The following is a 71,265-nucleotide window of genomic DNA, read 5'->3' on the forward strand; positions in this document are numbered from 1 at the left end:
TGTGCTACAAGCATTTAAGTGCATATTTCTCACATGCCACTACAAAGGTACGTAGCTTTGAAAGAAAGTGAATAAGGGCAAACTGACATGAGAGATGATCATATGGTGGCGGTAGCTAAGTTGAATCGCTCAAGCAGAAAAGAGTTGATTTGTACTCATTATATTTACTTATCGATTTGTAATAAAGAAAAATGTAAAAGACATATTTGGTTTGTTTGGACGTTGTATCTTATAACTCGTGTTAGTGTTGACCAAAATTTTAAACTATTCATTTAAGATAGCAAATCGATCATGGTATGAATAGTATAATTACACACATGAAAAAACTTTTTTTAAAAGGCCCGGGTTAAACCCAGATTAATTAGCTAGTATAAATAATAGATTTTGGATCTGCAATTTGTAAACAACATATTTTGGATTTGCAATCATGAAACAATTTCATTTGATATATTAGTGTATCTTCTTAGAACACGACAATAAAAAATTAAGTCATTTTCTAAAAGAAAAGAAAAACTCATGATTTTATGAGTATGTTTGGCAAAACTAGTTGGTAGCTGAAAGCCAGTAACTGATAGCTGGTGGTTATATCTGTTAGCTGATAACTGTAGCTGAAAACTGTTAGCTGAAGCTTTTTATATACGTTTAGGTGTTTGGGAGGGTAGTTAAATCTTTTGATAAAATGTGTAAAATGACAATAAGGGACAAAAGTAAAAACACATAATAGTAGATAAATAAGTTCATACGCATGTTGGCCATCAGCCGCCACTTTTCAAAAGAGGTTTTGGGTTCAAATATTGTCAAAGGCAAACTTGAGATAATCAAGGGATTATTAAAAAGTTGAGATTCATCTAGACACTAGCCTGGCTAGAGATTATTGGATACCAAATGATACATGGGATCAGGGGATTCCCATCCAATTACCCTTTTTCTAAGTGCATACGCATGTTTCATGATTATTAATATTGAATACATATGAATATTGAATCATAAGCTCATAAATTCACGTAACCAGAAAATAACAAATTGATAGAAGCTATTGATTAAAGGTATGGCCAACCAATTCAATTAGTGATACGATGAGAGGATTGATATGTCGTATTTTATACTCATTTTCCACGTTAAAAGTAGTTGATTTAGCATGTTTTAATGAGTCATTTTTGTATACAATTGGTACGTTTATGGTATTTGTTAGTGTTTCATGTTACTGACAGGTATTTAAGCATATTTATTAAGAAAACGACATTTTAATAAGTGCTTATGGATGATTGCCGAAGCATTTGGATGAAGATCGCAAAAAGTCAACAAAAGTCAAAGCTGGAATCAAGAAGAGCTAAAACAAAAAGGTATAGTTGTGCAGCAGCACTCCCAGTTCTTTGCCAGCGAAAGTCAACAGCGGTCAAGGCAAGCTGCCCCACAGCTTATGACGAATCTGCACAAGAATTTTTGGAAACATATAAATAGCATGCTTAATTATTCCAAAACCTTATTCCACTTTTCCCAGCCATTTTTGGAGATCAAAAAGGAGATTTTTCATCAGTTCTTTCACCTTTGAAGATCAATATTACGATTGGATTTATTTCGTTCATTGCTTCCAATTTCTTTCATTCGGTACAATGAATTCTTCATATTTGATTTGTTATTCTTATTTCAATATGAGTGGCTAATCGCCTTTTCATCCATCTTGATGGAGTGAGACGATATGTAAGATTGCACACTTTTCAATAATTCAATGTTGATTACATTTAACGTTACATCGTGATCTTAATATATTTGTTCCTTGTTATTTATCTTGAATCGGTTGGTGATCTATATGTATCTTTAATGGTAATTATTGTTCGCATATATTTTATTTCAGTTGTTTGGGTACAAACGCGTTGGATCTATGACGGGTACGGTAGATAATCATTCAATGATAATAGGAATAAATGTGTTAACGGTTGGGTACAATCGGTAGATGTAATTGTTATTTAAATAACCAAAACCATTGTTGAATTAGTTAAGTTATAAAAGATGTCTCGGGGTACCGGTCTTTGTAATGGAACTAGTTTATACAAGAGAGTCAAAAGATGTTATTAACTTGACGGGTACGGGGTTGGTGCATAATTTGAGTCTCAGTTATTTAATCAATTAAAATGAATTTGAACTTCATTTAACGTGCAATCCGAACATGTTGTTGAGCGAAATCAAAATGGGTGACTTTTAAATTATTGTTTAATGCAACAAATCCTTTTCTTTGCGATTAATCCTGAGGGATTACTAACTCTTTCACTAACTTTTGCAATGTGGCAACTCAGCCACAAAACCCCCCTATTTCTTGAATTACTTTATTTTTACAATTGCTTACAAAAGTCCCTGTGAACGATCTCGGATTACCAGTTTTTACTATACTGCATGCGATCAGGTACACTGCCTATGAGTGTGTAGTAGTCAGTCTTTTGGTAATTCGTGTTTATAAATTTATTACTCGATTTCACACATCAAGGATTTATGAGGTATGTCAATACGAAAGAGATAAACATATTCGAGCTTTGATTGTGTATATGGCCATATGAAAGAAAAGGTTGAAAGAGAGATATAAACATATATCGTAAGACGTGAATTTAAATAAGAGGTATATCGATCAGTAATTATTATGCTAAAAGCTTGCAGCTTGTATCTAAACGTAGCAAATCAAGTGTATCTAAAAGCTTGAAGCTCTTTCTAACAAACAAAGCTTTTAATTGAGTATGAGTTTTTTCTTAAAAGCTTGAAGCTTCTAAAAACTACTTGCCAAACATATTTATGAAGACCAACTCATACCATCATAGGCTTAATATATTACTCGTATTTTTTATATCATGATGACATGTTTTGTAATTGACAAATTCATGTATCTATATTATATTATAAAAAATAGCATTTTATTTTTAGAAGTGTTGAAATATATGTAATATTTTCGGTTAGTACCCCTTAAAATAATTCAACATACACTACTCACTTAACATTAATGATTAAATTACGCTATCAATCATTTATCTATTAAAATATCTTCATTAACTATTTATATCAATTATCAACACCACTCGACGTCTCACCACCACAACGCTGTCGCCTTGACCACCGTCGCGCGGGTAATATGCTAGTGTATTTTGATCAAAATATTGACAATATTTGTAACCATTGAGATACATATATTGTATCATTATTTTTCTCCATATATTATCATTCCGGTACCATAGACCATAGTATTAACGGTTGGTACCATATACTCTATTTTTGTCCATATATTATCATTCCGGTATCATAGACCATTGTATTAACGGTTGGTAGATATTTAAAAGTGAATGACAAAGGTGAAGCCAATAAAAGGTTACCATGGATGCGTAAATGGCAAAAAGTAAATATGGGTATCTGATTTCATTTACCGACTCTTTTTAAAAAAGGAAAAGATCATATCCTCTTCTTAAAGATCACTTTTTGTCCCTGAAGTTGGCAGCTTTTGTATTTTTCATCCCTAACGGTTAAAAATTACAATTTTAACCTTAAAGTTGGCAACATTTGTCCTTCCCCTAGACGACGTTCGTTTTTTGCCGCTAAAGAATTAGAAGAAAAAGATAAGAGTTTTTGCAATTTTCGTCGCTAAACATGTCACGTTTTTCACCTTTAGTCCCTCAGGTGTGACAAGAAAATGACATTAATACCCTCACATGTTTCGCAATGTTACGCCTGTTTTTTTTATAAATAATATATATTCGATAACTACATATATATTTGACCACACCGATATACCAATTTATTTCAAAACGACCATATGGAAAAATTATAAATTTCGGCATGCCCCCATCGTAATGTCGACAATCAATACCTGTTAGTTTTCAATCAAAACAATCTATTTATAAACAACCAAATTACTTGACATGACTTAGCTTAACGACCCCATTACCAACTTAAAGAAAATAACATATTTAGGTACAAAATATGGGCTAGTAATGTAACAAGCATAATGTACTCGGCTATAATTTAAAGATAACACTTGCATAAACCTTCGGCAAGTGTTCATCTACTCCTGATTGTTACCCGTGTCGTCCTATCCAATTGCTCATCATTAAACGCTAAATCTATAAGCACCTACAACATTATAATTGAAGGAATAAGCACATCGCTTAGTGAATATATAGAAAGTAAACATATTAACTTTCTGCATTATATAAACTGCGTGTATTTCGTACGGCGTAAGATAAACTGCATGATAGTCCGCAACTATAATCTGCCAGCTATTCAGTTATATGGACCAGACTACACGTATATAGTCAACCTCCATATAATCAACTTTGACTATGTCTGCTAAAATAGATTCATTGTAACAAACTATAAGAAAGCAAATAATACAACTTTTTGCATCAAGGATTAACTGCTTTTACATCGTCAAACCGCATATATCCACAAAATATGCACATTAGGCTGATGTATTCAAATTAACAATACACAATCACATAACACATAAAGCATGTGTGATTTTACATAACATACACACTTACACAACAAAACATCTACATACACATAACATGACTAACACAATTTTAAGATCACATAACAATTAAAGCACGTGTGGTTGAATAACATACACACTTCACAACAAAACATCGAGGTAACACATTGTTAACCCAACAAGCAACATGGCTATCAACAATCTAACCTCCTTAGCATTTTAGCTCACAAATAAGTCGATTTAGCGCTACAATCATACCTCAATATACAACATCAACTGCCTAGATTTTGCCTTTGTCATGATCATTATCTAACGCCAATAACAAGGTTTAACTGCAAATACTGGCTATTAATGTTCAGACTGCTTAATTATCAAATGAGAAATCTCATTGCTATGACTTATTCATCTTCATAATTTTAACAAAAACCATATCACATAACTAAACAAGACTGCACAACTACAACTATATTAGTGCCAACTGCATTATTACATGAAACCGATCACACATATATAACCGAATTCCATATAATTCAATGTTACGGCTCAATTCTGCATAATTTAATTAATAACAACAATTCCACATATATTTCCAACAATTAGAACAACTAAATAAATATGGCATTATATAACTATATGATCATATGAGATCTCTTACGCACAAGTAATCTGCTATAATATAATCAACATGCTAGTTTAAATCCTATATACTCACATGTGGTCCTGCTACAACATACACTTGTATTCCTCAAAATCCTTGGTTACCTATAAACCAAATCCATATAAATTATCAATATTAAGACATATCGACTTTTTTAATTTTTCTTTGCCCAATACTTCCCAAGCCAATTATTTTAACTTCCTTGTCATTATTTCATCATTACCTTACAAAATCATAGCTTTTCTTAAACTTCTTATGTCACGTTACATGACACAAAAACTATCTCCAAATCTTACCAAATTTCAATATATGTTTTCATAGCTGAGCCCGGATACTAAGAAATTAATATGGACCCAAACAACCACCTTTTTTTGACCTAACGTATTTTTATACAACTAATAATAAAACTAGAAAACTAAAAAATAATACCTTAAAAAGATAATAATCAAAACCTATAATCGTTTAGGAATGATTTGGTATATCTCGTTTGGCTTGAAACCCACTGTTCCTCCTCTTTTTCTTCTCTTCTTTTTCTTCTCTTTCTTCCTTCATGCCGACTCCCCTTTCTCGTTCTCTCTATTCTGGCCGACTTTACTCTTTCTTTTCTATTTAAAAATGATCATTAGATCATTACTTAATATAGTATATATGGATTTTATTTCCAATTTTCACTTTAGCCCCTCTTTGAAATTTTCTAACATTTTTAGTCCCTTTAGTAACATTACTTAAAACTTTAGGTCCGATATTTGATTTATACGGCTTTTTAGATAATTTGACATCTATTCATTTGATATATATTAATTTTAGTAGTATAAATAGTACTGCTAAATTTGGGGTGTTACACGCAAGTTCGTACGTTAATGGCAAAAAACGAACGCCGTCTAGGGGAGGACGATTGCAAAATGTTTCCAAATTTAAGGTTGAAATTGTAATTTTTAAACGGTAGGGACGAAAAGTGCAAAAGCTGCCAATTAACTTTAGAGACGAGAAGTGTAATTACCCTAATATCATATATACCCAATTTAAACCTTAAAACTACCAAATTTATCTATTTTATTAATAAAAACTCATTAAAATCACATTCAGTATTAAATTTTATCATGATAAGCTAGATCAGTATTTGAATGAACCTTCTCTTGATTGAAAACTAAAAATTGACATCTTAAAGTTTTGAATGGATAATGAATAGAGGTTTTCTACAATGAGCTTTCGTGGTTTGAGATACATTGAGCAGCTCAATCACTATATTCGTTTTCCGGTCATCTTTCAACATTTGAGGTAAAATTTTTAACAAATATTGAAACTCAGTGCTGTCAACAAATGTGGAGGCTTCGTTATGTACTCGTTTAATTTTAAAAATAACAATAGAATAAATTGTCTTTTAAAAGAAAATAAAAGAAAGCTAGTGGAGTAATTTATATCTTGGGCAATAGCATAAAAGTCAGGTCCATAAATTAACTTGTACATGTTTTTATTAGTAACTTTGTTAGTTCCAAAATGAGATTTGGGATTTAAAGCGTTTACTTAATGATATTTGTTAATGATAACCACTGGTGGTTCTTGCATATATAAGTTAAACAATATCACCGTTGATAAAGTCAATCAACTAAAGTTGAAGAAAAAAACCACTAAAAAATGACAACTATTGGGTGGAACTAACATTAACTATTGATGAATATATATAAAATTTTAATACTTAGAAATATTTGGTTGTGTCAAGATTAATTTCAATCTCACCGTTTGGAGTTGGTTATTTTAATTACAAAAATATTTTATGATGAACAACAAAGAAGTAGCAAAAGATCACAACAAAGATGAGCGTACCTTTTTGAAGTAAAATTACAATTGTTAAGTTCGTCATTGCTCATTCTATCTAAAAATGTCTAAAAGTCATAATTGGATAATAACATACATTTTAAACAATGTTACTTGTCCAATAAATTGGTGACACATGAATTTAACTTATGGTGCTTATAAAAGGCAGCACCAAATGAATTTAAAATGTTAGGTTATGAGTATTTGAGATGATAATTCTGTGAGGTTTTTCCATTCACAATAATTGCCTCATTTCAAGATTTTTTAGGGGTTTATTGTATAATAAGTTGACGTTACATGTCACACGTTTAACGATACTTCGCTTTCTCCAACTATGATATGTGAGGAGATTAAACATTTGACGTTTTGTGGATTTCGAACAGAGCTAATGGTGCAATGCGTGATTGGGATGTTTGGAGCAGTAGACCTTGTGTCTTTTAATTTGTATTTTCTCCTTTTCGTTTTCTCATCATTGTACTATTTTAGCTTGTTGCTAGTACTTTGATGATAACATATTTTGCCTTTGTTGTTCAAAAAGATAAATAAATAAATTATATGTCACAGTAGTCTCATACCTTAACCTTATGGTCTAACTCTAAGCCCCCTTTTTAGTGTTTACCCCGAAAGGAAAAAACGACCCAAATCTAGGATTGATTGTTATTGTGAAAAAGAAAGAAAATAAAACCAATTAAAGCCCATCAACAGAATCGGGCCTTTAATGGGCCATGTATCCCACAAAAATTAGGGTTTAAACCTGCATACACACGCCTATATATATAACCTTAACGTTCAGATATCTTTATCTTCAATTTCACCTCACTTTTTTTATTGTTCTCTTTACTTTACCGATTTATTGTATCATCTAAATTTTTTTCCTTTTTTCTGTTCGTTACAAATTTTATAGTGCTTTTTATTATATGTTTTTCTTTGAAATAAATTTTAAAAGATGCCAATGAGGAAGATATCCCCTAAAAAGATAGGAAGTGCCGTATGACACACAAAAAAAAACATTGAATATCACGGCAGACACGTTTTTCCCATCCACCAATCAACTTAACTATCCGATCATTAACACGATTTTATAGTTTGTGTTTTTTGGTCGGGAATTTGTGTCTGTTTTGTGTTTTCACTGTTTGTGTGTGATTTGGAACGGGTCTCCTGAGGTTTCTTCAATTATTTTTAAAAAAAATAATTTTAATTAAAATAATACATGAATGTATGGTTCGATGCCACGTCGACGGTAGCTAAAAAAATGCCTTGACCGAAGATGCTATGATTGAACCGATAATAAGCTTTTTGTGCTTTTCGCATTCTTATAGGAACCTGTGAACTGCTTATTTTTCCGTTCATTCACAGAGCCGTTTTTTGCGATCACATTTTTTTATATTTATCTAATTTAATAATTGTAATTTTTTGACAGCGCATCAAACTGTAAAATATGATATTGTGCCAATGAGGAATTAAATAAATCAAAAGTTGGAATTACCGACTGATTGTATAGTGATGATTTGATCGACTATCTGAGGCACTTGTTTATATTTATCTTTTACAATTTTACTGTTTAGGATGGTTTAGATGTGGATATAAGTATTTGATTTATTTCCTTGATTTAAACGGTGAAAACATGATCGATTTTGTTATATCGCTTTTCGTAATTGCTTAGTGATATTTTTATTGAACGTGTTTCGCCGTTTAGGTTGATGGATTGAATCAGTTCATTTTGCTGTTGAACCATATATATGTTTACAATTTTACTGACTGTTTAGGATTGTTTAGATGTGGATACAAGTATATGATTTATTTCCTTGATTTAAACGGTGAAAGCATGGTTGATTTTGTTATATCGCTTTTCTTGATTGTTTAGTGGTATTTTTGTTGACCGTGTTTCGCCGTTTAAATTGATGGATTGAATCAATTCATTCGGTTGATGATGATCAATGATGGAATTTCGGATTGATTTGTTTACTATAGTGAAAGTATTTACTTTTGCGTTTTTGATAGCACAACATAACCCATGGCACTTTTGAACCCTATAGTTGCTGTAAAATATAATCTGTAGCGATGATTCTTTGATACCTTCACAAAGCTTAAAATTATGGTTTTTGTACAATCTCAAAACAATAGATTCATCAATAAGATATTATCACATTGTTGTTCACTCTTTAATTTTTCAACCGTATACTTGGTTTTATACGGTTATGATGCTGAATTCTTTTACCTAGTTTTGTCATTTTTTAATTAAAAAAAGACTTAATGTTACATTAAACTAATTCTGGTTTATGATAAGAATAGAATTTTGATTAGAATGCTAACAAAATTTAATTCAAAGAGATTAACACATTTTTAATGTAAAAGATAAAAAGTGATATTCATATAACAGAATTTAGCCTTTTACAACAAATACATAACTTTTAATACATGAGTACAATTAAATGATACAGATTTTATTGTAGATAATATCATTTTCCTAAAGATAATAGTCACCAGCGATTTTGATAGAAATTGTTAGCTCTTATCATTTTACAGACAGGAACTGTAAATTCTCCCATTAATAAAAACAAGGAAAATGCTAGAAGTTAACGTGCATAAAAAGTTGTATAATTTTATATTAAATGCCTGTCATTCGATTTTTTTATAAATGTACAACTAAATATTACATTGTATAATTTTATATTAAATGCTGGTCATTCGATTTTTTGATAAATGTACAACTAAATATTGCATCTTAACGAAAATTTTTTGTTTAACAAAATTCTAAAAACAATATATGCAATGGAACGCATACAAGAAAAAGCGAAGTCTTTTCTTTGACCATTCCAGATATTACATTTCGTTGTCTGACCATTGGGTATTTTTTTGTGTGGGCAATGTGTACTTTGAAAGGTTAGCGTATTGGTTTGGGTTTTCAATTTATACCCCTGGAAATAACTGGAAGTGTGGATTGTTCAACAAACAGAAACATTAGAGAAAATTACTTTTTTAATCCCTTAAGTTGACACGATTTTTAGTTATTCACTTATTCTCTTTAACTGAATTAATTACAATAAAAATCTAGAAATTGGTTAATTTTTTCACTTTTCATTCTGTAACTAACAACCGTCTACTCGGTTCGTTAAGTGAGGGCCAGATTTGTCATTTTACTATGATCAATTCTTTTTCTACTTCCAAACTTATACAAACCCAGATTTTGAAAATCACGGCGACTGGAAAACGAAATGTCAACTGAAAAACTTACACCAAGCACACACATACACTCAGAAAAACACACATTTCAGATCAGAAACAAGGTTTTTGGATTCAGAATTGCTTGGATCGGGATTGGATTTGTATAGATTTTGTTGGATTCAAAATGTAATTGCTTTAATTTTGGACATTCAAATTGGGATGAAAGGAGTATAATTTTGATTTTTGGGAATTTGTACCGCCAATGTCATCAGCTAACGACTGTTAAGTTTTGTTCGAATGTTTAACGGGAGTTACGGAAACTGTTGTAAATCATGTCTTTTTTGTAACTGTGATTTAGGTCTTTTTCTCTAATGTGTCTTATCCGTTAAATGCTATTTGAGTTTGTCAATTGAGAAATTGATTTATGTTACATTTTTATAACTATCATCAAACATTATTTATAGCTTAATAATGTATACTCACAATATGTCCGATCCACAGCGAAGTGTTGCGTGAATTAAATTTCTTCCCATCGTTATTTTCATTTATTAACTTTAATTTATTTTTATTTGTGCTTTTGTTTTCTTTTCCTTTTCTTTTTATTTTTTTTGGTTATGTATTCATTTTCTTTTTTTAATTATTTCATTTTTAATAACAACCATATTCTACCAATGAACTTACATATCTATATGTTAATATAAACTATTGATACAAGTATGCGTTTTACGTGCCTGTAATCCATGTTATTTATCATTTTCATATACATGTTTTAAAACAATATATAAATTCGAATATATTGTTTTGGGGTTTTAAATATTTACATACAATGTTGTAAATTGTTGTGTTTTCAAATCGATTTCTTTCACTATTATTTTGTATGACAACTACAATTCAATGACAAATTACTAGCATTTATAAAATGATTTTGAAAACATGTTATCAATTTCGCATATTATCGCACACAATAACCGTCTAAAAAATCCTTTTAATATATGCTACCATATACATAAACGTAATGTCTTTCGGGACAACACCCGGGTGACATATCTAGTTTCATTTCTAAAATTGAATTTGAGGTTATTATTGTTAACGGAAATGATTAATCCTCCGTTTAAAATTTTCCCAATCATAAAGATTATACCACATGAAAAAATCAAAGAGGAAGATAAAAAAAGATAATAAATAGATTATATTTGTTAAATTTTATAGTATTATGAGGATTTTTAAGTTATTTTAAAGGATTGATCATTTCACAATTGCTAATTACTAATGTCACATGTCATTGCTTTTTAGTTTGGTTAGATTGTAATGGACCCACATACCACAATCCATAATCTTTGGTTCGTAAATTGACTGTTTAAAAGAAGTGATATGAGAAGCTGCTTATGGTGCCGGTTTGAAGGTGAAAAAAGACGTGCATTGACAAAACAACCGGTTTTGCCCCTCTTAATTATACTTTGTGCAAAAATTCACGTGTGTATTGTATCTAGCGAGGCATATATCAACCATCCTCGCTATTAAAATCTCAAAGCCTACCGACACGGCGACACCGCCGTAAATAATTTGTACCAACATAAAACAATAATTGACATATACAAATATTAACAACTTAAACTTGACATAAAATATTAGCAATTCAAATTTCCAACTTGAAACAAATATTTAAATACCCTTGTCTAATACTCCATCCGTCCTATTTTAATTGTCCAATATTGACTGGTTAAGTCTTTTTCTTCTGATTTTGACCGTAAATAACTTTATTTATGTTATATATTAGTTGATGAAATTTATATTAATGTGTTATCTTACTTAGCTAATTCGTTAGCTAACACTTGCTCTTTTAAATGTGTTGTGTCCCCAGGTCCAACAATAGTGAGCAGGTAGATGTGAGAAGATGTGAGGCATGGGTAGATGATCTTGAAGCTAGCTATAGTTTACCCATAGTGGTTGCTCGCTTTAGACATTTGCTTTATGTTTAAATATTAATGACTTGTATTGATAATGTACTCGGTTGTTTAATGTTGGGCAACCAATGGATTTCCATTTAGACTTATTTTGATGATATGGCTAGTATCACCATTTAATGAATAAACCAAACAGATTTTACTGGTTTGGACTTTTAAAGTTAATTCCGCTTCTTTTAACGCCGTTAGGCAAAAGTTTTTGGAAATCCTTATTTTTAAACGACGGGTGTTACATGGTGTTTGGAAAATAAATGCAGTCTTTTTCCACTACAGTTAATATAGAAAATGCTAAACGCTTTCATCTCTTTTCTGGGCAAATTAGTGGGAACCGGGTTCTGAAGAAACTTAAACGCCTCCATAACTTCCTGTGACGGGCAGATTTCTTTTGCTTCCGATCTTCTTCAAACTTCATTCGATCTTCATCTGTTTTGTTTATCGATTTCTTTTGCAACTTGAGCATTTCGTCGAGTTTAAGTAGCGCCTCCGACCCGATGGACTCGAACTTGCATAAGAACTTTGGGACAACTTTTGGCTAACATTACGCCCCGATGGTATCTTAATGGGGTCATCTCCAAACAACGAGTCAACAGCCAGGTTTTTCTGGGTACCAAGTCGTTCTAATGTCTCTAATGGCTCACCGTCGTCACCCAAATCCACCGAGTCCACCCAGGCTGGTTGTTTTTGTGTCCCGTGGTCGTTCCAAAACGTTGGGAAACCTCTTAGTATTTCCCAACATTTCTCAAACGCAAATCAACTCGGCCCAATCTCCATCTTGTATTGTTCATGGACGACATCAAAAATATGCTTCTCGTCGGCGCCGCTTTGACGTCCTTCCTCACTAAACCTTCTAAATACAACCCAGAAATTCTTATACCTGATTTTGATATTGTTCCATTTGCTATGAAGTTGACTTACGTTACGCTGACCTTCTTTTGATGCCTTGTTAAACAACGTCTCAGTTTTTGTCCAAAATACGTTTTCTGTTCGACCATTCCCTTTGATCACGTCCTCGGTAGCATACACCCAACTCTTAGTCAATATCACATATTCATTTTCGCTCTACTTCTTCTTTCCTGCGACCTCGCTTCCTTTTTTCGTCAACTGCTTTGGCGATTTCACTTCCTCGTCTTCAATAGGAGTGGCAGAAGCGACACTAGTTCCCACTCGTTGATTGTCCGCTTCATTTTTCACATGAGTCGGCTGTGGCGGTGGAGGTACCGCTGCTGCTGCTTGTTGATACATCTGAGCCGCTTGCCATTATTGCAATAACAAAAGATTGTTTGCGTTGTTTAGATCGTCAATTGAGTTGTAACCAACTTGATTGTAAAACAAAGTCGAAAACGGGTTGACACTATATAGCATCGGTGACGGTTCCACGTAGTTGAGTGAGAATTGGGAGTTGCTAGATTGACCTTGTGGGTTCGAGCTCGACATTGTCGGTGATGGTGGTGGAGGAAAGTCGAGAAGGTTTTGAAGCATGTCGTCGGCAACATTTTGGTTGTTTTTCTTGTGTTGGTTTTGGGTGTTTTTTTAGACATGGTTTGATTGTATGTAGAGAATGAATGATTGTGAAATTGATGGTTGGTTTGGTTGGTTTAAAGAAGAAGAAAACAGAGTGTGAGTTAAATTTATGTTTTAGTCTTGCAAAACTAGTTGTTGTATTTGAAATAAGAAGAAAACAAAGTTTTTTTTATTTAAGTCGCATTTGAGCGTTGTTGGACTGATGATCGTTCATTTTGCGATAAAAACCTCTATTGAAAGGCCTCATTTCAATGTTTTAAATGTGTAACACCCGTCATTTAAAAACCTGGATTTTCAAAAACTTTCGCCTAACGGCATTTAATAATAGCGGAAAAGGATCTCATACAAAGCTGTCCATCCGTAATCGGATGAAACATTTGAAAATATTTGGTGTTACTATATGCATCATCGAAATAATAAAAGAAAATCCAAGTCTTGGTACCAACATTAATGCCAAACATTATTACATACTCTTTAATCATAATATCGTAAATGAAGTAGCCAAACAAAAGACTAAGGGTAGCTTAAGCATCAAGAACATAAATGCTATCGTCTTTAATGTCTCTACCCATGCTCACCAAGCTATCCTTTCTTTAGCTCCAAACTCATCTAATCTGATGGCACAACATTTTCAAAGAGCAAGTGTTAGCTAATAAATTAGCTAAGTAAGAATAACATATTTGAAAACATTTGCCGATTAGATATATTAACAAAATCATATCATCATTATATGTTAATATCACATGAGCATCATAAACATCATAAACATAAGAAACATCATAAACATCGTAAGCGTCATATAGCATAACACATTAGGAACATCATAATCCTAAGTGTGCCTATCATCATAAAGCTTTACTTTTTATCTTTCTTTACTTTCTTTATTTCTTTACTTTTCTTTTGCCTAGACATAGGCTATGTGACATAAGCCACACATACTTAGGGATGTGGGGTTGTGTGTAGGTGGTCATAGACCATACAGGGAGTCCTCACACCCGACATGATGGGTAACCAATAAGGGGTCCGTTGGCGTTTTTAAGGAAAGACAAAGTCATTTCCAACTGAATATACCGTTTATGCCTTTACGCATTGGTGGTTAGTTACTTCACCCGGAATAAACAAACATAACTATGCCACAAGGAGCAACTCAAGTGACCACGTACGCACTAGCTTTACAACTAGCACGGGTTAAGCTTAACACAACTTTACATATGCTCGAGACTTCTTTATTACATTAGTTTAGGCTACACTTTCACCTAAACTAATCACTTTTATCTTTACTTTATATTAACGTAGGCTACACTTTCACCTAAGTTAATCACATATCATCTTTACTTTAGGGCCCTTAACGTGCACGTGAACATGACAATCCTAATCAAAGGACTAGTGACTAGGTGATAAAGCCACACATGTAATCATATCATAAACATGTCACCATTATGTGTTCACATATAAAAAGCATAACATTATATCATGACCATATAACATAACATGGCATCATATCATATTCACATTTCATATGCATATCTTCATTCCATAATATGGGAACTTACCTTATACCTTTGCAACCTGCATATACATGTCATTCATCATAGAAAGGTAAGCATCATATCCCATATCAACCTCCAATAATCCCCTTTACTTTACTTTTAATCATACATAAACGTTTGGAAGGTTTTACTTATGAAAACGTATTTTGTTGTACCACCAGGTGACAAAAGATGTTATCTTACCTTGGTACAGCTTATGAACCTGTTATGAACTGATTATAGTGCTTGCTAAGTGCTCCCGACTACCTATAATGAAGCACGAATGATCTAAGCATCGAATGACAAAACTCAACAAAAATACACTAGGTGTGTCGCACCTAGATGATGGGTGCGCCGCACCCCCAATGACTACCACTAGGTGTGCCACACCAGAACACAGCACCTCCTCTCAGGAATAGTGAGTGCGCCGCACCTCCCACATGGGTGCGTCGCACCTACTGCTGGACGGGAAAAACCCATTGTTTATCAATCTTAAACGAATTCCAATCCAATCCACACCCCATGAACGACCAATAAACATAAAAATGGCCTATTTCAAGCCTATTTGCTGCTATGAAAACATTAATTGATTCAAGGCTTGATTTCAAACATTATGGGGATATTTAATCACCCGAAAAAGACGTTTAATCATTAACAATACACCATTATTCCAACCCAAACCCTAAAACTCAAAAGGAATTGGTATGAATGAATCCATGAGTCATAAATCAAAGGAAAAATACTCACTATACTTGATGATGACAAGGGGATGCAAATCTTAATCAAAACACTCTCGAATCAACCAAACGACAATGAAATCGATCAAGGAATTGATTATGGTAAAGGGTGGTGGTTAGGGCTCAAAGAGAAAAGGTTATTATGAATGATTAGAAGCTAAAGACTTGCTCTTTGACCCTAATCCCGTTTTTGACCTTCACCCTATGTCAAAACTCGTCCCTAAGCTTCCAAACGTCACATTATTAGCCCAAAACACCTATAGGAACTATATACAACTCAATAAACACTTTAAACACCTCTAAAGGCATATAACTACATCTTATACACATTACTACGTCAATCAATAAGATATTCAAGTCTCACACGAATAACACATTAACTACATATAAGCATTAAATCTAACATAGACTTAACAGACATGTTACGTTGACTTAACGACTCAAGTCAACCGTTAAATAAAAAGTTTGGGATGTTACAAAATGAGTCAATATTCCAGAACTATCGGTACTTAATGGATTCTATGTTTACACAGGTTCACGGAAGATCCGAGTGAGGGTAAATGGAATTAAGTGATTCAAGATGGAGGCTTATGAAGTTACAAGACACAAAGAGGTGATTTGGTAGCCGAACGAAACAATACGAGAAGCAGTAGGAGCTGCCAGCACCACTGGATCATCCAGCGCCATTGGGAAGCCCAGTTCAACAAACCAACTCAAATGACTATTTAAGTCGAAGCAACCCTAATGGAGAGTCGATTCAGCAGCCCTAGCCGCCCACATTAAACCCTAGGTCGACTTTGCAGATTCCAATGAGGTTTTGGAGCTTCTAACACTTTCCGATCTTCATCCTCAACCTAGATCTACTCTTTTATTTTACTTTCAGTTGGTAAATAATGTCTTTCATCTTTTCAGATTTTGTTATTTCTTTAATAATGGTACGCTAGTAGGCTGAATACTTGTTTGGATCGATGTGATCATGTAGACGTTTATCTATTTTACTTTATTTGTTAGATCTGTTGGAATGTGTTTTACTGTTTATCGTTGATCCATGTTTTACTAGTTCTTCATACTATTATCGGTTCTATATCTGCATGTATTGATTTAATTCTAATGATCGGTCTATAATCATACACTAGGATTAATACATAAGGATAGAAAACAATAGTCGGTCTATAACTAGATGTAAAAGGTGATTCGCTTATAACTGATAAATCCAGAACCATAGTAATTTGAATAGAACATGATGCTTAACAATGTCAGACGCGATCCAGTGACATGGAAACGTGCACTGTGGTCACTGGAGGGAATTATTATCTGGTCATGGCGTAAGAGTCGGTAACTTAAAGATGAATTATTACACAAACTTTAGGTCATTAATACTTAAACAATGAATCTAACGACATTTTGTTTATAGAGTAGTGTGAGTCTAAGGACAACACTAGCTACTTAGGCAAAGTGATCTTAGCATGCATATATTCAGCCGATTATATTGGTTGATATATTGTGATTATTGTTTCCTGATTTGTTGTGTAACAGTTGGCACGATTTTAGGTTTCCTTATTTTCCTAGAATTCTGTTGTATCATTCCCCTATTTAAAGGGGTTTCATTATCAATCAAAGGCATTCAATATTGTACACCATAAACTCCTTCATGGTATCAGAGCTATTCTGATATCCTTCCTTTTACCTTCCACCGCTTCCCTTTATTTTTATTTTTTTCTCCTTCGGATACGTCCGATCAGTCATCACGATGACTAAAGATGCTGTCGAACAGCCTCCAAAGACCCAATCCTTACATCCTGCATACTCTGTCACAAATATACAGAGTAAAATCCGAACCCTAGACGGAACCAATGTCACGTATTCTCAATGGATCAGGCTGTTTCGCTTACATGCTGTCGCCTACAAGGTGATGGATCATATTGATGGTACTGCCCCCCCCCCCCCCCCGGCATCTTCATCTGCTGGATATGAGGTCTGGAAAGAAATCGATGTGCTTGCCCTTCAATGGATATTCGGCACGCTCTCCGATGCTCTTCTTAAACGAGTCATGGATGGCAGCACTGTTACGGCTCATGTTGCGTGGTCCAAACTTGAGAAGATATATCTCAGCAACAAGAAGGCATGTGCTGCATCATTGGAAACGAAGTTCTGTAATCTGTCTTTGTCGGCTTGCTCCTCCGTTGATGCCTACTGTCAGCAATTGACTGACCTTGCAAATCAAATGGCCGATGTCGATGTTCCTGTGACCAAATCCCGCCTTGTTCTTCAACTGGTAAGGGGTCTCCCAGCCGAGTTCAATACTACTGCATCCCTTATAAACCAGAATGATGTTGATTGGGATCAAGCTGTTAGTATGCTACAAGATGAAGTTCTGCGTTTAGACGCCCAAAAAGACTCTCATGCCACTGTTTTAGCCGCCACATCCTCTCAAACCACTCCTCCAAACAACCAGCAGACTCCGTCTTCAGACCCCAACTCCTCTTCCACTCGTGGTAAAGGCCGGGGACGTGGGTCCTGGAACCGGCGTGGTGGCAGGGGACGCGGCGGCAGCAACAGACAGAACTGGTCCGGTCAACAGCAGCAGCAATCCGGCTTCTCTCTACAGCCTGGGTATCCAAACTGGGCTGGTGGACATCTCCACCTTGCCCCTATCCGACCCAGCAGCAGTGGCGGCCCAATTTCAGCACCGGTCAGCAGCAAACAGCACCATCTCAGGCTCACTTTTCCGCCGTTCCTCAACAGCAATTCGGTGGTTTTAGCCCTACACCTCAGGGGTGTACAATGCCTTGAGTCCTTCTGATCTCAGTGCAGCTTTCAACAATATGCAGATGAACCACCCTTCTTCCTCTTGGGCTTCAGATGTCTTCGACTCCGGGGCTGAGTCTCACGTCACACATGATCAAGGTAAAATTCTTATCCCACATAAGTCTCCTGTTTGTAGTAAATTATTGGTGGGCAATGGCAATTTCCTACCAATACATGGATCTGGTACGGGTTTTCACTCCCGCCCCAACCGCACATATGTCCTGCCCAATGTCCTTTACAGCCCACATATTATCAAAAATCTTATTTCAGTCAGACGTTTTACTGATAATCAAGTTTCTGTTGAATTTGACCCATTTGGCTTTTCCTTGAAGGATCTCAAAACTAAGAAGCTGCTGTCCCGTCACAACAGCACTGGAAACCTCTATCCGTTTACTCAGCCGCAAGCACCTCCACAAGCCACATTTATTGCTTCCACAAGTCTTCCTTGGCACGATCGTTTGGGTCACCCAGGAGCTCAAGTTTTAGAACTTTTAAGTCGTACTTCCAATTTCCAATGTAATAAGAATTCCAACTCAAATCTTTGCAATTCTTGTCAAATTTCCAATAGTAAACGATTACCTTTTCATGCTTCTAATACCTTCACCTTTGCACCTTTTGATATAATTCACTGCGACTTGTGGACATCTCCAATCACGAGTAAAACAGGGTACAAATACTATATGGTTCTCATAGATAACTTTTCACACTTCGTGTGGGTATACCCTCTTAAATACAAGTCTGACACTTTTCCCACTTTTGCTAAATTTCACCGGTTAATTGAAACACAATTTCATCGAAAATTAAAATTTTTCAATGTGACCTTGGGGGCGAATTTGACAACATGGCCTTTAAAACCTTTGCAGATCAACATGGCCTCATATTTCGGTTTGCGTGCTACCCAACCCCATAAGTTGCATCCACGAGCCATTCGTTGCATCTTTCTTGGGTACCCACCCGACTTTCGAGGGTACCGTTGTTTTGACCCGACCACTGGCAAGGTGCACATCTCTCGCCATGTGAATTTTGACGAACATGTGTTCCCCTACACGATTCCTCAACACCCCACCACTTATAAATTTTTAGATGACTCCGTCCCCCCGGGTTTTACTTTCACTCCACCTGTTCAAAAGCCGTCTGTCACAGCCCCTTTCCCGTTCACCTACAGTCGCCGTCCCAGACCTTCCACAGCCCAACAGCAGCCGACTCAACAACCTGTGGCCCCACAGCCGCCTAACCCTGCTCCTTCAGCCAATTCACACCCTATGACCACTCGATCTAAGGCTCGATCCACTACTCCATCGGCCTTGACTACCACTACTGCCATTTCCCCTATACCTACCACATATGCCAAGGCCCTATCAGATCCTAATTGGTTAAATGCTATGAAAGCCGAATTTACTGCCTTACAGGTTAATGACACGTGGGAATTGGTTCCACGTCCTCAAGATCGACCGGTCATACGCTGCATGTGGCTCTTCCGCCACAAGTTCAAAGCTGATGGTACATTGGAACGCTACAAGGCCAGGTTAGTCGTAAATGGGAATTCCCAGACTGTCGGCATCGACTGCGAAGACACATTTAGCCCGGTTGTTAAACCAGCAACCATTCGTACAGTTTTATCTCTTGCAGTCTCCCGGTCATGGCCTATTCATCAATTGGATGTGAAGAATGCGTTCCTACATGGGGAACTCAAAGAAACTGTGCTCATGCATCAACCTCCGGGATTCTATGACAAAAAAGCTCCTCATTTTGTATGTCGTCTGAAGAAGTCCCTTTATGGCCTCAAGCAAGCTCCTCGGGCGTGGTACACTCGCTTTGCTAATTATATTACTTCTCATGGCTTTCGTAGCAGTGCATGCGACAACTCTTTGTTTGTTTACAACCGTGATTCGTCCAACATTGCCTATTTGCTATTGTATATGGATGACATAGTAATTACAGCCTCCAATAACACACTTCTACATAACATCATTGCAACCTTATCAAAAGAGTTTGCTATGACTGATTTGGGTCACCTACATCACTTTTTGGGAATTAAAGTCTCCCAACAGTCTCATGGTATCTTTCTCTCACAGGCACAATATGCTAAAGATATCATTGCCCGGGCTTCTATGTCTGAATGCAAACCATGTACCACCCCCGTGGATCTTTCGTCTAAACTCAGCGGTACAGATGGTCCTTTGTTTTCTGATCCCACCTTATATAGGAGTCCTGCAGGGGCCCTTCAGTACCTCACCTTTACCCGACCCGACATTTCTTATGTCGTTCAGCAGGTGTGTCTCTTTATGCATGAACCTCGGGATCCTCATTTTGCTTTTATGAAAAGAATCATCCGATATATCCAGGGCACCATTGATTATGGTATACGTATCATAAAGTCTGCTTCGCGTTCTTTGATAGCTTACTCTGATGCTAACTGGGGTGGTTGCCCGGATTCTCGGCGTTCCACATCAGGATACTGTGTTTTCCTGGGCGATAACTTGATATCTTGGTCTTCCAAAAGGCAACCTACGGTTTCACGTTCCAGTGCAGAAGCTGAATGCAGGGGTGTTGCCAATGTAGTGGCTGAAGCAACCTGGCTACGAAACCTTATGCTCGAGTTACATACTCCTCTTCAGCATGCCTCGATTGTTTACTGTGACAACGTTTCTGTAGTGTATCTATTCAATAATCCAGTTCAGCATCAAAGGACGAAGCACATCGAGATAGACATACACTTTGTTCGGGATAAAGTTCGTGTAGGTCATATCCGGATTCTACATGTGCCTTCTTCTTTGCAATACGCGGATATTTTTACCAAAGGGCTTCCACGACTGCTGTTCGAGTCCTTTCGCTCCAGCTTGAGCGTCTGTCCACCGCCCGCTCAAACTGAGGGGGTGTCTTAGCATGCATATATTCAGCCGATTATATTGGTTGATATATTGTGATTATTGTTTCCTGATTTGTTGTTTAACAGTTGGCATGATTTTAGGTTTCCTTATTTTCCTAGAATTCTGTTGTATCATTCCCCTATTTAAAGGGGTTTCATTATCAATCAAAGGCATTCAGTATTGTACACCATAAACTCCTTCAAGTGAATCTAATGAAAATCTGAGCCATGTTTAAGTTTCCAACAATCTAGCAAGTAGGTAGGATAATATTCGGTCGTGTCATGAGATCTGAGATGCCAAACAAATATTTTAATTTAATTACAGTTATTTGCTTTTTCAAACTATTTTCAGTCTGAGCATCTCGTTGAAGAAGCGGTTACGACTTCTATTTACTTTTCAGTATTTTTAATTAGTTTAATAGGAAATTGTGACAACCTCACAACTGCTAGAATTACACGTATTAATAGATTAGGTGAAGGAACGTGTCCCTGCGAATGATCATGTACTTATCACTTACTATAATACATCTGATCGGGTCCCCTGTCCGTTAAGGCGTGTGTGTTTTGAGATAATTACTTGTACAACTTTATAAATTTATATACTAAACAAAAACCACCGTCATGGACCCCACCAGGAGCGTCCTCATCTTCTTGTGGAGGACTATTTCGGAAGACTCGGCCATTGGACGCTACATGCCTATAGCGTTTAGCGTCCAACACGCCAAGGATGTACACGGAAGACTACTATAAGCACCGACCTTATAGTATGAAAAAACTAAAGTTGTGTTCATTGAATGTAATGACTTTCAAAACTTGTCTATTGTATGTATCCGACCAATTAAAAAACTTTCAAGTGACAGCTTATATGATAGCCACATATAGTCGAATACATACAATAGACAAGATTCGAAAGTGATCCAATTTACCGTCAATAGGTTTCACCCTTTTATCTAGGGATGAGGAAAAAAACCGTGACTCGTGACCCGATCCGAAACCGGCCCGAACCGACTCGCCCGTATGGCTAACGGGCCGGGTCACAAGTCAAGCTTATTTGCGTGAGTCGGGCCGGGTTAAGCCAAAAACCGAAAAAAGGTGAAGGAAACCCGTGATCTGTCCGCGACCCGCCCGAAACAAACCTTCACGGGCCGGGTCACGATTCCTATTTTCATGCACTTGCACGTCGTGGGCCGGGTTTTCGCGGGTCAGGCCATTTGCACATCCCAACTCTTATCCTTTAAAAAGAAAAATAAAAAAAACTCACAAAACATATAAAAAAGAAATCAGTCAAGTTAATTAAAAATAAAAATTAATTACCCCATTCTTTCCAAACAAAAAAGAAATCAGGGAAAAAAGTGAACAAATAAAAGGAAAGAACAAAAATACTTAAACGCAAGTTATGCAACTCGATTCATCTGGGGTTTTAAGAAACGAATTAAAAATCAAAACCCCAAATTCAAAATCTTGAAATTTAACCTGAGAAATTCCAATAAAGCTTTGATCTTTCTGAAAAAACTAATGCAGGGTTTTAGAAGGGGTTCTTCAGTTATAAGGCGTTTTTCGATTCCGCAAATCAGAAAAAAAGTTTCCAATGTCAGAACAGCTGTTCAAGATACTTTTGATTCAACTAAGGTGGTAAATTTATATGTATATTTGTATCTATATATTGTATATTGAATTGGGTTGATTCTATTTTGTTTTACTTTTATATAGTTTTGATTAATTTTGTATTTTTTTTAGGATACATTTGAGAGGCATAAAATTGTGTTTACAATATCAACTTCAATTGCATCTCTTGGCACTGCTTGGGCTGGTATGTACAACTGGTTGGTTTACAAATTATCAAAAAAAAGTTAGATATAGATCAATACAAAAGCAATTAGTTGAAAGTTTGCAAATTGTTTCAAAAGTTGGATATACCCAAATCATAAGAATGTGTCAAGTTGGATACTTTTTGGTGCAGTTGGCGTTGTTGAAAAGAATTTGTTTAATACCGTTGTAGTACACTTGTAATCGTGAGGCTGTCGAGAATAGTTGGCTTGATATAAACATTCACAAATTGTGTATTCAAAACAATTTGTTTCGCCCTAAGATACGCTGATAAGCATAAGCAACTTTCTTCATCCAAATACTTAAACGTACTTGGTTGCTTCAGAAATCCGAGTAAACAATGATTGCTATATAGGTTACTGTGAATATTTCAGCTTTCAAGTGTTTGAATTAGCTTGCAGACTCTATTACATATGTGACGATGTGTGAGAGTGTGAAGTTTCTATAATTTATATGTTTTGGTTTGATAAATTTTAGATAGAATGCGAGCTTGTTGATGGTTTTCTAGTAATGTGCCTTTGACTGTTATATCTTAAGGTATCGGTCTAGCAATATTTATTTGTTTGCTTAACATAGTGAAACTTAGACTATAAATTGTAACAATTTCTGAATTCTGATATAGACGAGCCAGTGTTGAAAATGTATCAGTTTTTGTTAAGTTTGCTTTGTGAAATAGAAAATGTTTCAATTACATGTAAGTACTTTCGTAGTGTAATATGCACAAACTAAAATTTGCTATTGTAATGCATCATCTTAATTTTCATATGGAAGTGCATATCCTGGATCCATCACCAACGTTTAGCATCCTTTTTCCCGATGAGGGACGATGATGGATTTTGAGAGGTTTTGCATCATTTGACTTTAGAGTTAACTTGAATTGTTAGTTGTGAGCTCTATGGTCACTTTACTAAGATTATGTCTTTCTTGTTTGGAAGTATCTTTGTTTTTTATCAATATAAACATAAACATAATACAGTATAATTGTAATGATGCAGGGTATACTTTACGCCACCTTCACGAAACAAAAGTCGAACAAAGGCTTGACTCGATTGAGAACGCTGTTAGTATTTCTCTTTCCTAATAGTTCATGATCAGCTTTTTACTTTCTAATATATTTTTTTCCTCCGATTTTTCTTGAAATGTTGCCTAGAATCTTTCAAAGTATCTTGATACACTTTAGTGGCCAAAAATTATCTTGCAAATTGATTGTTGCAACGTCAAGAGTTGGAGTTAGTTAAACTTAGGATAGTTAGGTAATTTAAATTTATGTTAAAAAATTTGTTTTCTGGTGGCAAATGTATAGTTAGTTCTCCAAATTTGATCATTTTGGCCTAAATATTGATAGAACCAGGATCACTTTCAATGAACATTATAAAACCAATATTGTCAGGCCAGAAAATTCAAGCACCCCCCTTGCCCCTAACCTTCTTGTTAAGTTTCTGAGTTATTCATTTTTCTTTTTTTGCAGATGAAAAAAAATTATGACCTTGAAGGTAAGGAATTCAAAAAGCTAGTTGGTACTGGTAGTTCTAATGTTGCAGCATGTATTGCCACAGCCGGGGTCTCTTTAATTGTCGGGTTTGTAACTTATTTTATATTTCAAATTTGGTTTATTAACTGCATAAAAGTTGCTAATCTGCCCATAAATATGCACGTGAACTACAAAATGACATCAGATTCAGTAAAAACTTTAAGTTAACAGTCCAAAGTTTGATGTTCTTTTCCCCAGAAAGTTAAATGTATGAATTAATTAGATACCTATGCTTCTTTACGAAAAATGCTGCACTTTTCCATTTGGAAATTGAGGTTTTATTATCATTTTCGTTAGAGGTGGCAAAATGGCCTAGTTTTGTGGGTTGAATATCAGAATGGGCTGGGTCAGTTGACTGCAAATATGCCGTTCATTTGTTTGCATCAGATTTCTCAATAGTTAGTGCTTCAAATTATAGTGTTACAATTGTTATATAATTTCTGAAAATAAATTGATTTAGGTTGTTGAATACATTTGAGTACACGTGAGATGACTTTTGAACAATTTTATTGTTAGTTACTTTTCTTTAGTATTTACTGCTTTCACCTTTTATAAAAATAACTTATGCCCCGAACAGGCCCAATTCATATATATTGATTTAGTCATATTGTCACTTTTGATTTTTACCAGTTCAACTATTTGGTTCGAATTTGCAGGTTTGGATTTGGTTGGAGAGGTGGCCATTGGTATGCAAATCGTAAATTCAAAAGGCAACAAATGAAATTGATGGGACAGATTAAACCAAAAAGGTGGCAATTGAAGTTCCTGAAACGTCCATTGATGCGATTAAGGAAGTCAAATGCTGCGGTGAAAGCACAAGAAACTCAGGAAAGATCATCGAATTCGCTAGTGCATAAACCCCAAGAAGCAAATGTTGCTTGAGATTGGAGATGAAATAGATCTTGGCATATATGTACATGCTTGATCTCAGTTTTGATTGGATTTTATCCATTTTAGCTATCTTAACTATTAATCTTGAAATGAAGCTTTAATTTATGTAGGAAGTTTATGAAATTTAGGAAAAACTTATCATTTTAGGATAACATATTATGCTTATTTTCTCAATTTAGTTAACTTTCTATTTATGTTGCAAAACAAATTACACAACCAATCAAGTTATGCAAGTGGATCCACTAGGCACGGCCGCACAGGTTCACAGTGCTATTTAAGATGGTTGCATAAGAGCTTCAAGCCTTCAACATAAGAATGAACATACTATATCAGAATATGAACGATGAAGAATCATACCAATGAAAACTGTCAACCAGAACATGTTACTCAAGTGGCACACTGTCATAAACGGATCGTATAAGAGTATAACCATTTGCAGGTTTGATGGTTGTACGTGTTAAAAATCCGGTACATTCCGTTTTGTTTCCCATCCCAGCGACACTTCAAGTTTACTTCTTTTGTTAGGTCTAGAATTTTTTCGTTATGATCTTCCCAGTATTTTACATAGGAGCTATAGCCATTTCATTATCATAAACGGATCCTATAAGATTATATAAGCACTTGCAGAGTTGCAAATTATGTTTGAGAAATTCAAACTTTTAAAGTGTTGCAAAAGTTTTTTTTCCTGACTTTCTACCTCTTTTTAATATATATATATATATATATATGGGAATTGGGAAACTTATTTTGAGAACCCATATTTTTATAAGAATAATGAGAACTCTTAAATTTCATATTGAAACACATGCTTTTTTTAGTCATTCACATTTGAAATGTTATAAAAACATATGTTGTAGAAGAAAAATTTTTTCAATACCTTATATATAGTCGTTTGTCACACGTGAACAAAAAACATGAACAAATTCATTCACAAGTTCATAAAAGTTAATTTGAAGGTTTCTTGAAAAAGTTTCTTATACAACATATTTTTATATCATTTCACATGTGAATGAACAAAAATACATGTGAACAAATATATAATTTAAGAGTTCTCATGGTTTTTTAAAAAAAAATGGTTCTTAAAATAAGAAAATTATATATATAGATCGAAGGAAGCTTTTATTTGTATGTTTCTTATTAAAGTGGACGGAATGGTGTAGAATGAGGGTGTGATACCATTTGCTACACCATCCCCTCGTGTGAGATGGAGAGAGATTGTAAAAATGAGATGAAAAATGGCATGGCGGTGAATCAAATAATTTTAGTCATAAACTGTGACCAAAATAGAACAAGGATGCTACAATCATTAATTTTTCTTTAACTATGATACAACAGAAGGGATAAATTATATACAATGGAGAAAAAACATACACTTTTTCTATTGTTGGTTGAATGTGGGCCAGATTCTCAGATAGTTATAACACTTTTAAAACTTGATATTTTCGATTCTCCACAAGCATTCTTTCCGTAAGGGTGAATCTGTAAATATTGCACTGATCAAGTCTCTCACCTGCAAGATTTTTGAACAAAATCGTGTTACCCTTTAAAAAAATATATAACCCATCAAAACAGAACAACATGATATAAATGAATTTTCAACCTGAGATTGAGTTTTAACTATATAAATCAGTTTTTTTTTTTTAGTATTTGAGAAACAAGAATACCTCAGATGAAGTATAACCGAAGTTGGCCAGTTCCCCATTTTCCCAAGAAGCAGTGATGGACTTCAGAGGCATGTCCATCATATCTGTTGAGGTTTTTACGAGGATAAAAAACACTAATCATGAGATCTAAAAGTAACAACAAATAAAACGATGGCTGTTGCCAAGTGAAGAATTTTTTAGAACTAGAGGCAGTAATAGAGGCTAATCAGCGGGATAGATAATGGACGAATAATGATAACTTTTGGGTTAGGCCAGGTTGATCTAAAACACTTTTTCCAGAATAAACTTGGATTATCTTTTCTTTTTTTTTCTGTTTTTTTTTTTACAATAGAAAAAAATTCGATTACAGAAATTATACTATTTCGATAATATTCTAGCTTTCAAAAGAAAATCATATTAAACCTGTTCAGCATTTTACCTTTTACGCCAAATTCTATATCAGCTCATTTCACCCGTTAGAGAAATAACATTTACCCAAACCAAGGAATTTATAAAGTAAACAGGGCGAAATTGACACCCATAATCAACACTGCAGAGATTACCCAACCTGATGAATGCATACCTGCCAATATCCTAAGTCGAGGGAGTGATGGTACGAGATCATCAATAGAGGCTGATGATGCGCCCTGTGGTTTCGTTGTTTGATAGATGGCAACCAAAGACTCCATTAAAGACGAAAGGTTGTTCAGCAACATATGAATTAACCTTTGGATCTGAACAAAATCATGAATCAGTTTTTCTCCTAAATTAAAAAATCGATTATAATGCTTTTGCAAAAATTCACCTGTAGTGTTTCATCTGCTGCAATGTCATCTAAAAGAAGTATGTCTTTCGTCATTCTAGAGCATACAGCCTCCAAAACTGAGCACATGCTTCCTTTGTATGTCAAGGGTAGCAACAGCGGCTCCCATATTATGCGCACTTTCTCAAGGATAAAAGCTACCTGTAGACTTCATTATTAGGGAAAATGTGAAATGTCACGTGTGAACGAGGTAAGCACTGCTGATTATTACCTGATCAATACTAAATTCTGCAGATTCACGTCTTTTTGGTTGGTGGGTATTCTGAAATCCATCAGCACCATCAATGGCCTGGTGACAGTTTTCACAGTAATGATCACATAACTTGGCAAGTAATTGTAAATCCAAGAGAGGTGTTCTAAAAATAATTAAATTTACCTCCATTAAATTATGTTTCACAAGCTGCACTTGTCTTAGTAATATCTCTTCTGCCATCAACTTGTATCTTATACCCAAATCAATAAACGCAGCTCCCTTCATGGAAGTTGGAAAGTCCGATTGATACTGAAACAATTATACGAAAAATTTATCATTCAGCAACGAAGTCAACTATTAAATTTCCAATCATGATACACACAGATGTTTTATGTATAAAGCTACTCTATAGTATATCGATACCTGGAATGGAAGGCCAAGAATCTCCTGTGACAAGAATAGGCAATCATTATGAATTAGAACAGCAACCTGGTTGATACCATCCAGCTGTCGTTCTAGCTTCATATCAAAAAATGATATATTATAAGACCATAAATCCATAATCATGTCCAAGTGTATTAGCTAATTTCAAGTGAGATATATGGCGACTTCATACACTAACCTTGACAGGAATAACAGCTTCATACATTAGTAGAGCGTCCCTAGCAGCATGATAGAATTCTAAAGCCACAGTTGCAGGTGACAAGCATATATCCTTGAGTGTTTGATGCACAACTTCCATTAGCCGAGAAGCTGCTTCGGATATGACACACCTCTCAGACGAAAAAAGCAAGTCTACGTTCCCGCCATTCTTATAACCAGCATTTTCCCTAGAATAGGCCTGTGAAAGAACTGCCTTTCAATTAACGTTATATAATAATAATGTCTTATTGCATAAAAAATCAGTTAACTTTCCTCAAATTTCTGTTGTGGCTAGTACAGTATGTTCTCAATAATAAAAAGGTATGAACGTTTACTACTAAACTTAACATCAGTAGACAGTAAGCAGTAGATTGGATGCTGATGTAAATATGATCATATTGGGCAACACCCATATCCAATACGGCAATACCAGAGATCTGAAAATGGTTACCTTGAACTGGAAAGCATTGAATATTGGTGACCCAAAATGAAACTAGCTTCAAGTTCCTTGCAGTAAACAGTTATCACTCATGTTTACATTTTTAGGTGTGAGAAAATGCTATTGCTTAGAACGGAGGAAACTATATTATCTTAATTATGCAATTCGCTTATACAGTAATGATGACCAATGTTAGATATCTCCCATATAATCAAAAGCACTTGTGCATGGGTGTTAAAATTAGTTTAACAAAAAGGGAAAGTCAAACTAACTGTTAAATGAAAGAAACAACACACATTTCGCCCGGGGATCTGAATACAACAGATAGTGTATAGAAGCACCTGAAGTAAAATCACCTTTGGAAGTTTAAAATCTGACTTTTGGAGCAGCTCCCTGACTGTTGCTAAAATCTCAACCTTCTTCCTCGTTGCAAAGTGAACTTCAACATTGTCGGCAAAATTGGTCAACCTCTCATCTTTGCCAGAGGAGATGAATGCAACTTCTTTAAGAGATTTCTCAAACTCAGACGTTAGTTGTCTAATGATTTGGAAGTCAGCGAGTTTAGAAGCGTCATTGGGAACAATCTGGAATTACAAAAGTTAAAGGATCATTAAATGGTATGACTACATATATACCTCCGTAGAAAAATGTAGAATGTAGCATCTATGAGCCATTCTAGTGAAGTTCTAATTAATGTAGAAAGGGATAAACCTTTGAAAGGAAGTTAGAAATAATCATTTCCGACATCTGGGGCCACGTCAATCTTCCAAATAGATGCATCCAGGAAGAATTTTGAAAGCAAATGTAGTTGAATATAAACTGAATGACCACATTAACTCCAGAATATATAATTTCAGCATCCATGTTCCCTATCTGCAATCATAAAGTATCAAGGCACCAAGAAAGTTAATCTATGATATACATTTTATTTTTTTTATATATATATAGAGTATAGCACCTCTATCCGTTATGGATGAGTAAAAGTTCAGAAAAACCGAACAGAACCGCTACTGATACCAAACTCCCGTACTGAACCAATTCGGTTTCACTTCCGAACAGGTACGGATACAAAACTCCCATACGGAACCAAAAGTTGCAATGGAATTGATGTGATGAAACCAAGATAGGTGATGAACAGAAGACAGATTGCTCAGGATTTAAATCCTTAACAGGGTTTGTTAAGCATTTTAACACAATTATACATTCAAGCTGTACCCAAAACATAATTCAAAAAAGACAGGTTTATGCATATTTTATCATTATTCTAAAAAACAGCAGACCCTGCATTTTAAAACCAATAATACTTGTGTTTGGCATCCGACACGCAGACATTTCAAAAAAAATATGACTGGTCGTATCCCCAGGAATATCGACCAAGCAATATATATCCCGAAAACCGGTACTGGTACCGAAATTTCGAAACGGGATTCGGTATAGGGTTTAGATGATTTTCGGTTTCGATATCTGGCAGTATCGCTAGGTTAAGGTACTGAAATCGTCCCTACGAGTATCCATTGAAACATTTAAAACGATAGAACCAACTTGGATAATTTAACTATGAAAGGGAAAAAGGATGAACATATACAAAGAATTCCTTGGATTTGTGTTCACTACATCTTTGAGGCAGGTCCTTCAAATCTGCTAATTCATTAGTTATCATGGGCGATTTCTGGGGGGTAAAAAAACAGTTGCTACAGTTAAGAATAACAATTGTAAATATTCAAGAAATCAAATCAATTATAATGTTATGATTGTTTTTGGACTAACTCCAACAAAGCCCATTATATAATCCCAATGGAGTTCCACCCTAAAACCGCATGACAAAACAAGAGATGTGGGCACTAGTCAGATCACCAATAAATCCCTTTAGGTTTAGAATCCATATTCCATAGTTTCTTACCATCCTCACCTATGCGAGAATCAACAATGCTATTTCTTAAGTGTACTTCAACTAGTGGTAAAAGGTTAAAATTTGTATGAACCTATTGATCAACTATATATACAGGATCACAAAAAATGGGCAAGTCAAAGATTGAATTGAACAACAAATGGACATATATAAGCAGAGTAGTATGAATAGGATTAAAATGGGATAGATAAGCCAATGGATAAAACTAATAAGTGTCTTTCATTATAATTTATCACATACCAAACTGCAGGTATATCAGCTAGACTCAAACAGACTTTAATAAGTATCCTTGTATTTGATAGGGCTTACAAATCTAAGTATGACTGGATTCTGAATTTTGGCCATAACCAGTTTGGTTATACAAAATAATAAATCATATGATGCTAATAGAACAAGTTCTCTCTCAAAAACTAAACATGAGATAAGAAGCTAGTAGTCATCATGCTTCTATAAAAATCATAACAACAAAAGGAAAATTTCTAACATTTTAAAAAACCCTGTACATTTTCCTTAAGTATATATTATCAGCCTTAAACTAGTTTATATGTCCACTCAAATCTTCTCCTAACCATAATATAACATGGGATGCATAATAAACAACTATGAGAAAAAAACCATTCCACTCTATAGATACCTGAGGGGCAGAAGGTGCAGTTATCCTCAAAACTACCTCAGCTACTTCCCCTGAATCTACTTTTTGTTCTTCTACAGAAAAACTATGATAACCCGATCGCAATGCCGGGGATATAACATATCTAGTCATCAAGTCTGCTACTTTAGCAAGCCCATAATCAAGAATGCCAACCACCTACACACAAAAATAGTAACAAGATTCAAAAATAGAAAAGTAACCAAATTTTTCCTAAAGGAGGACCAAAATGCTTTAAAAAAAAAACAAGAAGCTGAACTAAAAAATGCAAGATTTAAACTTACATCCATTGCTTTCAAAACAGTAGAAAGTTCAACCCCTTGAATATCGTTAACACTGAGAGTATTCTTCACATGAACCACATTAGTCTCGTGATCGAATCTCACTGCGTTCTCAATAAACTTCACTAACACCTCTTGTATCTAAAAACACATAATCCACTTCCACTTAGACATATTCCCAGTCTCAACATACATTAACATATGAATCGCTTACGATTATATCGTATAAACTATATAATCACAAAACAAATAACACCAAAAATTCACAAATTCAGTTATGTTTCATACTTGTATGTACATATAAAATGGGTTAAGCGTCTTTAAATGTATCTAAGTTTACGTAAAAATGTATCGTATGTATCGTAATGTAAAACTTGTTAGTGCAAGTATTTAAATTTCAATTATTGTTAATGTATGTCGCCTGCCATCTTATGACTTGAGAACCGGTGCCTAGCACCGGTTCTAAAGACCTAAATATAAACAGATACATACAACAACAATAATTGGAAATTTTGATACTTAAACTAACAAGTTTTACATTAGGATACATACGATACATTTTTACGTAAATTTAGATACATTTAAAGACGCTTAACCCGTTTTTTAAATGTATACACAAGTATGAAACATAACTGAATTTGTGAATATATGATAGATATAGATACAAAAAGTTTTTACCTTTTGAAAGCAGTCTCTCCATTTATTCCTCAACAAACCGAAAACAACCGGTTCAGTCTCATGATCATCATCATCATCATTATCACTCACTCGTAATGCCGCCTTCAAGTCGATAACTTTAACCGCAGCATCAACAAACTTTCCAACACCCAAATCTTTATCCACATTCCCCAACTCATCATTCACTTTCACAATCCAAGAAACCAACTTCAAGATTTCATTTTTAACCCCCAATTCCTCATTTTTAATCCTTAACTCATCTACTGTTTCTTTAATCTCAACATCAATTGATTTCGACCCATTTGAGGAAGACAAGAGATTGACAAGGTCGGAGAGTTGTCGGGACAGGTGGTCGGAGTTTTTAAGGTGGTCGGAACAGAGAGAGAATAAGGATAAGAAGTGGTGGTGGTGAGATTGAATGTAGGAATGGACTTTTGATTTGATGTGAAGAGAGTGGAGATTTAAACGGTCGATTAAGAGACGAAGGTCTGGAGCGGAAAGAGGTGATGATTCGTCGAGATCGTGGGAGGATAAAAGGTCGCGAACGTCGATTGATTTGAAGAGTACGTCCATTTGGTCACGACGGATTACGGTGGTGGTACGATTGTGTGTGTGCAGCTGGGCGGTGGTGGTTTTTGTATGAGATCATGAAACTGGCAGAAGAAAGTGAAAATAAAATATTGATGGTTTTTTTTTTTTGTTGTTACTTGTAATGGGCTAGAGGTGTCCAGTTTTTTTTTTGTCTAACTTTTTATTGGGCTGTTGGTTCACATAATTACATATACTCAAGTACATAACTATAAAATGAGCAGGGGTATTATGGAAGAAAGTGATTGACTCCATTCACAATACAAAGAGGTGTTGGGAACCCTTACCTGTCAATAAAGGGATATCGGGTGTTTGGAAATCGCTTGTAAGCTGCCTTACTAAAGTTAAGATTAATGGGACGTCACTGAATTGTTGTTTCAAAGGAAGGTGTGGTGCTGGTGATAGGATTCGGTTCTGGTTGGATGTGTGGGTCAAAGATTAGCCCCTAAAGGATATTTTCCCTCATCTTTTTAAGCTTGACAAAGATAAAAAATGTTTGGTAATGGAGAGGTTTGGTAATACTTCAAAGTTGTTTGGTTCTGATTATCTATGGATCAGATATCCATATTCTAATGAGGAGAAGTTGGAGCTGGTAGAAATAAACAGATTAATGGACGGTTTGGTATTAAACCAGCAACATGATAAGTGGGAATGGACAGGAAGCAAAGAGAACACGTTTTGTGTCAAAAGCGTCAAAGAATTTTTGAGGAGCGGAAGGGATTACGGTGACAGGGGGCTGTTCAAAAGATCCAAATGGATTGCGAGAAAATGCAACTTATTCATGTGGAGAGTTTCCTTGGATAGGTTACCAACTTTGACAGCTTTGAAAAATAGAAATTGTAACTTTGGAAGTCTTGATTACGAGCTGTGTCACGATGGGGAAGAAACACTGGAACATTTACTTTGTTCTTGTGAGGTGGCGATGGAAATATGGCACAAGATAAGTATATGGTGTAAAGTTGCACAAATATACTTATTTTCAATCAGGGACATTTTTGAGGTGAACAATTTCATGGGTTTGGGGAGGAAAACAACCAAAATCTTCAAAGGTATCGTGTTTGTTACGTGTTGGTGCTTGTGGAAGGCGAGAAACGAAAAGATATTTCAAGAGATAGAGGTTAAAGTCGAGAAGATTATTCATGAAATAAAGACGATAAGCTGCTTGTGGTTTAAGAATAGATCGACCTTGTATTGTATTAGTTGGAACGATTGGTTATCCTTCAATGTACAATTGTAATTAGTTACATGTATATGTTGGTCACTCCATAATTTTGTGAGTTGGCGATGTCGTGAATAAAATTTACTTTTCAAAAAAAAAGTGCATAACTATATATCTATATAAGTGACACTCCGGTAAGAACACTCTTAAAATAAGAATGGTAACAACATTAAAAAATGTCATTTTGAAGCATTAAAAGTCCATAAAACTAACATAGTGCATAACTAATTATCATTGTTTAAGTGTTTAAAACACATTGATCCGTTAAAATCTAAGAAATCACGTTTTTTGCTGGATGCATCATTTTGATGAATATGCATCAAAGATGGATGCACAAAACAAAAAAAATATGATTTTCTGGATTTTGACAGATCAATGTGTTGTTAAACACTTAAATAATGATAATTAGTTATAAATTATGTTTGTTTTATAGACTTTTAATGAAACAAAATGTAGTTTTTAAGTGTTCTCACCGTGTTCTTATTTTAAGGTTGTTCTTATTTGATTGTCCATATATACCCAAGTACATAACTATATATATTTTATTTATTGTTTTTATTTATTTTGGAATGCTAAATTTCGGCTCAGCTGCATGCCTCTTCATATACCCAACTCCAATTCCAGAGAAAAATCTATTATTTTAAAACCCTTGTCTCCATTCTTAGGACATTTTGCTCACACAAGGATTTGAACCCAAGACCTCTTCGTCTCAGACTGTACCATATAACGATCCATATATTATTATATTATATTACTACCTTTAACAATTTTTTGGTGAAACATAATAGATTGAATATAGCAAATAAGATATCATACATTGAGATTTCCTTACTTTTAAGAATAATAATAATTAAAAGATTATAAAATCATATTTTTATTCTTTTATAAAATGCTTATATCAAATAAGATAAGTATTATAAGAAAATATGAAGATATCACATAGGATAAATATCACGTGACAAATTTATAACATAGTTTTGGATTTGAAGAGTGCTTTAAAAGGCTCGGTTAACTATTCTTTTAATATATATATATATATATATATATAATACGTATACGTATATTACTCCCAAATAATCTTCAATACGCATCTGTCATAGATTTTTTTTTAAAAGATGCATTTGTCATAGATTAATCGTTATACTTAAACTTAAAGAGATCAAGTGAGCCCACTGTTAATGATTTATAGTTTTAAAAACAATATTTTTTTGACAACAATAAAATATAAAGATAAAGATATATATAATATAGATTAAATAACACGGAACAATGTAAATTATAACAATCACGATAATTGATCCATATTGCATTATATAAAGATTAATAAGTACAAACATACTCGAATATGAGAAGGAAAATATAATTTCTTTGTTGATCATAAAAATTGAAAGAAAAAAAACCCAACAATTTAATAGGTCACATTACACTTTGAACAAAGTCAATTGGATGTTAATTTTCAAGTAACAAAACCCAAAAAAAAAATTAAAAAAAAAAAATTGCATGGGGTTTTCCTTTTTTAAGTTGATGGCCAAAGGCCAAGGCAAAAAAGACTTTGGTATGTTTGCTTGCTGCTTTAGATGTCGTTGGTGAAGGATTTAAGTAGGAAACTTAATGAGAAATGCTAAATGCACAAACCAATTACAAACAAATATGTACAAACTCATGTGCAAAATTAAATGAACCAATTAAATGCAAAATCATTTTTTTTTATTCTCTCTCTTTATGTTATTGGTCACTCATGAATTTGTATAAATGTGTTTGTAATTAGTTTGTCATTGTATCATTGCTCTTAAAGAGAATTAAATCTAAGAAAAAACAGTTTTGATTAAACTTTGTATTAAACTTTGTGGATTTTATATATTTTTACCTTAAATGTGAGTAATTTTGAAGTTTTGTTTTGACTTGGTTTTCCAAAGTGTCGATTCTAGATTCTTTGTCAATATTGGAATAGGTCAAGTCTCGCCTTCTTATATGTCGTAGCCTAGACGGTCATAGTCGTCGCCCAAACGTGACTTTATACACCACATCACATATATATAATAACCATTATCCTTTCATAAGCAAGATTAATTACAACACCATATGGTTATTTAAAGAAAACAGGTATAGTTGATTGTTGCTAGTCATGAACGAACAGATATTGTTTTTTTTTTTATTATTATTTTGTTTTTACAAGACGAAACATTATAATTACAAGAAGAAAATTCAACATTTTGATTTTTGAGTATATTTAAAATGCAGTTTTTTACCAATTTTTTCAAAAATTTTAGATTGTATTCTCTTTTTTTTTTTTTCGTGAAAATCTACCTCATCATCCATCATTCAATAGATCTACCACAATATATTAGAAAAATGTAATAAGGCATAGAATCGCCGTTGCCAAAACAATTCTTATAAGCTATGTGTTAGTTAACTATTGTAATGTAGACGTGGAAAAAAAACATTTGACATGATCTATTGTGTAAGTAATGGGTTAAAAATAAAAAGAAAATCTTAATGGGTTACCAGTATATCTTCTCGTATTGACCTCTCTTATTTTAAAAAATTAATATTTTTTTATACTTAAAATACCTTTATTTTTTAATCCTAATTCTCTTATACACCTAATTTATACTTTTATACTATTTAATAAATAAAACAACCATCTCTTTAAAAATTATGAAGTAGTTATCTAAAATACCATTAATGATTAAATTACAATATCATTCATTTATTCAAAATATATCTATAATTAATTAACCTTTTACGTCAAATTACCTTTACATCAATTATACACCACTCGACGTCGCCTCTACCACCAACAGTCGCCCCCACTATAACACCGTTGCCGTCACAACCACCCCTGCCACCGCCACATTATGCGGGTGTCGTGCTAGTACAATTAAAACAAATTAGGAATCCAACTTAAGTAGTTAATTTATGAATCTTGAAATTTGATTTGAATCTAAAAATTAACTTGCCAAATTCTTTTAACTTTGAAGAGATCTTAGTCCAACTAAATCAAAATAACAATGAGTCAATGATATCTTAATCCAATTAAATCAAAATAACAATGAGTCAAACGATAATGTATAATACATGTGTTTAATATATATTCCATATTAAAAAAGTTAATTTTTAGTGATTATTACTCCTTATATACATCAATAAGTTACATTACTCATCACGATTATTGCTTATCCACATGAGGGGTCATCCAACTAGTAATTTTGGATTAATTTTAAAACTTAGCTCACAAATAATAATAATAATAACTAGTAAATTGTGGTCCCGACTTGCGGGGCTTCGGTTATCATGTTAAAACAGTTATTTATTTTAATGTATTTTGCTAAACCTTCAACGGTTTAATGAAAAAGTATTAATCATTTATAGGTTTGTTTTAAATATATATATATGCTTTATTTTGAACGTTGTGAGGTTTTAAATATTGTGATTATGCTTTATTACTTTTGTTACTGATGATATGTCACTTTATAGGTTTTAGTATATTAGTTAAAAAAGGAAAAAAGTGTAAAATATAGCGAATAGTCATACATATTGGTATATGATATGACCACGAAAAAGTTGCAACATGTTGGTTGGAAACCTCAAAAGAAAAACTGTGTAAAAAACCAATAATAAACTTGTAGTTCAAAATTTCAAAATGGGTGCGATTGGTAAAATCTGAATAGTGTACAGAACGTGGACACTAAAAAGTAGCAATATATAAGTTGAAAACCCCAAAAGAAAAAAATATTAAAAAACCCAATAATTAACTTATAGTTGAAAATCCAAACAATATGCGATATGACAAAATCTAAATATTAGATGAATGTATACCTTGGACGAATAGTAACTCACCACATCAGCAAGTTACTATTCATCATTTGATCAAAATATAGAGTATCTATATTATATTATAAAACAGATTTTCAACATTGAATTTTCAATATTGATTTTAAATACATCCCTAAAATGTCTTTCCTATCTATTCTATATTTACCTAAAATAACTATAATACTTTTTATCTCTTCTCAAATCTCAATCAATCATTTTTTTTTCTCTCATCCATAAATCATTTATTTCACCAATTCATTCAAAATGTTTTATCTCAAAAACTGTACATCGATAAATTATAAAAATTATATGTGTGTTCTTAAAACTTCATACTCTTTCATTAGAGATGTCATTCGATATACTTTCTAACGAATTTTTAAATCCGAGGCAAAACCTGTACGGCTAAAACATTTGACTATCATACTCTATGACATATCAACTCCTATGACTTATCACACTATATCACCACCTATCACACTTTATGACTTAACTATCACCTCATCATCTCACCAACGCAACGGGCAAATACTTACTCTAGTATAATATAATAGACGTTTACACGATGCATAGGAACAAGTTTTACCTCAAAGTCATAATAATAACAACCGATCTAAACAAATGCAGAATTTTAAAATATTTATCCCCTATTTTTCCAAAATTAAATATTATCCTCTATTATATTTGATGCACACTCTTATCAAAAAAATCACATGCCACACAAAACTACTTTCAAAACAAATGTCTCGCAATTCACTCGCAAGAACAAGATAACGAAGAACATTTATTTATTTATACATTTACTTCTTCCCATTTCTCATCTCCAGAAATAATAAATAAAATAAAAACATCACCACATCCAATAGTCCTGGGAAAATGATAATAAAAAAACAAAATAAAACAGAAAAATAAAAAATCACCAATTTATACTTCACAAAAAATGGGAAAATTGGTAACTTTTTGTTCAAAAACTTAAAATTTTCAAGTAAAAAAACTTCTAAAAAATGAAATAAATAAAAATTTAAACACCCCAAACCCCCCAAATCCTGCTACCGATAAAATTTACAACTTTTCTAACTGAACCTTTTTCTGACGTCACCATTTTATCTTGACCCACGTCATCTTCATCCTCACCGGAGCTTTCCTCGACTGGCGGCGGCGCGTGAGAAATACTATCAACAACTTGCGGCGGCGGCGGCTGAGGAGAAACTTTATTCTTTTTCCTATGTTTCTTGTTTTTCTTGTTATGAATTAATCCATCTTCATAAGCATCGATGATTTCATGAATCAATTGTCTGTTTTTTGAACAATCCCAACGAACCCAGTAACTTGTGTAGCAAGAAAAACAGTTGCAGTTAAACTGCGGCGCGTGGTATCCACCGCCTTCACAGCCGCCAAATTGGTTGGTGGGTTTGGTGGATATGGAGCTTGAGATGAGGTAAGCTAAGACTTCTTGGTCTGCCAGTGAAAGGGCGGCGGCGAGTGTGGCTATTGCTGGTGGTAGTATAGATAAGTGGTTTATGGTGGTCGTGGGTGGCGCCGACGTCGGCGGCGGTGATGGGTGGATTTTGTGTTTGTTGTGGTTGTAAAGCTTTCTCATTTGCGGAAATGTGGTGGATTTTTTTTTTATAAAAAAATTGTGGTGGAATGAAAAGGGTTAGTGAAGTATATATATGTGTGTAAAGGTTGAATAATTGAAACTTTGCAAGGGTAATAATGGAATAAGAAATTGTTTGTCATGTCATATATTCTAGTAGTTTTTTAGTACTACAGTTATTTAGTGAAGTCTCTACGTGTGTGAAATGAAAGGATAATGATATACATTAAAATAAAATTAAAGTAAATGTTACGACTTACAAGTATATATTATTAGATATATGAGTTTAGTTGATTTATTATTTTTTAAAATAATATGTATCTCATATTTGTAACTAACAATTTGAGTTGTGTGTTAAAATTTGACTAGATAGATATATTTTGGATAGTCACAGAACTTTAGAAATAATTGCTATTTTGATTAAGTCTCGTATAGCTTCCTATAAGTTTGTTATTTATTTTGTGATTTTGCTTGGTATTGTCTATTGTGAACTTAATTACCTCTTTCCAATTTTGTGAAGTATTGTGCTTTTAAAAAAAATGACTATATGTATGAGAAGTTTTTTTCTCCAAATTATTCATGAATATTAACTAAGATATACATGATTCACTGAGTTAAGAGCATTCACAACGGATTCGTCCCTGTTCGTCCATGTCTCGTTCTTGACCGAGGGACGAGCGCACACGGTTAGGTGTGGCTCGTCCCGGTGCTCGTTCTCGGCTGTTCGTTCCCCCAGAAACGAACGCTCCGGAAGTTTTTTTTTTTTTTGGCCAACGACTAGTTTTTTCAAAATTTTTAAAAATGTTACACTATCAGTCCCTAAAACGGCCATTTCCGAATTTTATACCTATTTTCAATTTTGGTCCCTCTTTATCACTTATATATAGAACTCTTTACATCTATAGTTTTTATAAACAAAAAACACACTTTTATAAACATAAAACACAATTTCATATATCTAAAATCATCATGTCTTTTTCACTTCCGTCAAGTGCTAACACATACACACGACAAGAGTTATTTGGGATTGACTCCGACGATGAAGAACTTATCACTATAATGGGTGATTTTACCGTTTTGCTCGAAAATGGGGACTCTTCAACCCCTCTCACTCGTGTTTATATCCCAAGAGATCGACTTGGTGCAAGGAATCAGTTGATGAATGATTACTTTGTCGAAAACTCAAAGTACCCGCCACACTTCTTTAGGCGGCGTTTTCGCATGCGAAAAGAGCTATTCATGCGTATAGCTAACGATATCGCTGCTTTCTCCCCAGTTGGTGACGAACCCGTGCCTCCTCATTTTGTTGATGCACGTAGAGACTTCACTAAATAATTGTAGTACGTCAGCTAGCATATGGCATGCGAAAAGAGCTATTCATGCGTACAGCGTGTAGATGCACAGGGTAACCTCGGTTTTTCTACAATTCAAAAGTGTACATCTGCGATACGTCAGCTAGCATATGGCAACGTGGCCGATTCACTTGATGAGTATCTACAAATGGGTGAACAAACTTCCAGAGACGCGCTTGATGCTTTTTGTATGTGTGTGTTTGACCTTTACAGGGAAAAGTACTTATGAAGACCAACAACAGATAATATACAATGTATCTACCAGAAACACGCAGAACTCCATGGTTTTCCAGGGATGCTTGGGAGCATCGACTGTATGCATTGGCCCTGGAAAAGGTGTCCAAAAGCATGGCAAGGTCAGTTCACTCGAGGTGATAAAGGGGTACCAACCATCATGCTTGAAGCGGTAGCATCGTACGATTTATGGATTTGGCATGCATTTTTTGGAACGACAGGTTCGAACAATGACATAAACGTACTCAATCAATCACATTTGTTTAGGGAAATCGTTAAGGATACGACTCCGGATACTTCATTTACAGTTAACGGAACCGAGTATAAGAAGGGGTATTATCTAGCCGATGGTATTTATCCTGAGTGGGCGACATTTGTCAAGGCTTTTTCATGCCCACAAGACCCGTGGAGGAAAAAATTCAAGAAGTATCAAGAAAGTGCGCGAAAAGATGTGGAACGAGCATTTGGAGTTCTCCAAGGTCGTTGGGCAATCCTTACACACCCCTCAAGGTCGTTCAGTGTCAACAAGATTCTTCGAACCATGTATGCTTGTGTCATATTGCATAACATGATCGTTGAGCGGGTCATGCAATAACCTCATATGATCTAGAAATCCTAGCTGAGCCCCCCCCCCCCCCCCCCCCCCGTGTACCTGTTCGTACCTTCTGAGAGAGGATGGCGGTCCACGCACGGACCAATAAGGAGCTTCGAGACTGAGGGGTTCACCACGGTCTTCGTCATGATCTTATCGAGCATATTTGGTGTCTCCCGTGATCCGTTGTTTGTCTTAATATTAATAAATTATGAAACCATGTTGTTGTTTTTAATTAGTTGTGTGTTTTTTATTTAATGAAATTCTGAACTAGTATTGTATTGTATGAGTTTTTATTTAATGAAATTTTTAAGTGTGTTTTTATTAAATTATTGAAGTTGTATAAGTTAGAGGGTTAAAAGTGTATAATTAAATAGATGGTAGAATATTGGGTTGAAAATATAAAGTTAAAAAAATGATGGGTCCTAGACTAGTCCCTGGGTTGTGGGTGTTTTGGGGGATTAGTCCTTGGTTAGTCCTTGGGCTGATGTGGTGCTGACAGGGACTAGTCCTTAGAGGATGAGTGCCTACGACTGTGAATGCTCTAAGATGAATGTCCACTACACATTCGTTTTCTTCGTCCCTTTCACTCGTCCACACTCTAAGGCCGAGGCAACACCATAAGGTGAGACTCGTTCCTGCCTCATCGGCTCGTCTTTGTTTGTTTCGTCCCTCCACATGTGAGCTAGATAATTGAAGTGTGTGTGAGATGTTTAAAGGCTAGTGATATAAATGGTGTGTTCTAAACTAATCCTTTCATTGTGAATGTTTTAAGGGATTAGTCTTGGCGCAGAGTAACACAGGTACCAATCATTTTGAAGGACGATCATAACGAAGCCTCTTATCCATTTATTGGTTTAGACATTTTCCAACACATCTCTAAATATTTACTCATGGATTTTTAGGTATAAATTGTAGTTTCAGGTATTGTATACTGGCTTTGAGCTTTAGCTCAATAATTGAAATTTCATCTCCTTGCAAACTTTGGGAAAGATTTAGGAATTAAGTCCCTTCATGAGGACTTGAATTGAGTATACCCAAGTTCAAGTTTGAGGGGGCAAGGTTTACCCCTATTAATTGTCATGCTTTTTGACGGATTAATAGGAGGTTTCTCCAATCGAATATTTGAAATAGAAATTTTTACTTTGAATCGCGACATGAAGTATCCAAACCTTTATAAAAAAAATGGTTATTGTGTACTCGGTCAATGTATGGAGGTTTTAAAGTTGAATTGAAGCAGGGTCACATCTCACATATTTATGTCTTTTGTGTTCAAACAAAATTTCTATAAAAAAGAACAAGTCAAGAGTTGCATCTGCAATCTTGAAGTAAAATATTCCACGTATTGATTGAGAGTTTTGAATTTGATTATTGTCAGTTATTTTGTACATACTACGTATTAAAGCATCAACTTATCTTTTAAAATACCACTCTTTTTTATTCATTAAGTTAAACATTTTATCTAATAAACTTATAATGCCTTTAATGAAATAATTTACGACATATATATCTCAATTCTTAAAAAAATACTACCTCCTTTAACATCAATTACTTTTACATTCATCATTGTTACTGCCCCGCCACCCGTCACCGCCGTTCGTCGCTGCCACCACCACCACCATTGCCGCCACATTGCGCGGGGATATAACTCGCTTAATCCAGTTTCTTATAAGAGTAGCTAGTTTTGAACTTGACTTATCGTCACCTTCCAATATTTCTCATTTATTTAGTTAGATGATCAAACTATATTGTTCGCTTGTTTGTTCGTCAACGTTCGTCTAGTTGTTTGCCAATGTTCATACATATATATTTGTTTGTTTATGTACCGTATACACATTAACTATTATGATAAACTTGTATAATTAAAGAATATGCTAAAAATGAATAAGAACAATATATATGCTTTGAACAAAAAAACATGAACACAATTTTTTCATATTCATTTGGATTATTTACGCCCCTAACCATTACTAAAAAAACTTATAGACGAAATAAAATCAGTGGCGAAGCCACTTGATGGTTAGAGAGGGCCAAAGCCCATCTTGGTGCTTGATATCAATAATTTATTACCTAGAAGTTTAGTGAAATTCTAGTAAATCAGAAGATTTGGCCTATCCTGTTTTATACAGTAAGATTTAAAATTAAAAGCCTCGTCCCATTTAGCATACTATTATTAGGGTACTTTTAATAATCTCTATCTTTTTTAATTAGAGATCGCAACGTTTGAAATGTCAAAGGCATACAGTTTTCCTAAGAAATCGAATAGTTAGCACCATATATGTTATATTTATAATCTATCTTTCATAAATAGTTTATGTTATCACAATTTATTATACTGTTTTTGTTTACCTTTGATATTGTTTATGCTCTGACTAGAATTGTGCCTGTTCAATATAATATTCAAACGCGTATTAAAATAATGTTAAATAATGATACGCACCTAAATGATTTTGATGATTTAAAAAGCATCCTACGCATACTAAATTTTCAAAAAATTGCTTTGAAAATTTATTTTGGCCCATCCAAAGTATTAATTCTGGCTCCGCCACTGAATAAAATTATGATCAAAGTTGTTTGTTGATGAAGATTAGGCGAACAAAGGCGTTATACGAAACCTCTAGTGTAAAAAAAACCATGTTTTATTTATTTTATTAAAATTGTGAAGACATTGACGTTAAGTAAATAAATCTACTTGAATTTCAGAATATAATAAGCTAGCAAAGTAAATATATGTAAGTTTATATTGTAAACTATTTGAATGGAAAACTATTTATACTTTTACAAGTTCATAATGGATACCAAAGACCAAGTAGCTAGCAAACTTATTCAAATTTAAGAAAAGAAGTTCATAACTTACTAAATGTAATTATTTGGTAATTTTGGTAGATTGATAGATCATATGAGAATGAGACAATGCTCAAAGGTGTCAACATCTATGGGTTTTCGGTATTGGGTTTGCCAAAATCATCTATGGGCTAGCATTAATTTGATATGTCTATAAGATCTATTGGACTAGTAAGTAGTAAATATTTTTGTGGGCCATAACCCATCTTAGATACCTGGCCGATGTGCAATTCCTAAGTCATCAATCAAACACTTTCCATGAGAATAAAAGTCATTCCTTAATTTTGGTACCCATAAATCAAACTCACCATAAGTCTCTTGCATATACGAGATTAGCATATACATACTCAATGTTTACGAGATAAGTAAACGAGGTCAGGGCAACAAGGGATGTACCATGTACGTACGTAAAAGAAGAGTAATGGCCGGCCGGGTAGTTGGGAAAAGTCGACATCACACATATAAGCTAATGAACATGTCTTATGTTTGTATATACAATTTGCTTCACACAAAGGGCATCTCCAATTATTATTGGAATCGAACAAAGCTTATTTATTGAGAAAAAATTATTGAAGAAATTTAAATTAAATAAGAGCTGAGGATCGAATAGTTTATCTCAAGGAGATCGATGTCGACAATGCTCACACGAAAAAATTATGACTTATATATATATAGGAGCGCGCAAATGCTGTAATATTTAATGAACATGTGACGTTTCTTATAATAACAAAACTGAATAATTCACTTATATATATTAAGATTAAGAAGATAACTCGAAGCTAACAGCTAGCATACAATCTCTTAATTTGTACATTATACATACGATATAAATAAAACAAGATATATGTATGTTATTATTATACATATATATAAAATAAAATATATAACACACCAATCAACCATATTTTAAATTTAATGGACGTACCTCGCTCTCCTTTGGTTTAATTAATTTATATATGATTAATCCCAATTGATCGATCGATCTATGATAATAGTTTAGAAAGAACGGTTTTAAACAAATGCTCCGAGATTATACGGTTGGTTTTCTCTGAAGGATGGAAAGAATCCCAAAAAACGTATTTGTTGGCGTCAGAGCATGTGAATGGATTATATTGATCACACATATATCCCATCTCAAATAGTCCTGTTGAGCAACATGCCACAGCTGCAGTTTCGAACCCTGTACGTACAAAAAAAACTTATTAGACACACCATATTTTTCTCTATCCTTGTGTCCAGTGACAGAGCTAAGATTTGACATTAAGGCGGCCAGTTAACTGATTGGAAGGAGCCGATTAAACAAAATATTAAGAGTATTGATTTAATTTTTAGGCTGAAAACTTAGATAGAAATTTGTGTTACTCATTTGCGATCGATTACAGTTTTGTGTTTGTTTGATGATGTAAAATTTGTAAATGGTAATATGGTATAATGGAACTACATATATAAATTGATGCATATAGGTAGGAAGATAGTTACTATTACCGTGCATACGTTTTACTGCAAAAGGCTTACTCAATTTAATGAACATATATACTAAAAAAAGGTGTCATAATGTAGAAGAGACTTGCCACCAATACTATTGATTGCACCTCCATTGGATTTAAAATCGTAATATTTGGTATCACATGTATGAATGTTTGTCAAGTATATATTTATTTTAAAAATATTATTTACACTGTCTTAAATTATAGATCACATGCACCAACGAGGTAGCAATGTTCTACCCATCTATTCATGTACGTATCATACCACAGAGGCATGTACACATATATACCATATCCAAGTAGCGCATTTCTATGCTACACACCTCCTTTGCATAGTCCATATAACCTCCTTTGCATAGTCCATATAATTATAAAAAAAATTAAACAATATTCTAAAATAAAATTAAAAAAAACTCTTTAAAAGAAAGAGTTGCAATTTATAAGATATATAATAATTAAGTTTATTATGGTAAGTATTATATTGTTTACTTAACTTCAATTAGTTTTATCTAGACTAACACGGTACCCGTGCTATGCGGCGGTGGTCATGACGGTGACGGTGTGATGGTTGGACGACTGTTGGTGGTGGAGGGACGGTGAGTTTGTATATAATTGATGTAAAAGGTTAATGGACATATTTTAAATGATAAATGACTGGCAGTGTAATTTAATCATTGATGTTAAGAGTATAGTGTATATGAAAGTATTTTACATATTTTCAACATTACCAAAAATTAAAAAAGGCTATTCTTTTTATAATATAGTATAGATAAGGATATAAGTAGAAATTTGTTCACTCACACATTACAAGTAACTGACTAAGACCGATGAGTCAGTGATGGAGCCAGAAATTACAGTCTGTGATCGCCGAATAGTTTTCATGATACAAATAAGCGTAAAATTTATACTATAAAATTGAATTATATCAGTCTAAGGTTACCAATTACCTTTAAACTAAATAAATACATAAAAATAGTTCTAAAAATATAGAGTTTTATAGATATTAAGGGGTTGTCATGATCACCCGTGACCACCACATAGCTCCGCTACTGCGATGAGCTCTACACAATTGACAGTTTGACACTAACTTTTTATTTGACTCCATCACTTGTTTTTTGTTACGGTTTAGCAACAAGTGGTTTTCTTTGTCCGTACGTGTATAAAAATATGTATGTGTATGTGCGTATCTAATAAAGTGACAAAGCAACAATGACCCCCATCATTTGTGTTGTTGATTTTTATATGTGTATTTGTATACAATCTTTGCTACTAGCATCTTGTTAGTGACTTATAATTAATATAATTTTTCTGCTAATCAAAAACAAAAGGAAAAAAGAAAATGTATCATTGTTGATAGTAAGTGTTGATAATTAGTAAGTGAGTTGACACAATTAAAGGAAGTGACGAGCTCACTAGTGAGGAAGAACTAAAATCGACTTTATAGTTTAAATAGTTCGCAATAATGTGTTTATATTATTTTTATTTCGCCACCCACCCGTTTAACATAAAACATAACCCCTTTTAAATGATTTACAACTAATTAAGTGGATTAACTATACCTTTAAGAAGAAAAAAAACTATACCTTAAAACAAACTATATATATGCTTTTGTAATTAATTAAGATAATACGAGTAATTAATTAGCACGAGTAATAATTAAGAAGAGTAGAGAAGCAAACATTACCATAGGCAGAAGGTTTTCGAACAATATTCTGAAAAATGGCATACGGGTTAGAGAACACGATCTTGCTCCCCGAAAGCTCCCCATTCAACCGCTTTACAAGACCTCCCAACTTGCCATTAAACGACAACGCCACCTTATTATAATCTTCGTTACAAGTATCTCCATTCCCAGCTATAAAACTCGTGGTTCGTTCCAATGGCAAACAACCCATTGGAGGAAGACCACCAAGGGAAATTTTTCGGGCACCAAGGCTATAAAGTTCCTTAATAAGTGACCCGGCAATGTTGCCAAGAAAATCTTGATATTGGTTAATGTTGTATTGGGATCTTCTGTCCGAAAGTGTGTAGTAGTTCTCAAGGAAGTCATTGGTGCCCATGCTTATTAGATAGACTGCTTCTGATAGAACAGTGTTGGCTTTTTGCTCTCCCAAATAACTTCTTAGTTTCTTTTGGTATTCCTTGTAGTACTCCACCTCTTTCCATAGAGGTATTACTGACTGCATTCAAATTATTATCATTAATGTTAATATTGTAATATGATAATTTTTTTGTATAAATGATATAAATTATATGTAGAAAATGATTGATATACTTAAATAATAGGCTTAAAAATATGTATAAAAATATAAGATTGATATGTGTCATCATTAAAGGTGTAAATTTAAAAAATGAATGAGTGATATCCATGTTATTTATAGAATGCATTAGAAAGTTCATTATATAGGTTTTAATGTTATGTTACCAAGTTTTATATATATTGAAGTAATTTATGTAGTAATAACCAATTATTACATTATGCAATAAAATATTGTCTATGCTCATGAAAGTCTTGTCTTGGTTAAATTAATACAGTATAAAAGTAAATATTGGTTTTATAACATAAACAATTAATTAGACTGATAGAGTATTTTATGAGTAGAACTCACCAAAAGTAGGAGGGAACCAATACACTTTTAAATATTTTACTTAGTTTGTATAGAAATGCATTAACTATTTATAGTTTTTAACCTTGAACAAAATTATGGATGACCTTTTCTCTTTACCAGTATATTATTTCCTTTTAGAAGTAGTACGTACTGCTTTAAATTAATCAATAATCAAAGGGGTTTGTTTGATTCACATGGATTACCTTTTAACTATTTTTAGTTAAGATAAGATAGTATTTCAGCACTTTGTTAATATAAAGGACATTAACTTTTTGATACTTTTTTCACATGTTCACCCCCTTTTTAATCAAATAATTAAAGTTGGTCAGGTGTATCTACTTATTCATGCAATTATCTTCACTTTTTAATTAATTAATTAACTATTTTGTCATCCTATAAATAAGTCTGAATTAAACAATTAAATCACCATAAATAACTTTAAAGTAACGTTTCTTTGATGAGAAGCATTAACTTTTCTTTTTAATAAAATTTACTAGAGATGAATGCTTGATTTTATTCCAAAATAATTCAAAGGTACATACTTGCATGTGGCTTCATTCAAACATATTTAATAGGGCTACAATATTACTACATTTTGTTACATTATAATTTATGTTTGTCCAAACTCCAATATATGAATATATAGCAAGTTATGGTATTTACTTTATGATCATAAATTACTTTTTGTTATGTCATTCCTCGAGTTAAAAGACTTCAAACAGGACCAACTTATTTAATATGACACGTTACATTTTCATAAACATATCTTAGATGTTATGCATTAGAGATGATCGAGTATTAATGGAAATTAATTACTTACAAGTACATCAGAAGTAGCATTGTCGTAACCGGTACCAGCGGAGGCAAAACACACCCCGGTAGCAAAATCTGACATGTTGTATGAGGTATCAAAGTAAGCAGGAACAAACGGGCGCAACCCAAATGACTCAGAAATAAAGTCAGTTGGAACGCGCCCATTTGAAAATCTCCCGGTGGCTTTTCCACCAAAGAAGTCACGACCATAAGGCCGATGATTGCTCTTTAAAACCGTTTGTAAATGGTTGTTGTTTCCGGCATCGACAGACGAGTCACCGAACACGATCACTGCCGGAACCTTGGCTGATCTCATTGTGTAGATTTGCATGAAGATCATAGCGAAAACAATGAAAAAACCCATTTTTTTTAGGAGAAAATGTTTAGAGAAGAGTGAGTGTGGAAATGTGAATATAAATAAGAAAGAAAGGGGATTGGCGTTGGAGAGTAAGGAGTTTGTTGGAAATATTAAATGACCAAATGATATTAATTGCACTTTTGAGATAGTAATTATTAGCCAATGGGATTTTATTTTTATTTTTATGTATCAAAGTGGCAAATATAATTGTCTCACTCACATACAAATAAAGATTTGGTTGTTATAATAAAGTAGTTTAGTGTGTAACTTTAAGTTATGTGGTGTACTTGTATCAAGTTGGTGAAATAACATTAAGATAAAAAGCAAAATAGCATAAGTGTACTATATAATATGTATGTATCAGTTTGCTAAGGTGGGTTTAGTTGGTGTGGCACACGGGTGTGGTCGAGGATGATGACTACGTGAGGTGCATTGAGGCATGTGAACTTCTCAAACAGGTTAATCCTTTTAGTGTGAGACAGGATAAAATATGTTTTTTTATACCAGATTGTACCCGTGCAGTACGACAAAATCGAATGCGTCATGGACGATTCCGTCATCAATATGGTGGTGTTGTAAACGGAGGACGGTGGTGGTGGTAACGCAGATTGTTAGACTGGATCTGAAAAAAAATCACTCTTTTTCATATAATTAAAAACATAATAAATGATTCACTAAATAGGCAAAATAATAAAACTTAAGAATTTATTTTAAATATAAATAATTAAAAGTAAGGAACAGAAAGTAAATAGACAAATATTAAGCAATTATATGTTATATTCATTTATTATCATTATTAAAGTGTTTAACAACACATTGATTCATCAAAATCGAAAAAATCACGTTTTTTGTTAGATGCAATCCAAGATGGATGCACAAAACAAAAGACATGATTTTCTCGATTTTGACAGACTAATGTGTTGTTAAACACTTAAATAATGATAATTAGTTATAACTATGTTAGTTTTATGGACTTATAATACATCAAAATGTAACTTTTAAGTATTCTCATTATGTTTTTATTTTAAAACTGTTTTTATTTAATTGTCCATATATATATAATATACAACACGAACTTGATACAAAAACTTAATGAAGTTTAGACTAACAAATAATTAAAATGTATTGCAATTACATCTTTATGTAAAATTACAAAACACAAAAAATACACTTAATAATTATGAAAACTTAAAAGGAGAAATTTCTAATTTCTCCTTTTTATAGATGGAGAAATCTACATATGTATATTGACATCAAATTGATTGGCGACTTCTCATTGGCGGCTTACTTATACAATTAATGGTCATAAACTGTATTTTTCATTTTGGCTAAAAGAAAAGTGTTAGATGCAGACTTACACATTCTTGTTTTCTATCCTAAAATGGATAAAGTAGATCACATGACTGTCTGCAGTCATGTGACCATTTGACACTTAGTTGTTTAAAATCTATTTCCCCTTGCAATACATCTCAAACAATCATTAGTCTGTATTAAAATTTACACTATTTACTTAAATTTAGACAATGATATAAGCTTGTACTTAAGGGGAAAATGAGCCACCACGAAGCCCTTCATGAATCATTGTGAGTGTACTAATGTTTCAAATGACTTATCACATGTCACCTAACTGTGCGGTAATAAAGACATAAGCACACATTCGAAAGACATCACTAGATCTTATTTGAGCTGAAATGTTATATACTTACATATATATGTCGAAATCGAGTGTACTCAAAACTTGTTCTCTAGCTAGTGGGGTACCTTTGTCGTCCTTGGAGTCTTTACATTTATGCCTCGCCGAAAAATGAGTTGTCCTTGCTATTTATGGTTATTAATTCCACGAGAAACCGATCAAATCAAATGCTACATTTTGATATAGCTAGTACAAAAAATTCTATGTTGCGGTACTTTGTAACCAAGCTTTTCGAAAAACATCCCGTCTATATGAATAGTTACCATATTAAGTTAATATAATGCTTCATTGCTTTGTAGTGTATTAATTTTATGTCATTGTTTCATGACGGATACATCTTTTAAGTAGAATCTGGAAAGGAAACTTGGATTTATTTTTCACTAATAATCCATTGCATATATATATGATTTCTTCCAGAGTAAATAAACAAGCTATCAATATATATATATATATCTTGTGGACGGGATTAATTGTTTAACATCATGTGTGATTTTGACATGAATAGCGAAATGTAAACTTCCAACTTATGCCTTTGAACATGCATGTTTGATTCATTAATTCAATCTATAGTTGAAACATGATGTATGTATATATACATTTTCTCATTAATTCTTCATACAATCTATTGATTTTGATATGGGCCGGTCATCTATTCATCTTAATCCCTGTTATACTCATCTTTGGGCTAATTATAGTTTTTCTTTTGATGTATATAAGTGAAGTGACGGTGATGTCGACATACATTCAATTCTAGCTCTATTACTCTAAAATGGCCAATAGATCATATATAATTAAGGGGTTTATCGTTTCATAAAGCAATAATTATTGCTTACGATTGTATAAAAGTAACTTCCAATGCTATCTTTCACTGGGCTTTGGCTCATAATACTGTTATCAACAGTGTATGAGAGAGATTGAGATATAGATAACTTTACCTCTACCAAAGGTAGAGAGGCTGCTTCCAGGTTCTACCAAAGGTAACCTTCAGCCTTACTAGGCATGAGGATCGAACTTTTGACCTCTGTTTTTAGAGGGCTTTAACCACTTGATCCAACCCAATCGGTTTTAAAAATATAATGTAACTCTTCTATGAGTTTTGTACTTCGACGGTGTATGAAGAGGTTGAGATGTAAACAATCTTATCTGACACTAAATAAATATATCAGTTTACCTAAGTGATCGAGACACCTTTCATCAACATATATGTGTTCGTGTTGCAAAGTCTAGGTGCTTTGTAATTCTGCCACTATAGTTTTGATAATGATAATTTAGAGGTGAATAGTGAAGTCTAGGTGTTTTAATAATTTAATTATCCCTATAAATATGAAATATAAACTCTGATAAAATATTACAAGATTAAAGGCTTATATAAACTTAAGAATGATTGAAATTAGAGTGGGAAGCAATTGAAAGCTTGTATTCCAACTAAATTGGAGGCTGGTATTAGATGTTGGAAGGGCGGTCGTTCCAGATATTATTAAAAGCCATTGTGTAAATTCTTTCCTTGTCTACCACTCCCCACTTCATAAATGGAAAAGTCACATTGTCAATGCCAACATAATTAGATGCCATTTTCCCAACAACTTCTTGTGTTTTACATTCTAAATTTGTTAATCATATCTTTTAAATCTACCCCTAATATATTCAGACACGTATAAAAGTATACTATATGATGACAGTTTCAATTGGTTTAAAATGATAATATATATATATATATATATATATATATATATATATATTTTTTTTTTTTTTAAACGGTAAAATTTGGGCTTAACGACATGCCTCTTCATATACCCAACTTCAATTCCAGAGGAAACCCATAATGGGAAAACCTCTATCTCCATTTCTAGAAGCATTTTGCTTACACCAGGATTTGAACTCAAGACCTCTTAGTCTCAGACTCCACCATATAACAATCCATCTATTGATGATTGGTTTAAAATGATAATATAAGAAAGAGGGGAACACAACATATATATCATAACATGGATTATCAAAACTATTAGTTTGATTTATTATTCTAAAAGCTATTTAAGTTCTTAAAAATAATAATATAGTTGTCTTCCAATTTTAGAAAATGATTTTTAAAATTAATGATATGGATTCGTTACAAAATATTTACCTTTTAGATACAAGTGTCTTCGGTTAGAAAAAAAAATGTTCTTTCCATAATCATCTATTTTTGTAACTGTAATTAAATAATCTCAAGTACAGTGTGGCTATATATATATATATATATATATATGAGAAATGATATATCTACAATATATTTTAGCCATCTACAACATAAATACATATTTTACTGCACATTGTACAATTGTATAAAGCATGCATTGTTGTAGATAACTAAAATTTGTTGTAGATATATCACTCCCCCATATATATACACCCAAAACGGTACAATGAAACTCGTTAAAGAAAATTTACCTCTTTAACTTTGATCTAATTTAGTGTAAATAGCATATGAAATTATCCCATATATTTATCCGTATTGTTAGTTATGAACCCACTTGACAATTATCTTAGCTGGCTCGAACCTTAACAACATAGGGTTAAAATAATGATCACATAGATATCTTCGTTAGGCTGCATACATCAAAGACAAAAACTTGTCCTTACTAGATCGCTAAATACTGAAAACCTCTCTGAATTATTTATAACTTAACAAGAGGTGGGTGTGGTAACCAACGTGATGACGGTCCAGGCATGAAGTAAGTACTTGGATATATTTGTTTGTTGTACTTGAAACTTTCATGGTACGTGGTCCTTTAGAGACAAAAAACATCAAACAAAGCGAGGGTATTAGACAACCATAAAAATATTTACAAATATGACAAGTCTAGTATAAAGGATTTTGGTTGAGATATTATAACATGGAAAAGAACCGTCTCAATGAATAAATTCCAAAACTTTTTTTGGCTCCAAGACTGTACATACGTGTTTTGAATATGTCCATGAAACTGTTACTTGAACTCGAATTTACAATATCAATGTAAGACTTATTCAAGTCACCGAACCTTTTCTAGAGTATAATATTAGAATTTAACGAGAACGATATATAGTGAAATGCATATATAGGGCGCTGGTTTTTATGATGATCGCATGTCCCAAGATCTAAGATACCACCACTTTTATGGATTTCTATCTTCTTAGATATATAACATGGAAATTGTTAATCGTACCACAAGTATTGATATATTTACCACAAGCATGCATTACTGGCTTGTACAGTATGTTTTAATAGTTGTACAATGTGATAAAATTATCAAAAGTTATGATACGAATATCACTTCCTATATAACATAAGTTAAAGGCTTGATATTTGATATAAGAAAAAATTTCATTACATACCCTTGGGGCATGTCATATTATCAAGTTTTGCCTCTCTCGTTTTTTTCTTTTTTTAATTATTAGGTACCCTTATGGTGATTTTTCGAATCATTAGATACTCCTTACCTTAACGGACGTTTGTGATACCTTGTTAATCTCCTCACATGCATACCATGTGAGGGTATTTTTGTCCATTCCCACTAAGAAAAACTACTCCATGATTTAAAAAAGTTGTTACAAAATACCCTTTAGCTTAATAGGTTGTGAGTTCGATATTAGATCTTCGTAATATATTTAGAGCTCGAACTTAATAATAGTTTGGCTCATTTACACTTTTAAATAAAAGAAGAATGCAGATTTTGTCACTTAGGCAAAAATTTTATACTAACTTTAATAGAAATATCGTCTCACGGTTACTCATTCTCCTTGTAAATTACCACTAATCTGACTCCCAATCGGAGTAGCACGTTTGAATTTCATTTAGGAAAAGGTTCACACAGAGCTTCAAAATATCCCATTTAGACTGTATAAAATCAAAAGACTCAATTTAGGCTTCCTTTTTGTGGGCTTAGGATACAACTTCACAACTTGTCATGTTATTTTAAAATTGTTTCATGCAAAATGATCAAACACAAAAAAACGTATACGTGTATTTAATACCATTAGTTTTTTTTTTCTTTTTCATTTAAAAGCTACTTGAAAGGATTCAACGCGTCATGCACAACAACGTTAAGATGTCACGAACTATGAATATAATTTTTAAACTATTAGTTTTGCTATACGAAAAAAAAGTAGCAGCGTAACTTGTTGTTCGCTTACTTTCTATTTATGTGTAACTATGAAAACTGAAAGAGTAAAAAGGTTTGTTTCATAACAGAAGAGTGAAGCTGACAAGATTTGATTGGATAAAAAGAACACTTTAGTACACTTAAGACAAAAATAACTCAATTAAGCCAACCAAGCCGGCACGGTAGAGCCCAAGTTTCGGATTGTTATATATATATATAATATAATGACTTACTATTTCAATTTAATGAAAATTAATTAATTCTTAAAAAAAATAATAATGAATTCAGTCTCTGTTTTGGACATTTTTGTGAGCTTTGTGGCAATATTTGAAGTCTTAATAAGATAGTTTTTATTTGGGCCTAAGCCCAAAGCCTATATCGTAGAATCAATCCCAAATAATTCATGTTTTCGTAATGCAATTGCAAGTTCACCACAAAGTTGAAAGTCAATCTATCTGGAATCATCTCTCTTGTACCTACGTGCCTACGTCACCATTTACGTATTCATACATACATACCATCTTAGTTGCTTCCCCTTCTTCAAGATATATATACATATATACAATCTTTCTCATTATTTTAGTTCACACATAAAATAAACATAAATAAATATATACACAAAAATATCTCTTGAATCAATTATAGTTCCATACAAATACAAAAGGTGATTTCTGTCAATTTAATTTCCCCTGTTCTTTTCTCCTGAATTTCTATAAAAAGTTATGATATTTATAGCTTTAATAGATATATATTCTTCATCTTTAAGGTTTATGTGAATAAATAGTTTATGGGTATATGTTTTTTTTTACATGAGTCATGGCTAAATTTATAACTTTGTTGCTTATTGCTGTCTATGTTTTGTGTTTGTATGCCTTTTCAATGATCAAAGCTCTAATCTTGTAGTTGATGGATGTATAAAGTTTGGATTGAATTTAGATTTAGTTTTATTCAATTTGGAGCCCCAGAGTTTGTTACTTTAATAATTTATATGTGGTTTTAGTGTGACATTTTGGACTAGGGTGCCTTTAGAATTTGGCCCAGTAGTATTCGAGATGATCGATCAACTAAGAAGTATGTGCGGTTCTAGTGCCATGACGGACAAACTGTAAATATGTATGTATGTGGGTGGACAATTTCTATAAAAAGTTATAAACTTTAGGATCATAGAGTTCAATTTACAAAATTTATTCCATGGCCTCAAGATGTGTAGAGCTTAGTTAGTTCCCGACCCGAGATGGGCCTTTCTCGGTGGGGTTGATAGGGATAGGACAGTAAGTTGTGGATTGGTTGTGGTATTCTTTTACAATATATGAAATTTGACCGTTTAGTGACCTGATGATGCATAGAGAAGCAAATATAAGTTTAGGGGTATTCAAGTTTGTGTTAGTAATGGCTACTTAATGCTTGCAGGAGGTGAAAATGGAGAAAGCAAGAAATACTAGCGAAATATCGGTTACTTGGAGGGGGAAGAAGTATGTTGTGCCTATGGATTTAGGTGCTACTTTAAAAGAATTGGGGCATGAGTTGCAGAAACTGACTGCAGTGAAAGCAGATACTTTGAAGCTCATTGTTCGAGCCCAGAAATCTTCAAAATTGTTATCTCCTTTCTCTGACGAGCACTCCCATGTTACCTTGAAGGAAGCTTCCATCATCGAGGTGCCTATTGTTATTTCTCTTTCGATGCTATGCTAATAAGTTTATAAAAATGATGTTGGTATGTGTAACTTTTGAGGTATTGGATTTTGAATTACATGGTTTGTGCTTTATACTTTTAGGGGAAGGCTATACAAATGATGGGAGTGCCAAAAGAAGAGATTGATCAAGTTCTTCAAGATGCAAAGACGGATATGAGAATAGCTGGGTTTGATGAAGAGGAGAAGCGAATTAGACAAAGGGTGTCGAATGGGGTTGCTACACCGTTGCAGCTTCCACATGGAAATTATGTTTTTGGTGCTTTTAAAACACTTGATCTTCCAGGGATCGAGGTATTTATTGATTCTTGTCTGGGATAACCATCTTAATTTATAGGACAGTATTTTGAAATGATCTGATTATATGTTTTTTTTGTGAGTTATAGTTATATCCTCCGGCTTCAGAGGCACTGAGACTAATGCACACGCTTGCTGCAGATCCAGGAATAGTTGCTATCATGAATAAGGTATTGTTACTGTCAACAACTCGGTCATTTTAGTTGGTATTAAACACACTGGCCTGGTCTATCACCATATACTGATTCTGGTTTTTTGATTAAAGCATAAATGGCATGTGGGAATTATGACAGAGATGGCTCCAGAGGGTTATGTTGGCGTGAGTCCTGTGTGCATTCTTGGTTTTAACAAGGTAAAATTCACTTCCAATCACAGTAAAAATGCATTCGGTTTTCGTTGTTTTGGTTTCTTACTATCCCCACTTGGTTTCTGAATTGGTGGTATAGAATCATGGCGAGGAGATATCTTTGCGTCTTCGAACTGATGATCTCAAGGGTTTCAGAAAATATCAGAGCATTAAGAAGACTCTCTTGCATGAACTTGTAAGCTTTTCTTTATCATTCAAGTTTTTTTTTTTTTGGTTTTCCTGTAATCTGATTCACATGATGTATTGTTGTTACAACTTGCAACAACTTATGTTATGTGTACGAAATTCATAGAGGTAACATAACCGGTAGGTTGGCTAGTGGTTTAACACATGTCATGTAATAGGTCAATTTGGGATGGGTCTAGCTGGTCAGAGAATTTTTTGTCCAAAATTATAGCCAATGTAATTTCAGTAATATGATTTTCTAAACATATTGATTTATGAAATTTTGATGCATTTTAAATACACTTCGGGAGGCTTTCAACCCATTTGGTTCATATTATTTTTATTAATTGACTGGTTGGAGACCAAACATAACCCGACTCCACCTTTCATAAGTAAATGGGTTGTTATCTCCACCTCTGGTAAATAAGGCCTTTTTCACTCACTGGTTTTTTTTTGTCTTCAGGCCCATAGGGTTTACTCTGAACATGATGCAAAATTCTTTGCTCTAGATAGTCAGGTATGACTAGTATCCCTCGATTGTTCTTCTATAATAAGTTCTTTATAAAACCTTTTTTGTAACCCTTATTTTATACGAGCAGCTTAACAAGGAGGCCAGTGCTCTAGACTGGACTAGATCCACGGGTCACACGTTAAGTGGATCTCAGAAGACACAACAACATGGATATGAGTTTCATGCTACTGATAGTAGTATTAGTGGTAGTTTGTCTCATAAACTTGGAGGAAGCCAGTCATCCAGTTCATTGGCAAATGCTCGAGCATCTTCAGTTGCTGCTGCTTACGAACGTTTAGTAATTGCATCCAACAATCTATCAAGAACACCCGAAACACATAAAGAACCCGATCCTGATGATTCTATGGATGTAACTATGTATAAGCCAGCTGTCCTGGACCTGGGCGAAAAACAAACTTGTGAACCTGACCCAGATGACCTTGAAGTAATTAATAGAAATGAGCCCAACTCGGACCTGAACATCAATAAGCCAGATGCTATGCACATCAGTGAGAAACAAACCTATGAACCTGGCCCTGATGACCATGAAGTAAGTAATCCGGATGTGGCCATGAATAAGTCAGATGCTATGGACATTAGCGAGAAGCAAACTTATGAACCTGATCCTGATGACCATGAAGTGCTTCACAGCAAAAATGAGCCTGATCCGGATGATAGTTTGAACAGTGAAGCTATGGAATCTGAACCATGTGGCGATTTGACCCAAAACAATGTGACTTCTGATGAATTGGGTACTTTGGTTGGTGTGTCTGAAGATGAACACAAGAGGGAAATCCACGAGCCTGATCCTGATGATGGTATCTTGCATGATGATGAACTACAGAGAATTCAAGATCCTGTCATGATTGCGTGTAATCGTTTGAATAAATCCATTAAGATGCTGCAATCAGAAGTTAGTCCTTCAGAGGCTGCAGTGGTTTTCCAGACACTCGTTAAGATTGTCAGGAATGTTATTGAACACCCCGATGAAACAAAATTCAAGAAACTTCGCAAGGTTTGTAAATAGTTATAGAAAATCTGTCATTCTAAAGGTTCATACTCCTTATTGACCTTCACAAATGGCAAAATGGGCATGTCAAGTGGGTTGGGTAACATTGTCAAAATGGACAAGGTTTTAGTGTGGGTCAAACGTTTTGGGCTGTGTCCAAGCGCCTCGTGGAACCACCAACTCTTTTTCCATGAAGATGTACTTTCTTATTATGATAAATAATCAATGTAGTATACATGATTTCACAAACTATATTATGTCGACGTATATCATGATTCAAAGGTTGTATGAATTAAAAATACACTTTGGATGACTTCTAATTCCTGAAATGTTTGACCGCATTTCCTTTTATGCTAATTTTTAGTTTACCTGTTTGAGCGGCTAGAAATATACTGATAATTTCCGATTGATTCATCTGCAGGCTAACCCTGTAATCCATAAGAACATAGCAAGTTACAATGGTGAGCATATTTCTACATCTCTGATTAGAATTATCACAAACTTAATGACATCATAATGATTTACATTCTGAACTTTGTTATGTTGGTTCTGTTTCAGCTGCAATGGAGATACTGTTTTTGATTGGTTTTTGTGAAGATGTTGTTCAAGACGAGATTGGTAGAGCAGAGGCTTATTTGGTGTTGAAGAGGAATGATCCAGGCTTGTTGTGGCTGGCCAAATCCTCTTTGGAGACATGCATTGCTTTCTAGACCATTGTTGGAAAAGTTGCAATTTGCTGCACTCATGCCTTCGTGTACATAGCTGTTGAAAGTGTTTGAAGTTGTATATGTTGATTGCGCGAACAAAAGAATTTTTCTTGTATATGATTGAGAAAACTTCAAAGACCACCATAAATTGGGTCTAATTATATGAACACTGTTAATAATTGAAAACATTTGGTTGTGGTTGTATGATGTTTTCGGCGGTCGCCCCCTTAGCACTTGGCAATGTCTTGAGCAAAAAAAATTAGTTTCTTTTATCTCTTACTACTTTCTATAAATTATAACACACTCTCTTTTAGCCCTTTCAACACTCTCTCTCATAATCCTCATACGAAATAACTATTCTACACTTAATGAATTAATAGTTAATTCTCTCTTTTGTTTATTAATTTAAACATCTCTACTTAAAATACCCATAATGAATTAGTTTATATCATAAATCTATCAACTCTTAAAATAACTACACTACCCTTTAACATTAATTATTTTTACAATAATAACTATACCGCCACTACCCGTCACGCCACCACCACTACCAACCGAGCCAACACCACCACTGCATTGCGAGGTAAAATGCTAGTTTTTACCGATTATCACAGTGACCCCCGAAGCGATATTAATATGAAATTTTCTTTATCTGAAAATCCGCCGTAAGTCCTGTCGGGAATGAAAGTAGATTTGTTACCAAGTAATGCAACATGTTTTCACTTATGCTTATCTAGACCATTGTTCAAAGATAGGGATTTGGTTCCATATATTTCTCGTGTATCGAAGGAAAAACCCATAGTCAATGAGATCATAGATAAACACTTTTAATAGATCTGTTGCATTTCTCATTTATAATGGATTCACTCAACCTATTACATAAATCGGCTTATGGAAAACACGAAAGAAGGTAAATTTTGTGAGATTATGGTTAACCAGACAAGAAAAAAGATTTGAATCCATGATCAGAGTTCAAATCTCAGTTCCTACATTTGTATTGATGGATTATTAATGGGGTTTTTGAGAGTCTTGAGTTTATCCCAGGCATGTGTGAGTCGAGCACCTCATACTGCCCAATTGAATGTCACTGTGGTATCTCGAATGCTATCTATTAACTACTACTATTAACTAGCTATAAAATAAAATTAAAATGGCTGATTATTACTTAAAGAAATATACAATAATCCAAACCCAACCTAGATGATAACAATATTGATAGTTAAAGGACCTTAAGTGGCTTTTCATCCATACATCAAGGGCCACAAATAACATCAATCAAAAGATTAAAAAAAAAAAATACAACAAAACAAACATCATCATCAGCAAAACCAGTTGGGGTTTTAAGGATTTCTTTCTTTCTTTCATTGTGGGCTAAAACCCATCATCCCTCAACAACAACAACAAAAAAATCAATTAAAAGTCAGTTGACATGAACATGAGGCGGTGGTGTCGGCTGCTAAAATCTGGTCGCCAATTTCATAGTTCAAGCAGTCAAAAACCCTTTAAACCACCTCCATTTCCCCCTCAAAGAAGAGTTGTTGTCACTGGTATATTTTTCCTTTACTAAATTCAATTAACTTTCTTTTTTTTTTTCGGATTATTACAAAAAAACTGTCATTTTTATATTTGTACAAGAATCAAAAGTGAAAACACACTAGGCAGATTTAAGTGTGACCGGTTTAAGGATATCTTATCGGATTTGTTACATGATGGAAACCTTCCTTAGCTATGAATATTTATGATCCTTTATATAGGGAACACAGACAGGGTCCTATAGAACATTACCTTAACTTCATAAATAGGTCGATGTGCTATAGAGTTCGATGGTAGTCCAACTCTAATAGTATGCAACATTGTTCCCGAGTTACTATTTAATGTATTAAACTTCGAAAACCTTATACTGTATGCGTAGATTGCCCTGAATTCAACCCATCCTTAGACGGTATAAACCATTCAAATTGGCTAAACCTGATGATACCTAAGTAGAATGGGAGTTTTTCAAGTTAGACAATTTTGTTTTGTAAGTTTAGTGCATTAGAAGGTAAGAATTTATAAGAGGCATACAATAACATTTTAAATTGTGAAATGACACCATTAAGGTTACTTACATTTATTGGTAAATAAGGTTTCTTTTTTGGTATGGGGTACTTCATTAGATATGATGACAATTTTTTGTAAATTCGTTACGTTTTTGTGAAGAAAACGGTAGTGAATTAATGTGTTTGATTTTGGATTGTTGTAGGATTAGGAATGGTTACACCATTGGGCTGTGGAGTGGAAACTACATGGAACCGGTTAATCAAAGGGGAAAGTGGAATCAGGGCTTTATCTATTGAGGACCTAAAAATGAGTGGATTTGATCAAGATACTCAGTTGTACACATTTGATCAGTTGACTTCTAAAGTGGCTGCTGTTGTACCTTGTGGTACTAATCCTGGCGAGTTTAACGAGTCACAATGGCTCGATTCTAAGGTATTATGTGATACAAAACTTTGCAAGAATCTTACTTTAGTGTTTAATGGTTTAGTAGGTTTATATGCACGTGCATTGCCATGGGATGAAATTAAGATTGATAAGTTCACTATTAAACCATGTAAAGTTGTTAAAGATAGGGTGATTGTTTTAAAGCAAGGTACTTTTAAAGTTAATAATACAAAGGGTTAAATTCGGACCTCTTGTTTAAATGTGAGGTGCCTAACGATAACACCATGTACTTTTATTCTACACTTTTCAACCTACGTAGAAATCAAAAGTATCATTTCAATATTCACTTCACTTTCTTTATTTATTGCAAGGTAGAAATAATCAATCCTGTAATTGATGTTTGTGGGTTCCTTTTTGCAGCATGGTAAATCAATTGCAAGGTTTATAAGCTATGCACTGTGTGCTGCAGATGAAGCACTTAGAGATGCAAACTGGATACCCGCTAAGCAGGAGGACAAGGAGAAAACCGTAAGTTCCCATTTACCACATATGTTTCTGTTTTGCATTGTTTATGTTGCATTATACTGTTTCTAACTTGAAGAGATCAGGGAGTTTCTATAGGTGGAGGAATCGGAAGCATCAGTGATATACTTGATGCGTCACAGTTGATCTGTGATAAGGTTTGTTTCTGTACATTTATTCTGTCATGCTTTGATTATTTATTTCACTATTAACTTCAAAAATTAATGCAGAGACTCCGTCGTCTTAGTCCTTTTTTCGTTCCTCGGATATTGATCAATATGGCAGCTGGTCATGTTAGCATGAAGTATGGCTTCCAGGTGTGTAATCAGTAACAAAATATTTTGTCTTCTTTAATAAATGTGTCATTTCTTGTAAACGTGTATGATATGGGATCTTAAATTTGACCCTTCCGTTTGTGCATGATATATGCATATATTTTTTATACAGTATGATATTTAGAAAATGTGATCAACACATATTAAACTTATAATTCGAAAATAGGGACCGAATCATGCTGCAGTGACAGCTTGTGCCACAGGGGCTAATTCGATCGGTGATGCAGCAAGAATGATTCAGTTTGGTGATGCAGATGTAATGGTGGCTGGAGGAACAGAGGCCAGCATTGACGCTTTATCTATAGCAGGATTTTGCAGGCAATAGTTTAATAATTATTTAGCAAGATTTTAGGTCACCACATGCTTTTGTAATTTGTTCGTACTTAGGTTATTGTCTTACATAGATCAAAAGTATTTGACTTCATGAGGACTTGTGTGATATGATCTCATGCAGGTCAAGGGCGCTATCTACAAAGTACAACTCTACCCCTCAAGAAGCTTCAAGGCCTTTTGATTGTGATCGAGATGGATTTGTGTATGTTTGTAAATAAATTAGCATAGTAATCATTTTCTTTCTGCGATGAGCAATATAATTTGTTGTCTAGAACACATTTTTGGATGCAGAATAGGAGAAGGTGCTGGTGTTCTTGTCTTGGAAGTGAGTAATCCAAGCACATAAAATTTCGCATGTAACATTCTTGTTTTATATCACTTATTTTTTTTAAGCTTTTGTCATAGGAACTGGAACACGCAAAAGAGAGAGGAGCAAATATTTATGCTGAGCTTCGTGGGTATGGGATGTCAGGTTTGGCCTTGTTGACCTTCACGTTTTGATATTCCTACTGGCCTTGTTGGCCTTCACGTTTTGATATTCCTACTTCGAAGTGTTCCCATCTTCACGTATTCACTTCTTGTTCAGGTGATGCACATCACATCACACAACCGCATGCGGATGGAAGAGGTGCTATACTGGCCATGTCTCGTGCTTTAAAGCAGGTAGATAAACTGAAGTCTTTTATTCATCTGATTTCAAGGAATCCTCATTTGTAAATATTCGGTAGTTTTTAAGTGGAGCAGTTTTGTATTTAATAAATGGTCATCTTTCTTGTACTTGCAGTCAGGTCTTCGTCCTGATCAAGTGGACTATGTGAATGCTCATGCTACTTCTACACCTCTGGGTATATCATTTTGATCCAAGATTCAATACAAACTCATGATTCAGTATTAATCATCAATCATTTACTCATCAGGTGACACGGTGGAAGCTCATGCAATCAAATCTTTGTTTTCTGAACATGCAACATCTGGTGCCTTGGCTTTTTCATCCACAAAGGTAATTCTATAAAGATATTTCATCGATGAAAGCATCTAAAAGTTTAGTAAGTTTCCAATATTTTAGTTTGAAAATGACCTAAAAAGATGTTCTAATGTTGTATTGGATCTCTCATAAACCATTTAGGGTGCTGTTGGGCATCTTCTTGGGGCTGCTGGAGCTGTGGAGGCAATATTCACAGTTCTTGCCATACGTAATGTAATACAAGATCTTGTAATTATGGCATGTTTACATAATTTTCTGTGTTTGTTTATCTATAAGTTTATGGAAAATTTTGTGCTTTGTCTGTGCAGGGAATCGCACCCTTGTCGCTAAATCTGAGCAACCCAGATCCCATTTTCGAAGAAGCATTCATGCCTTTGAGTGCTTCAAAGGAGATGCAAATCAGAGCAGCCTTATCAAATGCTTTTGGCTTTGGAGGAACAAATGCATCACTCTTGTTTGCAAGTTTGTAGGAAGAAATATTGTATTGTTAGTTGTAATCAATTTTGACTACTAAACACTTTTTTGTTGAAATCTTGATTCTTTAAAGATAATTTCTTTTACAATAGTAGCTGTGAGAACATCCAATGACTCCAATACTCTAATCCAAACTCTACATATGCACAATACTTGAGAAACTAAACAAAATATGAAGTCCAACTATGCGTTTATGACGAGTACAATGATCTAAAACCTTCTGTAAGCGGAACCACCTTGCCTGAAACCTTTGACTGCAACTTTGTCACAGCTTGACGAATTTCCTGCAAATGCAAACAAAAATAAAATAAAGACCAAAAGTTGAAAATGGTAAAAGAATTTGTCAGGGTTACTTGAGTACCTCAATATGGTAGCGTGAGGAAAAATGGGTCAGGAGAATGGCTTTGTTTCGGATCCATTCAGCATGCTCGATAATCTGAAGTTAGATATGTACAATCATTCCACAAGCACATATGAATGAATATATGATGAACCTTTTTCTAATATAAAAGGGTATAGTGTCATAGGAGGCAATATGGTTGGGTTGGGTCACAGGTCAAAGTAGGTTCACGCGAATAACTCAATCAAGGGTTGGCTGGACTCGAAAACACTTGATTTTGATTTTTGTCATCCTTTTATAATTATAACTTTGTTGATTATGATTGTAGTATCATAATAATTATATGGGATTAATAATATACGAGTATAAATCTTCAAAGAAAGTGATTTATGAGGATGTATGCATTAGATAAAAATTAGGCCCAACTTCCAATCTGTTTGACACATCCCCTATTAGCTAAGCTTTTTTACTTGACTCGTTTGAGATGAAACACAGCCCACATTGATTCATTCATAATCGCATGAGTCAAGTTGCCACCTAGTTGTGTATTTTAGATGGAAATAATACCTCGTCAATATGCATGTGACCATGGTCTCGTGCATGCAAAATGTTGCATTGGTCGTCCAAAAAAGTAGCCTATCCAAGATTAAACTCCGGTTAAAAATTAGAACTTAATGCAAAGCTATCAGATACGAACTATGAAATTTACCTCAGTTATAAGAACTTTGGCCCTCAAGGCATCAGAACTTCGTGGATCAAGTAGAAAATCAGAATTCGTATCCCCAGTGAATGCCACTTCCGGGGACAATATGATATCTGTAATCTAAAAGTACAAATAGAAATCATGAAGAAATAAGATAATAAAAGGGTGCTTGTGCTTTGTGGAAAAGTAAAACTCCAAACCTCAATCCCAGATTTCTTCTTTTTCTCAATTTCTCGTCCTTTCAAATGAGCATATTGCTTTTTCAGCTTCTTGCGAACCGAGTAAATGACATAACCCTGAAGTTTATCACAAAAGTCGATTAATGACGAATATCATTCTTAATTTTAAGGGACAAGTGCTATCACAGCAGCCAATCAATTCCTTAGCAACACTAGGAATGTACTTTATCCAATGTATATCTAAAGGAAAACACTTTTTTTTTTAAAATGGCTTCCTATCCTACTCCTAAATTACACTCCTAAATTACACGAATGCCTAGACTCTCGAAAAATCTCCAATTAATCCATCCCCACAAATGTGGGAAGTGGGACTCGAACCCAGGTGGATCCTCCCAACGTCAAAGACCTTACCAATGAGCCAACAACCCCATTGGCAAGGAACACGCTAAAGAACCCTGAACCCCGTTGATTATTAAGTAACTAGGCCCTTTCTTATTTGATTATAAACTTATGACACATACTCGATGTTTCTTAATAGGTGGATCAATAGAAAGACATAAAACAGCCTACGATCATACCAAAGATCAAGAGAATGTACCTGACTCGGTATCACATGGTGTGTTTTAAATGGGCGGACAACAAGGTCGTTTCTTAGCTCGTATGTTTCTCCTGAGAAAAAAAACATACATGTTATGCTTTAAAAAGCATAAAGTGCCAATGTATCATAATCTGAAGAGGCCTTTAAAGAAACCAGACCTACATCCAGTGCAACCAAGTCAACATTTAACTCCACCTGACCCATCTTCCTGTGAAGTTCAATCAAGTTTTCAACATCCTCTTTAATGGAAGGAGGTACAAATACAGTCGGAGGACTCATGCTGTATAGGCCACGAGTTGCAATATACATCGGTAGCCCGCCCTAAAACCATAAAATTCATTCTTTACATAGGTTTTTCCAACCAACAAGGAATTAGCCTAGTGGTAAGGCAAGCACTTGGTGACCATAAGGTCTCAGGTTCGATCCCCGCTGGAGACAAAAAATAATTCCTTTAAGGTACCCGTTACCAATGAAGCCTAGACCCATACGTGAAGTTTAAATACGCGGGTTTGATCCTTCGGGGTGCCCAGATCATGTGGGGATTAGGATGGAGGTATTTTACCGGCATCATATGGCTCATACGGGGTGGGTTGATGGGTATCCAATTGTGGTACCGGGGCTAGGGTTCCCCCCATTACCATTTTTTTACATAGGTTTTTCTAAATATGAATCAACAAACTATAAAGTAAGTTAAAGGATGTGTGCATTGTCTTTTGCTGGTGATTATGCAGCATGAAATAGTCATAATAGATTGATATACGAAGAGAAAACGGGCTCAAAGAGACGGTGTTTGCATATGCTTATGTTGTTTGAAGTTGTGACAATCAGATAGTCGCAATTATTTGACAGTTTGACAAATTCTGCTTATTTCGGGAGCCTCAAAATCCTAAATATACTTTTGTTGCTGATAATCACAAACACTATTTATTCAACTTAAAATCCAATAACCAAATTTCAATAAGGCAAACTAGATGACCTGTACTATTATCTCAATATAAAACATACAAAACCCTTCATTCCGCCATATAAAAAGCGTCAACAGCTTTAAAAGGTTTTCCGAATTTCATTTTCAAAACAAATTTGAAGCATTTCAGAAAAGAAAAAAAAAATGTCTCAAAGCTCTTTTAAAACTGCATTTTATCTCTAGAAAATCACAAATAATCACTTTTTTATCTAACTATGTGCGTTTTGCAAACGTGATAATCAGATAATCTCATCCAAAACGCAATCCCAAACACCCTTTCCAATTAAACCAACCATAAAAACCACAACTTTTTCTATATATATGACTTAAAATCAAAATCTTACAATATGATCAAGGTGAGCATGAGTAATAAACAAGAAATTCATCCCAACGGCCCGGGGCGGACACCTTCCAATATCGAAAGCACACTTAAACTCAGGAATAATAACACAAGTCTCATGCCCACCAATTGAAACACCCTCAATATTATAACCTTCTAACCCAGTCCCTTTTCGAATAACCTCAGCCCTTGCTTTTCTATACTCTTGTTCCTCAATTGCATTCCCAATTGCTGACAAAAACCCAGATGTTTTCTGGGCCTTAATTGAAGTATTATTATTATAAACATGGGTTTTTGTTGGTTTTTTCAATGTTATGAATTGATGTTGTTTTTGTGTTGTGTGAGGCTGTAATGGGGGCATCAATGGGCTTTTGACAGACATCAAGAATAACATGTTTTTTGTGTGACAAACAGAGGGTTTAACAAAGGTTTTGTGTTATCTGCTGATAATTTGGATCAATTTTTTTTTTTTTTTTTCATTTATGTTATCTTGTGTTTTCTCAACAGATGGATACTTGAATATTAAGGTCACTTTTACTCCCTAAACTGTTTAAAGTTGTCACTTTTGGATTATATATAGTGTTCTGTTTTGTGTTTCTTTTTTTTCTTTCTATTTTCTATTTCTATTTTAAATTTTATTAGCGATAACTACAACATTTATAGCTAACTTGTAGTAAAATATTACGAGTAATATATAAAATTAAACATTTAAAAAATGATTTTCTATTGTTATTAAAATATTTACAGTGCCTTACTCATAATGTCTTATTCATTGCACTAAGAATTATGTTAGAAAAACTATTGATTTAAGATAAATGTTCATTAAACTTTGGTTATTCTTTCAATCTTATAAAAAGTTAGCCATATTATTATTTGTAAGGAAAAAATGATACTACGAGGGAAAAGTAGTTACTTGTTGCTATCAAAACCTATCAGGTGTCCTCATTTTTACAATAAATTGATATATTGTTAAGACTATCTTCAATATTAAAGTCATTTTTAGACATCTTTTTGCTACCACGTCATAGTTTTATAAATCTTTAAAATTCTTAAAAATCATTTATCATTTAATTTTATTTTCAGTCATACAAATATCCTTACATATTTTTATTTCATATACAGGATTCATATACAAAACAAAATATAAATATTCTATAAACTTTTAAAAACATGTCTTTAAGATATACATGCTTCAATGTTGTGGACAAGAAATGACAACCAAAGATATGAAAAGACGTATCTAAACATTCCATTAGCGATAACCTAACCCCTTTAGATAAATCATATTTGTATCGTAAATGGGATATTATATGATGTATCCCTTTCTAATTTGTGTTTGAATAGTTTAAAGCTGTTAATTTCGTGTTTCTCTCTGAATGACTTACAAATTTATAATGTATCAAAACGAATCTTTGAGTGTTTATTATTTTGTTTGCATTGTAAAAATGTTAAAAGGAATGGAGATTTATCCTTCCGAGATTGATATATCTATACTACCTTATAATACAATCTAGATATTTTATATTTTGAATCTTTTAATCTTTTAAAACATTTATAACATACATCGTTTATTAACTAAATTACTTTTATTAACTCCTTAAATCACATAAGTTATTTTACATCAATTTTCTATCTTACTCGCCGTTGTTGACACTACAAGTCACCACCGCCACGCCGCCGCCTTCATCGCCGCATTGCGCGGGTATTCGTCTAGTGTTTTATAACTTAGATTATGTGTCCAGAAATAGTACGTACGATATTATATGACAAACCATACAAATATATTTAGACGTGCTATGATAGAATGAAGGAGTCGATGATTAAAAGAACAAAGAAAAGAATAAAAGGTGTTGGAAAGGCAGTTTTAATATTTATCAAAGATGATATATATTACATATTCAATCAATTAGTTGCAATAGAATAATAACTCCTCATTGTATATAATTGTAATATCATTAACGGTG

General features: G+C 33.9%; 8 protein-coding genes, 1 long non-coding RNA gene, 3 other non-coding genes and 1 pseudogene across 13 annotated transcripts; 8 read left to right on the forward strand and 5 right to left on the reverse strand.

Moving 5' to 3' along the window:
* Positions 1-3,901: 3,901 nt before the first annotated feature.
* Positions 3,902-5,706, reverse strand: LOC122590464. The gene is made up of 3 exons (XR_006322514.1): positions 5,556-5,706; positions 5,181-5,230; positions 3,902-4,107 (listed from the first exon to the last, which is right to left on the reverse strand). It is a non-coding gene; the product is annotated as an uncharacterized LOC122590464 (long non-coding RNA).
* A 2,181-nt stretch (positions 5,707-7,887) lies between these two features.
* Positions 7,888-8,108, forward strand: LOC122594747. The gene has a single exon (XR_006323103.1). It is a non-coding gene; the product is annotated as a small nucleolar RNA Z112 (small nucleolar RNA).
* A 53-nt stretch (positions 8,109-8,161) lies between these two features.
* Positions 8,162-8,320, forward strand: LOC122594695. Its single transcript, XR_006323070.1, has one exon. It is a non-coding gene; the product is annotated as a small nucleolar RNA snoR2/U65 (small nucleolar RNA).
* Positions 8,321-8,391: 71 nt separating this feature from the next.
* Positions 8,392-8,467, forward strand: LOC122594750. The gene has a single exon (XR_006323106.1). It is a non-coding gene; the product is annotated as a small nucleolar RNA SNORD65 (small nucleolar RNA).
* Positions 8,468-17,607: 9,140 nt separating this feature from the next.
* On the forward strand, positions 17,608-18,660 carry LOC122591897. The gene has a single exon (XM_043764123.1). The coding sequence runs from the start codon at positions 17,608-17,610 to the stop codon at positions 18,658-18,660; it is 1,053 nt and encodes a 350-aa protein (XP_043620058.1).
* A 4,227-nt stretch (positions 18,661-22,887) lies between these two features.
* LOC122593860 lies at positions 22,888-25,957 on the forward strand. Its single transcript, XM_043766311.1, has 5 exons — positions 22,888-23,163; positions 23,272-23,344; positions 24,357-24,421; positions 24,830-24,939; positions 25,549-25,957. The coding sequence occupies exons 1-5, from the start codon at positions 23,050-23,052 to the stop codon at positions 25,772-25,774; spliced, it is 588 nt and encodes a 195-aa protein (XP_043622246.1). The 5' UTR covers positions 22,888-23,049; the 3' UTR covers positions 25,775-25,957.
* A 1,067-nt stretch (positions 25,958-27,024) lies between these two features.
* On the reverse strand, positions 27,025-33,729 carry LOC122592439 (centromere/kinetochore protein zw10 homolog). 2 transcript variants are annotated; one of them, XM_043764663.1, is made up of 13 exons: positions 33,041-33,729; positions 32,366-32,503; positions 32,067-32,240; positions 30,235-30,396; positions 29,865-30,107; positions 29,065-29,283; positions 28,866-28,961; positions 28,626-28,751; positions 28,461-28,538; positions 28,232-28,390; positions 28,010-28,160; positions 27,448-27,530; positions 27,025-27,293 (listed from the first exon to the last, which is right to left on the reverse strand). In XM_043764663.1, exons 1-13 carry the CDS (start codon positions 33,611-33,613, stop codon positions 27,210-27,212), a joined length of 2,286 nt encoding a protein of 761 aa, XP_043620598.1. In that variant the 5' UTR covers positions 33,614-33,729; the 3' UTR covers positions 27,025-27,209. The 2 variants fall into 2 exon arrangements, with proteins under 2 accessions (XP_043620598.1, XP_043620599.1); XM_043764664.1 differs by having other exon boundaries at positions 29,880-30,107; positions 33,041-33,728.
* A 5,702-nt stretch (positions 33,730-39,431) lies between these two features.
* On the reverse strand, positions 39,432-40,295 carry LOC122593717. The gene has a single exon (XM_043766165.1). It carries the CDS (start codon positions 40,258-40,260, stop codon positions 39,682-39,684), a length of 579 nt encoding a protein of 192 aa, XP_043622100.1. The 5' UTR covers positions 40,261-40,295; the 3' UTR covers positions 39,432-39,681.
* A 1,318-nt stretch (positions 40,296-41,613) lies between these two features.
* LOC122591898 lies at positions 41,614-42,438 on the forward strand (annotated as a pseudogene).
* Positions 42,439-45,993: 3,555 nt separating this feature from the next.
* Positions 45,994-50,582, reverse strand: LOC122592294 (GDSL esterase/lipase At2g42990). The gene is made up of 3 exons (XM_043764488.1): positions 50,196-50,582; positions 48,451-48,946; positions 45,994-46,459 (listed from the first exon to the last, which is right to left on the reverse strand). Exons 1-3 carry the CDS (start codon positions 50,550-50,552, stop codon positions 46,263-46,265), a joined length of 1,050 nt encoding a protein of 349 aa, XP_043620423.1. The 5' UTR covers positions 50,553-50,582; the 3' UTR covers positions 45,994-46,262.
* A 6,333-nt stretch (positions 50,583-56,915) lies between these two features.
* LOC122591141 lies at positions 56,916-61,311 on the forward strand. Its single transcript, XM_043763355.1, has 10 exons — positions 56,916-57,021; positions 57,768-58,013; positions 58,133-58,342; positions 58,435-58,515; positions 58,611-58,697; positions 58,792-58,887; positions 59,341-59,394; positions 59,477-60,403; positions 60,819-60,858; positions 60,956-61,311. Exons 2-10 carry the CDS (start codon positions 57,777-57,779, stop codon positions 61,105-61,107), a joined length of 1,884 nt encoding a protein of 627 aa, XP_043619290.1. The 5' UTR covers positions 56,916-57,021; positions 57,768-57,776; the 3' UTR covers positions 61,108-61,311.
* A 1,126-nt stretch (positions 61,312-62,437) lies between these two features.
* LOC122592740 (3-oxoacyl-[acyl-carrier-protein] synthase, mitochondrial) lies at positions 62,438-66,268 on the forward strand. The gene is made up of 14 exons (XM_043765034.1): positions 62,438-62,651; positions 63,347-63,576; positions 63,949-64,056; positions 64,137-64,208; positions 64,281-64,367; positions 64,552-64,703; positions 64,840-64,920; positions 65,010-65,043; positions 65,124-65,190; positions 65,305-65,381; positions 65,503-65,563; positions 65,636-65,718; positions 65,845-65,916; positions 66,012-66,268. Exons 1-14 carry the CDS (start codon positions 62,534-62,536, stop codon positions 66,171-66,173), a joined length of 1,404 nt encoding a protein of 467 aa, XP_043620969.1. The 5' UTR covers positions 62,438-62,533; the 3' UTR covers positions 66,174-66,268.
* LOC122592741 (tRNase Z TRZ2, chloroplastic) lies at positions 66,205-69,776 on the reverse strand. Its single transcript, XM_043765035.1, has 8 exons — positions 69,306-69,776; positions 68,156-68,318; positions 67,998-68,068; positions 67,421-67,516; positions 67,227-67,340; positions 67,085-67,153; positions 66,539-66,613; positions 66,205-66,461 (listed from the first exon to the last, which is right to left on the reverse strand). Exons 1-8 carry the CDS (start codon positions 69,693-69,695, stop codon positions 66,369-66,371), a joined length of 1,071 nt encoding a protein of 356 aa, XP_043620970.1. The 5' UTR covers positions 69,696-69,776; the 3' UTR covers positions 66,205-66,368.
* Positions 69,777-71,265: the final 1,489 nt, after the last annotated feature.

The sequence above is a fragment of the Erigeron canadensis genome, chromosome 3, assembly GCF_010389155.1.
Source record: "Erigeron canadensis isolate Cc75 chromosome 3, C_canadensis_v1, whole genome shotgun sequence".
Lineage (NCBI taxonomy): Eukaryota > Viridiplantae > Streptophyta > Magnoliopsida > Asterales > Asteraceae > Erigeron > Erigeron canadensis.

Coding starts and splice junctions, on each gene's coding strand:
- LOC122591897 (XM_043764123.1), top strand. CDS start 17,608: ATGACTAAAGATGCTGTCGAACAGCCTCCAAAGACCCAATCCTTACAT.
- LOC122593860 (XM_043766311.1), top strand. CDS start 23,050: ATGCAGGGTTTTAGAAGGGGTTCTTCAGTTATAAGGCGTTTTTCGATT. Junction 23,164..23,271: donor ATACTTTTGATTCAACTAAG/GTGGTAAATTTA, acceptor TATTTTTTTTAG/GATACATTTGAGAGGCATAA. Junction 24,940..25,548: donor GGGGTCTCTTTAATTGTCGG/GTTTGTAACTTA, acceptor TCGAATTTGCAG/GTTTGGATTTGGTTGGAGAG.
- LOC122592439 (XM_043764663.1), bottom strand. CDS start 33,613: ATGGACGTACTCTTCAAATCAATCGACGTTCGCGACCTTTTATCCTCC. Junction 30,108..30,234: donor TTTCTAACTTCCTTTCAAAG/GTTTATCCCTTT, acceptor TTGTAATTCCAG/ATTGTTCCCAATGACGCTTC. Junction 27,531..28,009: donor TCGACTTAGGATATTGGCAG/GTATGCATTCAT, acceptor AAACCTCAACAG/ATATGATGGACATGCCTCTG.
- LOC122593717 (XM_043766165.1), bottom strand. CDS start 40,260: ATGAGAAAGCTTTACAACCACAACAAACACAAAATCCACCCATCACCG.
- LOC122592294 (XM_043764488.1), bottom strand. CDS start 50,552: ATGGGTTTTTTCATTGTTTTCGCTATGATCTTCATGCAAATCTACACA. Junction 48,947..50,195: donor ATGCTACTTCTGATGTACTT/GTAAGTAATTAA, acceptor ATTTGAATGCAG/TCAGTAATACCTCTATGGAA. Junction 46,460..48,450: donor TCGAAAACCTTCTGCCTATG/GTAATGTTTGCT, acceptor TTGTACGTACAG/GGTTCGAAACTGCAGCTGTG.
- LOC122591141 (XM_043763355.1), top strand. CDS start 57,777: ATGGAGAAAGCAAGAAATACTAGCGAAATATCGGTTACTTGGAGGGGG. Junction 58,888..59,340: donor AGACTCTCTTGCATGAACTT/GTAAGCTTTTCT, acceptor TTTTGTCTTCAG/GCCCATAGGGTTTACTCTGA. Junction 59,395..59,476: donor TCTTTGCTCTAGATAGTCAG/GTATGACTAGTA, acceptor TTATACGAGCAG/CTTAACAAGGAGGCCAGTGC.
- LOC122592740 (XM_043765034.1), top strand. CDS start 62,534: ATGAACATGAGGCGGTGGTGTCGGCTGCTAAAATCTGGTCGCCAATTT. Junction 62,652..63,346: donor AAGAAGAGTTGTTGTCACTG/GTATATTTTTCC, acceptor GGATTGTTGTAG/GATTAGGAATGGTTACACCA. Junction 64,921..65,009: donor TGTGATCGAGATGGATTTGT/GTATGTTTGTAA, acceptor TTTTGGATGCAG/AATAGGAGAAGGTGCTGGTG.
- LOC122592741 (XM_043765035.1), bottom strand. CDS start 69,695: ATGTTATTCTTGATGTCTGTCAAAAGCCCATTGATGCCCCCATTACAG. Junction 66,614..67,084: donor GTCACATGCATATTGACGAG/GTATTATTTCCA, acceptor ATCTAACTTCAG/ATTATCGAGCATGCTGAATG. Junction 66,462..66,538: donor CCTCACGCTACCATATTGAG/GTACTCAAGTAA, acceptor TTGCATTTGCAG/GAAATTCGTCAAGCTGTGAC.